Below are 72089 nucleotides of genomic sequence, written 5' to 3'. Positions count from 1 at the left end.
ATTCAAGAGAAAGTTGTAGAGAGAAAATTCTCTCAAGAAATTATTCCAGAAAATTTCTAGAGATATTTTTCTGATTTACAACTTGACCCAAAAGTTTAGAGAAATTACAAAATTACCCTACTGGCAATTTTTGTGAAAAATTTTCTAATTCGAAGCGAGCCCACGCTCGGTAGACGTGAGCTTGAAGATAGTAGAGAAGATATCATAACCAAGATGTTGTTTTGATTAAGCGTTTATTACTTTAGATATCATAACCAAGATCTTGTTTTGGAAAAAAAATTAAAACTATGGTTTTCCCTAAATTTATTTTCCACTATGCTTTCTAAAACTTGTTTTTCCAATAGAATACATGCTTTCTTTGTTTTCAGATAACCAAGAATATGGCGAGGATTTGCCTTAAGTATAGAGGGAGTCCCTTTCTTCAACCTCCCTATTCTTCTCTAGAATACCGCTCAATTTCGGTTCTTTCTGTAACTTTGTGGGGAGACCACATCAGCATTGCTCACCTCTCACTCACTTTGCATGTTAGTGACCTAACACTCTACCTCAACAATCCTATTGACTTTTCTTCCACTATCGATGAGGTAGGAAAATAAATCCTTGTCCATTCTGCAAAGTGGAAGGGAAGTTAGGCGGGTTGAACCGGGGAGGGCCACCTATCCTGGTGGATGTCATATGCAGCTCCCTAATTTTGTATGAGTCCTTCCGCTAGTGACAGGGTTCTTCTATACTCTCCCTGCTTGAAGGGTTAAATTCAACCTCCCCGCTAGTTCATAGATGAAATTGGGTTGGGGGAGTTGTGCCCTGGTGAAAAGATGCACTTGCAAAATGGGGGGTTTCTAAGCCATCAAAGTTAACACCGTAGGCGCCTAGTCCGGCATCCAAGTGCACTTTCCTCCACACCTCATTCGTCTAATCCAAGATTGACCCATCACAAGGGTCTTCCCTGTCTGGTTTCAAATTCACAACCCTTCCTACATTTTGTTAGAAGATTCATCCGATATAAGGCTTAAACCTCACCCAACAGACTACAATATTTTACCTCTGTTGTATCTCTGTTTTAAAAATATTTTTCCATTATCCAATAATAGTACTTTTCAATCAATGTATCTACTCACCCTTACTTTAATTATACTTTCATTATACTCATCTTCTAAATCATCTATTTTTACGATTATCGCCATCCACCAATCTCGGCGAATGTACTCATCCATATCACATTTTATCTTAATTAAATAACAACTTGAGAGACTCAATTAGATCAATCGTCATACACATAAAGGGTAATTCTCTCAATTCTTAGGTCTAGAGGACCGCCTAATCCTTTGCTCTAATACCACTAAATTTGTAACACCCACCGGACCCGATCATTTAATTCAAGTACAGGCATCACAACTGAACCGATTTATTATTCACACTAAAATTTCACTATGTTAAATTATAATATATTGCCTATTAAGTAATCTTATAAACAGCTTAAATTTTAAACAAAGTTTGTTGTTCGCACTACGAACTCCAATGAATCTAGATAGATACAATGTTATCACCCTCTTGGCGAGTTTTCTTTAAGGCGACCTTTAACCTATGTTCATGACACTTTTCTTTGAAGTCCCATGACTCATCCCGATCTAACTTTGTCCTTTCTTGAGTTCCTTGCACCACGAACCTTGAATCCATAGGTCAACCGTTTGTAAGTTCAGTTGAACTCAATGATTTTCTTTATTCAGATACATACCACAACTTACTAGTGTTTGGATGAGTAAATGCTTATAATAAATAATAACAATACAACTAATCTATGTTCGTCGGGATGTTTATCTCAAATCGCTGTAGTGGACTTGATCCTATTCCTGCCCTTATCCATTGGTAAGTAGATTGTTGAACGATTTCCTTCCGACTATTCTACCAATGTTCGGTTGGCCTTGATAGTTTCACTGATGATCTCGCCATCTCTGCGAAATCTACCATTCTTTTCTTTTTAATGTATTTCTTTTACTTTATTCCCATCGTAGATTTCTTCTTACACCAGTATGCTTACTAAGATAACCTTCGTGCTTACTCTCTTAAAGGTCTTTATCTTAACCCAATATGACTTGTTCGCTTTCCTTCCGTTGGCATGACTAACAAGGTCCCATGTCACATTGACAGATTAAATCCTACTTACAACAGTAGCACATACTTTTTGCTATTGACCACTAAGGCCTGAATTACTCAGTCACCGTTATTGAGTGTCCATCCGGTTTCATGAGTTCTCTCTATTACCTTCTGGTTTCCATGGAACTAACCATTTGGAGAATACCCTTACACTAGTTATTCCCTCTTAGAGAGGAATAGTCTTTGATAGATAAGTTAGTCACTTTGAGGTCACCCCCAATTTTGGGGGCCTCCCCTTATCATTTGGGTTCTGGCTAACCCTTCCATTCCTTGTGGACTAGTTAGCGTACACTCGATTAATTACCAGTTTGTTGGGTTTTCTAAACACTCACGGAACGTCCTTAATGGTAGATCCTTATTCACAGACCTTGGTTAAACTTTCATTCATTTTCTTGTACACCAATCATCAATGATGCTTCATTTCTCGTGTCTGTACTTAGCTGGGTTACCACCATTTTTTCCCTTCAGGCTTTGATCCGCCACGAATTATATTATCATTTACATCCCTTTGTAAACATAATTGTAGCTTGTTTAATAGTAAATCAAACCATCTTAGTATAAATCTATTTTTTCATGCTTGAAGTACTAATTTATACTTTTTAGTAGTATTTATTACATCTTAGATATCTAAATCATGTTACATGGTCTTGTAGGACAAATCGGGATCTAAAGATGCATATTCGAGCTAAAACTACTGTCAATATCGCGACACCAAGATGCCGATATTGCAACACTGAAGACAGAAACAGAAACAAGTCATGGAGCAAAAATGCCTGTTGTGTTGTGACACACTCTTTCCTGTGTCACGACATCGACCTATGCTGCGACACAACTTCTACGTGGCCTAATGTGTCAGCTGCGTTTTTAGGGCCATTAAGAGCATTTTTCCTAATTAAACTCTAAGTACTTCAATGATAGTCTAGGCACTTTAATATTTCGATTTTAACCTTATAAAGGCCATTGTAACCAGATTAAACACACAATTTTAGGGAGACAAAAATCATTCTTAGGTTTTTATTTTGTTCTTAGTTTTTGCTTAGTTTATATTATGTTCTTGTAATCAAAATATCCTATTCCGCAATGAGACTTTCACGAGCGGAGATTGTTTCGAAGCCACGTTTTCATCGATAAATCCATTAGCATCTCTTTCCTTTATTCAATCTGGGTGATTGTTGATAGATTAACTAAATCGACGCATTTTATCCTAGTCAGAATAGACTTTTCACTTGAGAAGTTAGCAAAATTGTATATATCAGAGATTGTGAAGTTACATGGGGTTCCCACATCCATTATTTCAGATCGGGATCCAAAGTTTACATCGAGATTTTAAAGTAAATTGCAAGAAGCTCTAGGTACAAAGCCAAATTTCAGCACTGCATTTCATCCTCAGATTGATGGACAGTCAGAACGAGTGATTCAGATTTTGGAAGATATGTTAAGGTGTTACATATTCGAGTTTGGAGGTAGCTGGGAAAGGTATTTATCGTTAGCTGAATTGGCTTATAACAACAGTTATCAATACAGTATAAAAATGACACCATTTGAAGTTCTTTATGAAAGAAAATGTAAGGCTCTGTTGTATTGGTCTAAATTTAGTGAATCCAAGCTAGTGGGAGTCGACTGAATCTGGAAACTGAAGATAAAGTTCGAATCATCCAGGACAGTTTGAAGGCTACTTCTGACTGTCAAAAATCATATGTAGATTTGAAAAGAAGAGATATAAAATTTGTGGTTGGTGATCGAGTGTTTTTAAAAGTTTCTCATTGGAAGAAAGTACTACGATTCGGTAGGAAAAAGAAACTGAGTCTAAGATTTATTGGACCGTGTGAAGTTATTGAAAGAATTGGCCCTGTAGCTTATAGATTAGTTTTCCCTCCGAAACTTGAGAAAATTCATAACGTGTTTCACGTATCGATGTTAAGACGATACATATTAGATCCTTCACATGTGATTCCTCATAGTGAAATTGAGCTACAATCGGATATGACGTACTCGAAAGAATCGATAAGAATTTTAGCTCGAGAGGTTAAAGAACTATGGAATAAACGAGTACCATTATTTAAAGTATTATGGCACCGTCATGGTTCAGAGGAGGCTACTTGGGAAATAGAAGAATCGATGAGACCACAGTATCTGAACTTATTCTCAGGTAACAAATTTCGAGGATGAAATTTCCTAAAGGGGGAGAGTTGTAATAGCCCAATTTTTAGTGGTGTCGAACATAGTGGTTCAAGACCACTAAATTTGAAAAGTTAGCTCGTAAATTTTATTCTATAGTGTTTATGAGTCGGTTGTGAATTTAGGAAGGCTTATGAATTAGTGAATTATGCTTTAGAAATATTTGTTAGATTAATTGGTTTTAAAAACGAGGTATTGAGACCTTGATTTTATAAAACCAGCTATAAATATTTTTATAAATATTTACGTTGTGTCATTAAGGTAGTATTAAAGTTTAGTTAGAAAATTTTATCGTTTCGATAGTTAATTAATTAAAAAAGACTAAATTGAAAAAGATGCAAAACTTGCTAAAGTGATTAAATAGTATAAATGGTAAATAAGGGAGGACTAATAGGGCAATTAGACACCTAAGGAATGGCTGAGGCTGCGTAAGTGGAAAAAAATCTTGGAATTAGGTGATTTAAGGGAAAAATTATAAATTTGGTAAAATTAAGCTTAAATAAAAAGAAATCTAAAGATTTCTAGGCAATTCTTCTTCGATCCTTAGCCAAAAACAACCATTAGAGTGCTTCTTAAGCTAGTTTTTACATTTTTACTTCATATCAAGAGCTCGTAGATCAACAAGAAAAAAGGAAATTAGTCGAGTAGTCTCTGAACTATTACCAATTTTACAATCCAACCTAGGTAAGTTCATATGGTTAAACTTTCATGATTATTTGTTAATTTAGGAATGGTATAATATATTTATTCATATTTTTTATTGAAATTAAGATTATTGTAAAAGCATGAAAATTGAATTGAATGTTTAAAATGAGTAAAATGCATGATTGAGTACGATCGTTCTCTGGTAAAGAATGAATTTGACGGATAAGACCATGGTCGGACCATGGCAATGTTTAAATGTAAGACCATAGCTGGGCTATGGGATTTTAATGAAAACACCATAACTGGGTTATGGCACCTTGAACGTAAGACCATAGTTGGACCATGGGAGTATAAATACATGTGTAAAACCATAGCTGAGCTATGGCATTCTAATGATAAGACCATAACTGGGTTATGGCACTACAAATGTAAGATCATGGTAGGGCAATGGCAATGCATGTGTAAGACCATAATTGGACTATGACACAAAAAGAATGATGTACTCATATCCGTAAGTCGCTCTTCTATTCAGTAAGAAATGGTAGGAGACTGATGTGATTAAATTGAAAGATTTATAAATTATTATTGATATTGATCTGAAGGAAGTGTGTTTATTGATTATATTGTATTTGACAGGGAAAAATGAATGATTTATTTACAATTTAATTTACTATATTATATTAAGTTATGTAAGATCAATGTTTAACCTATTGAACTTACTAAGCTTCATTAAGCTTACTCGTGTTGTTTAATGTTCTTGTAGATTAATGTGTAGTCGAAAGATCGGATCAACACATCAAGCTACACTATCCAGTTTATTTCGGTAGTTTTTGCAATGAAACTTTTGGTTTATATGGCATGTATAGGGTTGGTTTGGCAATGAAATAGTTTGAATTGTGGTTGTGAATATTAAATGTTTGTATGCATGTAATTGGTAGTAGAATTTGATAAATCAATTAAATGATTTAAATAGGTAGGTATAAGTAAATGAAATATTTGTGATGTTATGTCATGTTGAGAACATGTTTTAGCTTGTATTGATTGCTTGGTTGGGATATATTTGTGGATGTGAATGTTGAGTACAAGTTAATATCAAAATAGGTGAGAAAATTGGGCTTAAAATGACCTATTTTCGTTCACTCGGGTAGAGACACGTACATGTGTCCCCTGCCTCTAAGAAAATTTTTGAAATTTTGGGAAAAATTCCCTGAGTACCCGATTTAGTCCAGATTCACTTCTAAGATGGATATTGGGCCTCAAGGTCTATCTAAGGGACAATATGAGTGTTATATAATTAGTTCTTAATATGTGTAACAAAAGTTGGGAAATCTTCGTATTTAATTCGTAAAGTTCGGTAATATTTTGTAACCCTATTTCGGTAACGGATGAGGGTTAGGGGTGTTACAACTAGAAAGTTGTAAGACTGCCAAATTGATTCTAGACAAACTAGAGGACATGTTTAGAAGCCAAGTTGCCTTGGTTCTACATTTAGTTATAACTAGTTTGGTGAATGCCCGGTAAACGTCCGACACTCCGGTCAAAGACCATATGATTGCTCTTATGAGATTCTTTACTGAACTTACGAATAATAAGGATAATCTAGACAAGAACACACAAATAGAGACGATTTTTAAAAGCTTTGCCAAGGACTTTGTAGGCTTTAGGGCCAAATATAACCATGGGAACAAGAATACGATGCTTATGCAACTCATGAAAGAATTACAATCCTATGAGTCGTTGTTGAATGACGGTTAACCAGTCTAAAAGGCAAAAGCAAACTTAGTTGTTGCTTCTTTCTCTAAAAAGAAAGGAAACCATGGTAAAAAAAATGAGGCTAAGTTCTCTAAGCCACCTCAAGTGGAAAGGAAGAGAACCAAGAAGCCTAAAGATTTATCCAAGTCTAAATGTTTCTTCTTCAGAAGTAAATGGCACTTCAAGGCAAACTTCAAAGAGCGGATGGAATACTGGTTTGCCATAAATCATACTATTATTTACATCCCTTTTTACACATAATTATAGCTTATTTAATAGTAATTTATGCTTTCTAACAATTTTTATTACATTTTATATATCTAAATAAGGTTACATGGTCTTATAGGTCAAGTCGGGAGCTAAAGATGCTTATTCGGGTCAAAACTAATGCCTATATTGCGACACCAAGATACCGATTTCTTAGCATCGAATACAGAAGCTAAAAACGGGTTTTGGAATGAAACTGCCCTCGATTTCACGACATAGCCCTCCTATGTCGCAAGATACCCCTTGCACACCTAAAATTCTTACACGTTTTACCTACGTTTTGGAGAGAAATTACGTGTATTTATCTTAATCAAACTCTAAGGACTTCAAGGATAATTTAGGCACTTTAATACTCCAAGTTGAACCTATATAAAAGTTATTATAATTAGGTTAAACACACAATTTGAGGGTTTTGATTCTTAGGTTTTTCTTTCATTCTTAGCTTTTACTTAGGTTATTTAATGATCTTGTAATCGGAAGATCTTATTCCGAAGTGAGACTTCTGTGAGGGGAGATTGTTCCAAAACCACGCTTTCATTGATAAATTCATTAGCATCATTTTTCCTTATTCTCTTCTTTATATTTCTTTCTTTAACATTGTTAGATGAATTTTTATGTAAAGATTAGAACCAATTTCCGCTTTCTACATATTTTACATGTTTCAATTGTTTTAACTTAATTAATTGCTTGAATGATACAGTTTCTTAGCAAATAAGTTATTTGGGAAATGAAGAACGTGAAACAAACCCTAAGCCTGACAACCCTAAGAAGTCATTTAGGTGAGAATTAATCCAAAATTTGTATGGTCTATCCGTGAAAACTTTAACCCTGAACCGGTCTGGACTGTGAGGTTAGAAGATAAGTAGTTCTTGCTAACTCGTTATTCTAGTGGAAGATCAGAAGATCCTGCTAAGGTATCAACTAGTTGATTGATTAGAACTCTACTTCAATAATTAGTTAGGTAAAAAATTGGATATAGGCTAAATGGAACTCGCGTAGTCAAAACAAGGAATAGAAAAGGCTAATACAAGAACCTATGAGTAGATTTAAGTTTAGTTAAATTTATTTAGTTTCTTATTATCATTATCACCTTGCTTCTTGATTAACACTACTAATTTGTGACTCAAATAGATTAGTAATTATTTCCCATAATTGGCTTGATAAATGTTTTCCCCAAACTGCAATCCCTTAGGTATGATTCTCGGAATCTTACCAAGTGTTTCATTGTAAACAAACTATATTACAACCTGACTCGTATACTTGCAGACACCTCCTCAAATCTATATCTTTAGTTGCAATATTCACACTCTGGTACATCCAGAGGCCGTCAATTACCTAGCTACTAAGTGAAAATGTATGGAATTCTTTATTATAGAAGCTTACTTAGTGAAAGATTCAATAGACCATTTGTAACAACCCGATTTTCAGTAGTGACAGAACAGTAGTTTTGGGACCACAATTTCCATCGTGTTGACTCATAAATATTATTTATAGAATATTTACGGAGTCATTAGAGTCGTATTAAAATTTGGTTAAGAAATTTTAATGTTTAGATAGCTAATTAATGAAAAAGGACTAAATTGTAATAAGTTTAAAACTTGTTAATTATTACATTTTTCAGATTTAATGGCCTAACTAATAAATGTGGGAGGACCAATAAGGTAAATAGGCCTTATTATTAAATAGTGGATAGTCTAGTGTGGTTTTAATGAAATTTTAATTGATTTTAAAGGGTAAAAAGGTAATAAATCAATAATTAAACATAAACAACACATGAAATTTGCCATCATCTTCTTTAATTTTCTTGTTGTAAACTGAATGGCCATGGCTTCTCAAGCTTGGAGAATCAGCTAGGTTCAATGCTTTACAAGTGATTTTTATACATGTTTCTTGTACTCTTAATGTTTTTGAGATCATTGCAACTTGGTCCAGCTAGAACGTACCCTCGTTTTTTAATCTGTTAAAAATTTTAGAAGTTGTCATTGATGAATCTTGAATGTTTTTTTATGATAACTATGTATTTTAATCTTTCATTGTGATATTTGGTGATTTTGTGAATTGATTTTTGTTAGATTTTGATTTAAGGATTAAATTGAGAAAACATCAAAATTTTAGGGTTTGATAGTGAATTTGATGTTTAATACGGATTTTTTAAGGGCCTAGCATGTTTGGCTGAAATTTTGAGTTGAGAAAAATAGTTCATTTGATTATTTTCGGGTTAAGGGACTAAATTCAAAAGTTGTAAAATTTAGGGGTAATTGTGTAAATTTGAAAAATAAAAGGGTAAGAAATGTAAAGTGAATTTGAACGTGAAATGTAAGTTGATAATTGAGAAATTTTACATTTTAGATTACGACCCTGTTGATATACGTGGAAAAGGAAAAATTACGGATTAGTCCCTGAACTTCTACAACTACTACAATTCAGTCCAGGTAAGTTGTACAGTTTACAATTTAATATCTATATAAAATGTGTGATGATATAATATGATATAATATTTATAATTATTTTATCGTTGATGTAAAGTTGTTTGCGAAATATTAATGAATTTCAATACTTGAATTGGATGAATGTGGGATAGAGTACAATCGAATTATGGTATGTTATGGGAGGATTGAAGTGGAGATTGTTGTGGAGTGATATATATATTTTTCCTGAGTATGCCGAGGTTCAGCATTTGTTGCAAACTCTCGTGTTATACTCTCTCTTTTGGTGTGTTTTCGGTTGGACTAGCTTTTATGAGCATCTGGCGAGTTATCGGGTGGACTAGCTCTTATGAGCATCAGGCGTGTTATCAGGTGGATTAGCTCTTATGAGCATCTGGCATGTTATCGGGTGGATTAGCTCTCACGAGCGTGTTTCGGTTGGAATATCTATGTACTCATATCCATAAGCCGTTCATCAAATCGTAAATATTTGAATCATAACATGTTTAGTGATTTTGATAGTTAGAATATGTATTTGAGCTTTGAATTGAACTATGCAATTCACCGGGTTGAGATTTTGGATGATAAGGAATACATGTAGTTGAGTTATTCTTGAAAGATTTATTGTATTAGTTTGGTAAGATTTATCGTTTTGTACGTCAACTTACTAAGCTTCATTAAGCTTATTTGTGTTATTTTCTATTCTTGTAGATTCTTTGAAGGTTGGACAGTCAGATCGGCACTCAAGTCACACTATCCTCCTATTTTCGATAGTTTTTAGAACATTCATTTTGGATTATATGGCATGTAATAGACTTTTTTGTCATTGCCATTTTTTTGATATGTAAAACTTTAATGTATTATCTTAAATACAAGTGGTTAACCTAATATGACATATGTGAACTAAGGTACATGTTTTAGTGCAAGTTTATGGTAAGTGTTGATAGAATATTGTGATTGAGGTTCCTATAATAGGCACATTGGTTGAATGTTAAATTGTGTGAATTAGCATGCTTTAGGTGATAGTTCATTTTGTTATGAAATTGTGTATACTTGTACCAATGAGGGTAGATTGGTTAGGCACATGATGGTTTATTTAGCATGTTTTCAGCTTGTTTAATGTCATTTTAAATAGGTCTTTTGGCAGGTAAATGGATTACTTAGGGTCCAAGTAAGCTTGAAATGGTAAACTTGTCATTTAAGGTTCATTTGGGTCCACACGGCCTGAGAGACGAATATGTGACTCTGTCGTGTAAGACACACAGCATGGCAACACGGTCATGTGACATCTGATGATTTCTTTTGGGCGCAAGTTAGTGAGTTACACGGCTTAGCACACGGGCGTGTGGGGAAACTCAGAGAGTTACACGGCCTGGGTTGGGACATGGTCGTGTGACCTTACTTAGAGAGTTACACAGGTGAGGACATGGGTTGGGACATGGTCGTGTGTCCCTAGATTGATAGTTACACGGCTTGAGACACGGGCATGTGTCTCAGCCGTGTGACCATTATATTCAAATTTTGCATATTTTTCCTAAACTTTCCAAACTGTTTAAAATTTGTCCCAGATTGTTTCTAGGTTATTTTTAGAGCCTCGAGGGTACGATTTAGGAACAATATTCATGTGTATGAATGGTATAATGTACAAATGTTTTTGATTGTTTAGTAATAATCCGTAACCTTAATCTAGCTACAGAGACGGGTTAGGGATGTTACACCATTGGGTTTGTCTCTAGAGCCACTAATCTTGTGTATGTTTTTCTACAAGGATTTGAGGAAACGAAAGATCTTAGAGATAAGAGCCTATCGTTGCGAACCGAAAATGGGAAAAGTGTGGCAACTGATGTAGTGGGAGATGTAAATCTTTATTTTGATAATTTTAGAAATATTATTTTAAAAGGCGTTTTTTATGTACCAAGTTGGGTACTTGTATAGTATATTCGTTTGTATATTTTTTTAATAAATTGGTGAATAAAATTATTCATGGATTACATTAATTACCTTTGTATAAAATCTTCATGTGGTTTTTACATCTAAATAAAAATAGAAGCAAATATTAGCTCATTGGTTGTCTAATGTTTAACTAATATTAAACGGTATTACGTAGTCAGATCGTAATATGGAAAGACAACTTATATTAGTAGACGAACCTAAACATGTCCTTAGTCTAATTGGAAATGAGCAAACCGATTGAAAAACTAATATGCCGTCTATCAAGTTCAATTGGGGAAATGTTTTGTCTTGGGCATCGGAGCAGATAACTCCTAGAAAATAGAGACATAAATGTGACTAATTGGACTAATATTACATCGAACAAGACCCAAGAAGAATAGATCTTGAATTCGTTTATGGATTTATTTACTTGTGACATTTATAGTGTGACATACATTATTCTTGAGTGGATGATGGACTATGTATGTGTGACTCGTATACTTTGATGTAAGTAAAAGTTTGAGTTCAAATAGATAAGAAACTGAAAGTTGTTACGTGGGGTATACGACTTTTGCAATGTGTAGCATCATTCACAATAGTGAAATTTGTAATGCAAGACATGGGTAAATGATATCTTCTCATTGGAATTACATGATAAATGAAAAGTTATTGTGGCCACGGTTCGTTCGTCTTTGTGATGAATGACTTAATTGATATTTGATAGTAACTGACTTTTCATGAATGAAGATGTAACAATTAACATGAGATAAAATAAGATCATATTGGGAGAGCGGATTTATCCCAAAGAGATTAAGGATATCTATGGCGGTAATACACTTATGAAAATGTCATTGGTCGAGCATTGATCGAGCAGCTTTCGTAATGGTATGTTATTAGTGAGAGCTCAATCACGATACTATAGTGTAATGACTTCGTGACTAAATGATTTTATAATTCATATGTGAAAACTTGGAACTATCATTATAGTCTCACTCACATATGTCCAATCGGTCCCTCCGCTAGCTCGTTGAAACTAGAAATGAATTGCATGTTGAATCAAATGAACATACCTGGATAGAAATGATAAAGTTGGAGAAATGTGAAAATTTTGGAAATAAATGTGGTTTTCTCACTAAGTATAGAGATAACATGAGAAATAATTTATAGTTTTTCAAATTATTAATTAATTAATTAATTGAAGTTCAAAAAATGAAATTAAATTCATTGGTCAGTACGAAACCCGTTGACTGTAGAAATTAAATGTATTTTCTTATAGATTCTTTTATGGTAAAGTTGTCATGATTTTAACGGGATTAGAATTTGTTTGAGAAAATTATTTAATTGAAATTTTAATTTATAATGTTTATTTTAGAAAATAGAAAAACATGTATTGTGTTGGATTGAATTATAAAATATTGGATTAAAAGTCCATGAAACACTTATAATTGATCTCGATATAAGAAAGGCCCAAGAGCCCCTCATATTGAATACAAGGGATGGCAAACCTTAGTATGTTTAAACTAGAGTTGCCACCCCTCTCTCTCTCCTACTTCAACTAGGGGATTGCTTTTACTTATTCAACAAAGGTTTATTTGGTTGGGCTAAACACAATACGCTTTACACAACTTTGAGATATCGTTATTTTACCAAAAAATAGTGAGAATTTATTTCTAAGTATAAATTCTATTTTTCATGAATAACAGTTCTACCGATTTCTATTAGATAAAGAATTTTACTTTCCCACTAAAGGTAAATTAAATATTTTATGGTTTTGTATTTGATTCAAAGTTGTTCGAGTCCACACTCAAAATAGTTCGTGGTACGAGAATAACGGAGAAGTCTATTCAATTGAAGGTCAGGAATGACAAGTGTGATTTTGTAACACAAGTGTGATTTTGGGAAAAGTTTATTTGTAACACCCTAAAATTTTAACATTTGACTGTTACATTCCCTCGTAATTGAGTCTCTTTATCTGTGGTTCTATGCTTTGTTTATGGGATTGGGGTCATGAGTTTGAGTCGCATCTTTAGGAATTTTGTTATTTGAATTTAAAATAACTTCTATCCTTGAATGGCACATTTAAGTTTAATTTTGTGTAAACCTGTATCAAGAATGAGCCTGCTGGTTTACCGGTTAAGAATCTATATTCTGTTTGGTCCTGTGTTCGAAAATAGGGGAAAGAAAGAAGAAAAAGAAAGAAAAAGAGAAAATAGGGTTTTTAAAGCTTGGAGTTTAATTTGGTAAGTCAATTAAGCCCTTTTCTCTTAATTTGGTAAGTCAATTAAGCCCTTTTCTCTTAAGTTCATAGGTTTTCAAGTATAGTTTATGTTGAACAAAAGAGATGAATTAGGATTTAATTGAATGAATTTCAAGTTAGAATTGATAAAAGGATTAAATTGTAAAAGAAACTATAATTTTTATGTTTTAGGGATTAAATTGAGAGAAATTCGAAATTAGGAAAATATTCTGAAATTTTAATAGTTACATTTGAGTTTGGATGAAATTTGAATAGAAATAGAGTGTGAATTGAATTAGGAAAGTAAGTGAACTTAGTTAGGATTAAATTGAGAATAAGGAAGAAATTGAATAGAAATTCAATTATTTATCATAATTAGTGCTGAAATTAATAGTGTAAATTATTATTATTTTCGTAGCTAGCAAAGAACCAGAAGCATCGGCACGAAAGGGAAAAGAGAAGATTATCGAGGAGTAAACTCGAGAAAATCACGGTTCGTATTACTATAATTCAAGTTATTTATTATTAAATGTTAAATTTTAATTTATGTGTTTGGTAAATGAAATGTGAGGTAAGTATTATTATTATTATTATTATTATTATTATTATTATTATTATTATTATTAAGATGAGTGGAAATTAAATTGAATAGTTTATATGAATTAATATTTGAATTGTTTGTTGATTGAAAGTGGGAAGTGAATTTGAATCGAATTGTGACTGATATTAAATTGAATGGAAATGTATTGAGTTGTGAAAATGCGTGAATTTATGGATTAATTATTGATTGAAAGGTGGAAAAATGATTGAATTGAAAATGTGAGAAATTGTGATTGAATTGAGGTTATATGTGATTTAAATACCCTATTAACTAGTCGGGTAGTTGGCATGCCATAGGATTGGAGGAGTTCAGGGATACTTCACCTCGAGTCGATGAGACACTGGGTGTCACTATATTTCTTCGGATAGATTCGATAAGGTACTGGGTACCAACTTTCTTTGGCTTTGCTGATGAGACACTGGGTGTCAACTATTGCTTCGAACTATTCGATGAGGCACTGGGTGCCATACTGGAGTGTTTGGTTGGATCCGTGTATCCGCCAAAGTGTAAGTTCTGTTAATAGGGTAAATAATGAAATGATAAACTGAATGAGTTGATCAATCGAGCTATTGAAATGAAATGAAAAGTAGAATTATGAATTGTGAATTGAAATGTGATATGAGATTGAGAAATGAATCTAAGGTTCACGATGTGTTCAAAGCTCAAATTGTGGATATATGATATTAATTGATAAATTGTTATTGTTGTATTATGAAATTTGAGTTTAAACTTGTATGTATGATTTGTGCATGATATGTTTGATGATTATGTTTTATTGTTATTATTATAATTTGAATTATGGTAATATCACTGAGTATGAAATACTCAGCGTACGGTTGTTTTCGTGCGCAGGTCGATAGAAATCAAAGGTTCTGGTTTAGCATCCAGATCAATCCCGACTCCAGCATAAAGATTTTGATGATGTTTTCTTCCTTAAGTGAAAGTGGTATGTACATAAGGATTATAATGGTTATTTTGGTATGTTATATAATTTTGTTGTAAAGTAAGATATTAGGTGATTTGATGATTTAAGTGGTGAAATAATAGAAATTGTTTATGGCATTAATAGTGAACTAAAATGGTTTGAATAGTGTTACGAGCTGATTAGAAATGATAATAGGGTTTTTATTAATTAAGTTATTAAGACCATTATGTCAAGCAAGATTTAAGTATATTTAAGTATATAAATGCCTTGGTTGAAATACTGGAATTGGGTTGGTTGTGTTTTGAAATTTGCAGGGGGTTTTATGTAAAAATAAGCAGAAATACTGTCGAAATATATAAAAAAATTGAACGAAGCCAATTAGCATAAATTTATATAAATTTATAATCATTTTATAATATGTTTGTTATCTATTTAAGAATTATTTGTAAACTGTCCGAGATATCTGGTAATGCCTCGTAATCCTATTCTGGCGACAGTTTGGGGTTAAGAGGTGTTACAGTTAAGGCATAATTAACATTAGTTCTATTTTGTGTTGTTTCTTTTCCTTCTTCTTTCTTCCTCTTTCTTCTTCTCTCAGTTCTTCTTCTTTGTCCTTTATTTTTTATCACTGTCGTAAGAGTTTAATTGAAGTGACATTGTTAGTTGTGTCGATCAAAATATTATTGAGTAAGTTTCCTTGTTAAATTCGATTAAATTCATGATTTCTCCTTGTACTTCGTGGTATGTTTTGAATAGGTTATTCCATGGTTGTTAGGTGATTTTTCTGATAACCAGTCAGTTGGTTGATCTTTTGGTAAGTTTTGATTTTGTTACAGGTTTCGTGTCGAAACTTTCTACATCGGTATTCTGCTTACAATTGTACGTTATTGTCATTAAAGTGAGTTGATTGAGTTATTGAGTGGTCATTTTAGGCCTTGGAAGCGCTTTACGTTGTTATTGCTTCGAAATCAGTTCAGGTGCGTACCAAAACCCTTAATTCTATGAATTTTGGACGTAGGAAAATATGGTTGTCGACGCCACACGGTCAGGCACATGAGCGTGTGCCCAGGCTTTGTGGTTAGCCATGTAACTCACTGTTCATTGAATTGGAGCCACACAGGCAAGACACACGGGCGTGTGTGGCCATGTTACTGCAAGGTTCACATGGGCGTGTGTCTAGACCGTGTAACTCACTGTTTATGTTTTAGGACCACACGGCCAGGGACATGGGCGTGTGCCTAGGCGGTGTAACTCACTGTTTACATTTTAAAACTATACGGGAAGAGGACATGAGCATGTGTCCAGGTTGTGTGAGTCACACGGGCAAGGACATGGGGGTGTGTTGAGGCCATGTGAGCCACACGGGCAAGGACATGGAGATGTGTCCAAGCCGTGTGGCATATAAATAGGGTCCAAATCTTGTTTATGAGGCCGTGAGTGTTGCCTAACACTAATACTGACCTCCCCAATGTATGAATGATCTGAATTTGATTGTACAAGGACTCTTTGATGCTCTGTGACTGACATATGAATATCATAATTGTATGTGTACTGTGAAGGCTATTTTTGACACTGAACTGTATTTTCTATTTGTGAAATATGTTAGGATGATAGAACACATGTTATGGATATTTGTACTCTGCATTTGCATGGGTTGGGATATTGTGAAGAAGGAAGTAATCTACTCTTAATTAATGGCTAAGCCATGATGTGCATAAATATGAATTTGGCGCTTTGTCACATTTCAACGTAGCAGCTAAGCCGCGCCTCTATAAATGTGTCAGATAGACACTCTATGGTGTGTAGGGTTGGTTAGGCATCGAACGCCCTTAACAGTATGTTGGGATGGCCGAAGATGGTGTGTAGCGGATGGGGGTAGAGATACTTGCATCTGAATCTAATATGTTCTGTATATGAAATTGAAATTGCTTCTGTTACCTAACCAAGTCTTGAGATTCAGAATTATCTTATAAATGTATTCTAATTGAACAAACGTCTTCTACGCACTGAGTTCACAACTCATTTTATTATTGATTGGATTTTTAGATAGTTCTCAGACTTGAACGGGTAGGTGCTACGGGAGCTCGATCAAACTTTTACCTTTCCTTTAAATACTACTATTGAGAATTTGGGTATTCTAGGATATTATGATGTTTGGGAAGATTATATACTTAGGTAATTGTTATGATTGATATTATATGCTGAACAGTTCATTTTGACTGCATTATAAATGTGGTATGCTTAATATCAATGATGTAACTCTCTGGACTTGGTCTGGACATCTAGGCCTGGTTTAGGGTGTTATATTATTACTATAAATATTACAAGTCGGCTTGGTTTTCAAAATTTTATTTTTTTGCTGTGTAAGAAAATCATTTTCGAACCAGATTTTTTCAATAGTTTTCCATAAAAAAAAAACTACTCATTTGTATCCCTCTGGCTTTATACATTTAGATATTTGGACTATGGGTCCAAAAACTTCACATCATGAAAGTGAAATTAATTGCACTAGAATTGTGTCTTTCAATTTTAGCCAATCTATTTTCTATCTATGCTTTTTTTTATAGACTTATTCTAGATTCTCATCCTCTTTCATTATTTCAACAAAAATATTATATGTAAAAATGTTGTTGAAAAATTTTACTTCGGTTACATATTTTCTCACAGTACATGAATCTCTTTTAGAGTTTTAATGATTAGTTAAATCTTTGCTCTCTTTAGGAGCATTCACCTCCACTACATAATCATCTTGATATATTATTTTATTTTACTAGAATTTTCATCTTTGGAACAAATTGGTCATCATGGTTTAGGAGTGATTTTCTTTAATTTATTCTATTAGGTTATCCTACCGAGACTTTGATCTAGATTAAAACATTTTCAACTGGTAAATCGAAATTGGTTACTCTCATTAGGTTAGTGACTACATTTTCAATTGATTTGCAATACTCTGCAAGTGAACTATCTTTTCAACTTTTAATTAAAATTACTTTGTAGGAGGATTTAACGATAATTCATTCTATTTAATTTTTTTCATAAATTTAATTATTCTCTCCCCCTATTATTGTGAAAATTATCTAATAAAATATAGGCTAAAGGTGTATATAAGCCCGTGATCTTTGAAGAAAAAATTAATTAAATTTCTCCATGAAAATGCACTTAATTAAGCTCTTAAATTCTCAAATTGCATCAATTAAACCATTTGACCAATTCTTTCTGTCTTTTACCGTTATGTTGCTGATATGATTGTTACAGTGCTAATGTAGTTCATGTCAATGATACTACCACATTAGCAAATAAAAATAAAAATAAAAGTTCAAAACGTTTATTTGAAATTTTAAGGTCTTGAATGAACCTGAGCAAAAGGTTGTCAATGTTCATTTCAATTTTTTAATTATAAAATTTTAAATTTTTTATAAATTTTAAAACATTATTAAAATTTATAAATAAAATTAAATAAAAATAAAAAATAAAATTATTAAAAATCATTTAAAAGTTTAAGTCTAGAATGAATCGGACATACAATCAAGATGAAATTTTTAAAATTACATAAAGTCTAAAAATATTAAAAATACTGTTCTTTAAAAATATGAGAAGAGTATCAATGTTTTTAAATTATATAAAATCATTTTAATATTTTTAAACTTTATATAATTTAGAAAAATCATCTTGAATGAATCTGAAAATCAATATGTCGATTCATTTTGGACTTAAAATTTTAAATGTTTTTAATAAGTTTAATTTTTAATGAAAATTTTCAAATTTATTTAAAATTTTAATAATTTTTACTTAATTTATAAAAAATAAAGACATAAGTTAAATTCTGTGGATTGACAATACTTTTGACAGAACCCAAGCTAAATCTATCATGAATCTATTTATGAATTTATTTACTTCTGACACTAATAGTGTCGTTTACCTCAATCCCAAGTAAGTGACCAACTATGTATATGTGACTCATACACTTTCATATATTGAAAGTCAGTGTTCAATTGGTATTAGAGCCAAAAGCTGGTATGTTGATTATATAACTAATGTATGACATGAGTTCACTTGCAATGTTGAAATTCATAGCTCTATTAAAGAGTAAATAGTATTCTTTCACTTGTATTGCATGGATTATTAAAATGGAACATGGTAATGGATCATTCGTCAAAAGACGAATGATTGTTATTACTATTTGTCAGTAATAATATTTTTCATTGTGAAATATGCAATGGTAAAAATGAGATAAAATAGTATCATATTGGATGAATGAATTTAACCAAAATAGATTAAGAATATTTTATAAGGTTAACATACTTGTAATGCCCTGAATAATTTATTTCTGTTTTTATAAATATTTGACACAAGTGTGTATCTGCTTCAGTGGTTGACTATTGTAGGGGGTGTGAGGTTTTGGGTTCAAGTCTTACCTTTAGCAAGTTTTGGTTATTTTTTTAGATCCAAGCCTTACCCTTGTTAAGTGGGCTTATATAAAATCGTATGGTAATCCATATCAGAATGAGCCTACTGGTTCAAGTGGTAAGGGAGTTAGTGTGTTGGAGGTATTGTGTTTGAATCCCTGCGTAAGCGTGGATGTTAACTTTTGCTCGGTTGTCTGATAAAGTTTCGGTAGAGCTAAAATTTTGAGGGAGTTATTAGTTAGTAGGTTAGTGGGAGAAAAATAAGGGATATGTGGGATATCTTTTATTTTTTTATTTATTTCTATTTGTTAAAAATTTTTTCTCTTCTCCAAAGAAAATCTAATGTTAAATTTCTTATGTTTTTCCCTTTCTAACATTTCTTTCTCCTTCTCTACAAACCTCTGATTTGTTTTTTCTTCAATTCGGTTTGTGAATCCGTTGTTCGATCGTGCTGTTAGAATTGTCGGGTTCTCCTTTTGGTTTGGTAAGTAGAACTCTGTTGTCGTTAACGATTGGTTTTGAAATATTAGTGGTGTTAATTGGAAACCATTAATTGATGGAATCTGTGTTTAGGTAAAGGTTGTGATGCAGAAAATTTCATTGCTATGGCTTGATTCGAGGTCGTGGTTGTTTTTGTTAGCGGTGAGTCAGCTTTTAAGTATTTGGTTAAATCGTGTCAGACTTGTAACTTGGTTGCTAAAGGTATTTGCTACTCTGTTTTAGGTTTCGAAGGACTCGGGAGTGATTTCGCACCAGCTGTGTACCTAAAACGAAGAAAATCAAGCTTCAATGGAAGCCGAAAAACGACACTGTCAATGCCACACAGGCAATGCCTGGCCGTATGTTTGGCCGTGTGCGAGACACGGCCATGTGGTTGACGAGGGCATGGCCGTGTGCAAGACACAACCATGTGGTAGTGTGAGTGTGGCCGTATGAGCCACACGGGCTAGGCCAGGTAGGACTTATGGGCCACACGAGCATGTGGGTTTTGGGCCATGCCATGTGGGCCACACGGGAAAGGCCAACCTGGGCGTGTGGGCCCACACGAGCATGTAGGCCCAAAATTTTAAAATTTTACCTAGGGTTATACAGGTCGTTCTGATCGACTATGGGCTTTTCGTAGGGTCGGTAATAGCTAACCAATCCCTAAAATTATGTGATCTGATATTCTTTTTTGAGTTGGATACTATTTTACATGTCTGATTATTCTGTTAATTATATGTATATGACATTCGTATATGAGCATGTTATGCATGGCATTACTGTATCTGCATATCTATATCTGTGACTGGGGTGGATTTTGTATACGTGGAGGAAATGTTTTGTATGGCGACCTTCGCCTATATTTTGGCAGCTTGGCTGCATATTATCTAATATATGTCGTAATGGCATAGTGTGGTGTATAGAGTTGGGTGGGTGTTTTTAACCTCACATGGTGTGCTAGTATGGTCGGAGTTGGTGTGTAGAGGATGGGGGTAGGATTCTGTATACTTTTCCTGCATATTTGAATCTATTATCTGTAACTGTATCTGTAAAGGATTTAAGTCTGAATCTGAATCTGACTGTATATGAGATTTCTGTATGTATGGCATGTCTATTTCTATTGGGTTACACACTAAGTTTACGAAAACTCACATCTGTTTGTCTGTTCTGTTCAGGTAATCCATAGACTTAGGCGGATCGTTGCAACGAAGACTCAGCGTAGACCACTCGACCAAGAACTGTTTAAACTTAGTAATTTATGGTTTTTATTTAAAATTCTAAATTTAATTGAGAGTTTCTAATTTCTAGGACTCTCTAGATTGTATGGTTTCTAATTGTTGGTTTTGGTTTCGTTTGCTTGTTTATTTGCATGGTTTGACTAAATGTTTTATGAAAACAACGGTTTTACGCAAATAAAAGTTTTTCTAAAAATACGAACTGGATTTCCAAAATATAACGGTTTTGTTAGACTTTCATTATAAATTGTATTTTGGAAAATGAAATGATTAAATAACGCTTCCGGTAATAGTTATAAAAATGAATATTGGTTTTAAAACTTGGATGATTTATCGAGCAACTGTAGAAAGTTTGATTAAAGTAACTCTATCTCCAAAATCTCTTTTGTTACATTCTCTGATTCGGCCATAACGTTTAGGTCGGGTTTGGAGTGTTATATTTAGTGGTATCAAAGCCAGGTTACAAAATTTGGGCTGTGAATTTTAGGTTCCAAAATTGTGCTTCAAAAAGAATTAATTTTTAAATAATTTGGATAGTTTGAGAAAGTATGTGGTACACGGAGTTTCCAGCGCCGATCCTGTAAGTATTTCTGAACTTAGATAGAATATTCTGAAAACACCGTAGTTAGTACTTTTTGAAACTGTACTGAGTTAGTTAGAGACTGAAACGTCTGAAAATATTTCCGAACTTCTGATAATTTATGCATAAAATATCTGTTAATAATTACTGGAACTGATACATAAAATTTTATAATATAGATAAAATTTAAAAATTTACGATGAACGCTCGTGGAACTCGCGGTCATGGTATTCGTGGGTGTGGTAGAGGCCGTAGGGGGCTCGAGCTGAGTTTTCCTCTCTGGGCAGTATGCCAAATTTAGATACGAGTGAGACACCAGTTTTGCCTACTACTGAGACTTGGTCTTAAAGCCGTTCGACTAGGGACGACGCACTATCCCAAGCCATGTTAAGGGTGTTAGAGAGGGTCGTTGGGCCCCATTCTGGATCTAAGGTCGTGGGTCGGTAAGTGAACGACTCCAGCCCAATGGTGCTAAGCTGTTTAGGGGTGCCACTGGAGTCGCCCCTACTGTGGCTGAGTATTGGTTGGAGGTCACCGAGAGGATTATGAATAATATAGACTATATTCTCGAGTAGAAACTTAAGGGTGTAGTATCCTTGTTTCCTAACGAGGCATATCAGTGGTGGTTATCGGTTGAGGAGGGTACTCAGCCGGATCATTTGAACTTGAACTTCTTTAAGACTGTTTTTTCGAGGAAGTATGTGGGGGCGAGCTATGTGGATGGTCGTAGGCGTGATTTCATGAATCTTACACAATGTGATACATTAATGGCTGAGTATGAGGCCAAGTTTCTGAGATTTAGCCACTACGCTCGAGGCATGGTGACGTTTGAGTATAAAAAATGTGTTTACTTTGAGGATGGCTTGAGGGATAATTTGAGAGTTCTGATAGCTCCGCAGAGGGAGTGAAAGTCCACGGTTCTAGTAGATAAGGCTAAAATCGCCGAAGAGGTTAAGCGTGTAGAGCACTAGAATAGGGACCAAGAGAGAGGTAAAAATAAGAGGGATTGAGAACCTTCTAGTTCTATTCATAGGCCTAAGAAACGGGTCAGACCTGATGGGCCAGTTAGAGTGAGGGTTCCTGTTGCTTCTACTGGGATTCAACCATGTAATAATTGTGGTAGGCGACATCCGGGTGAGTGTTGGAGGAGGTTAGGGTATTGTCTTAGGTGTGAATCTTTTGAGCATTGTAGTAGAGAGAGTTCATAGCGGGCTGATCAAATACAAGCTTCAGGACCAGGTTCTGTACAGCCTCAGAGGGCAGTTCAGTAGCCACCTAGGGGCTGTGGACCGGCTAACTGTGGTAATGGTATAGGCCGAGGACAGAGAGCACCGGGCAGAGGTGCTAGTTACACTGAGGCGAGGCGGCCTGCACTGGTTTATGTTGCTCGACACCAAGAGGATAGAGATGCTCCTGATGTTATCACCAGAACGTTTTTTATTTTTTATGCACCTTATACTGCTTTGATAGACATAGGTTCTACACACTTTTATATAGCTAGTTCTATTTCTAAAAACCTAGGAATATCTGTTGAGAGCATTTCTAGTGAAATCACTGTACTGAATCTGTTGGGGCAGTCTGTTCGGGTTAATAAACTTTATAGGAATGTTCCGTTGAAAGTGCAAGGGGTCATATTTCTGGCAAACCTGATAGAGTTACCGTTTTGGGTGTTCAACTTAATTTTAGGTATGGATTAGTTGGTTAAGCACCGAGTCAATTTGAATTGTGCGATTAAGAGGGTCGTTCTGAGGACCGAGGATGATAAGGAAGTGGTTGTGATCAATAAGCGTCGAGATTATCTATCCAATGTGATCTCCGCTCTTGTGGCTGAAAAATTGGTTCGAAAAGGGTATGAGACTTATATGGTTTTGTTAGTGTTTCTGTTTCTATGGATTTTTTTATTGGGGAGATCGGAACAGTGAGGGATTTTTCAGATATCTTTCCTAAAAAGTTACCCGGTTTACCTCTGAATCGAGAAGTAGAGTTCAACATTGAGCTTCTACCAGGTACAACTCCGGTGTCTATCGCTCCATACCGCATGGCACCGAAGAAGCTTACAGAGTTTAAGGTTCAACTTTAAGAACTTCTGGATCGTGGCTTCATCCGCCTTAGTGTGTCTCCGTGGGGGGCACCGATTCTGTTTGTGAAGAAAAAGAATGACACCATGAGGATGTGTATTGATTATCGGTAGTTGAATAAAGTGACGGTAAAGAATAAGTATCAACTTCCAAGGATCGATAATTTGTTTGATTAGTTCCGAGGGGCATCGGTGTTCTAAAAAATAAATCTTTATTCTAGGTATCGTCAGCATAGATGCTACTTAGGACTCGTTATAGGCATTACGAGTTTCTAGTTATGCCCTTTAGTTTGAGGAATGCTCCGGTTGCATTCATGGATCTGATGAATCGAGTCTTTTAGCCATATTTGGATCAGTTTATCGTGGTCTTCATCGATGATATTCTGGTTTACTCTAAGACTGAGGATGAGCATGAACATCTTAGAGTAGTGCTTTAGATACTCCGAGAGAAGCAGCTCTTCACTAAGTTGAGTAAGAGGTAACTTTTCTGAGGCACGTGGTTTCTGTTGAAGGGATCCGAGTTGATCCGAGAAAAATTGAAGCTGTGCTTGACTGAAAGCAGCCTAAGAATGTATCAGAGATCCCAGTTTTCTGGGTCTTGTGGGTTATTATTGGCGTTTTGTTGAAGAGTTCTCTCTGATTGCAGCTCCTTTGACTCAGCTTCTACGCAATGGAGTTTCTTTTGTCTAGAATGATGCACAGTAATCGAGCTTCAAGAAGCTCAAGTCTTTTCTGACTCAGGTTCATGTTCTGATACATCTTGAATCTAGTAAAGAGTTAGTGGTCTATAGCGATGTATCGCACGTCAGTTTGGAATGTGTACTGATGCAAGATGGTAAGGTCGTGCCTTATGCGTCCCAACAACTTAAGACTCATGAAAGGAATTATCTGACACATAATTTCAAGTTGGCTGCTATAGTTTTTGCATCGAAGATCTGGAGGCATTATCTGTACGGTGAGAGGTGTACCATCTACATTGATCAAAAGAGTCTCAAGTACCTCATTACTCAAAAGGAGTTTAATCTTAGACAGCGTCGATGGATTGAGTTACTCAAAGATTATGACTGCACGATAGAGTATAATCCTGGTAAGGCCAATGTGGTGGCCGATACTCTCAGTCGAAGAGCGATGACTGATTTGAGGGCGATGTTCGCTCGTCTTAGTCTGTTTGATGATGGGGGTCTGTCAACCGAATTGCAAGTTGAGCCGACTTGGATTGATTAGATTCGAGATAAGCAGTTAGGGGATGAGTCTCTGGGTTTACGGTTTTGTTGAATTAAGAGTGGCAGTACTTCAGATTTTGGGCTGAACAAAGATTGAGTTTTGTGTTTTCGAGGTTAGATCTGTGTGCCGAATGATTCTGATCTGATGCAGTCGATTCTGAGGAAGGCGCATAGTAGCTCTTATACTATGCATCCTGGTGGTAATAAGATGTATCGTGATCTCTGTATTAGTGGTCAGGGTTGAAACGTGAAGTTACGAATTTCATTGCTCGTTGTTTGACGTGTCAGCAAGTTAAGGTTGAGCACCAGTTGCCTTCGGGTTTGCTACAACCCGTTAATATTCCCTTATGGAAATGGGAACAAGTGATGATGAACTTCGTTAGTGGGTTGCCTTTGACACCCACTAAAAAGGATTCTGTTTGGGTCATCGTGGATCGATTGACCAAGTTCACTCATTTTATTCTGGTTTAGACAGACTATTCTCTGCAAAAGTTAGCGAAGCTCTACGTTTTTTAGATCGTAAGACTGCTTAGGGTTCCTTTTTTGATAATTTTTAATAGAAATCCTCGCTTCACTTCTCAGTTCTGTAAGAAATTGCACGAGGCTTTGGGTTCGAGATTGGACTTCAATACTACGTTCCATCCTCTGAGTAATGGTCAATCTGAGAGGGTGATTCAGATACTAGAGGATATGTTTTGGGGTTCTATAATTTATTTCTGAGGTAGATGGGAGGATTTTTTGCCGCTAGCTGAGTTCACTTACAATAACAGTTTCCAGTCTAGTATCCAAATGCCACCATACAAAACTTTGTATGGTCGTGTGTGTCGTACTCTGCTATGTTGGACTGAGTTGGGTGATCATCGGGTTTTGGGTTCTAAGTTGGTTTTTGAGGCTGAAGATAAGGTTAGACTGATTCGGGATCGTCTGAAGGCAGCTTCTGATAGACAAAAGTCTTATGTAGATTTAAAGAGGAGAGATATTGAATACTCAGTATGTGACTTCGTTTTTCTTAATGTTTCTCTGTAGAAGAAAGTTTTGAGATTCGATCGTAAGGGCAAGTTGAACCCTAGGTTTGTTGGGCCGTATCGAATTCTAAAGCATGTGGGACCGCTTGCTTATCAGTTGGAGTTACCTCTGGAGTTGGACTGTATCCACAATGTGTTTTACGTCTTGATGTTGAGGCGGTATCGGTCTGATCCATCTCACGTTGTCTCTGTTGAGGAGATCGAGGTTAGACCCGATTTGACTTTTGAGAAAGCGCCGGTTCAAATTCTAGATCGTGATATTAAGAATCTGAGAAGGAAGTTCATCCTTTTGGTAAAATGGTTTTGTGGCGGAATCATGGCACTGAAAAAGCGACGTGAGAACCTAAAGACTCGATGCATCAGCAGTATCCTCATCTGTTCTCATCAGGTAAATTTTGAGGTCAAATTTTCTTTTAGGGGGTGGCATTGTAACGCCCTGACACAAGTGTGTATCTGCTTCAGTGGTTGACTGTTCTGGGTGTGTGTGTGAGGTTTTGGGTTCAAGTCTTACCTGTAGCAAGTTTTGGTTATTTTTTAGATCCAAGTCTTACCCTTGTTAAGTGGGCTTATATAAAACTGTCTGTTAATCCATATCAGAATAAGCTTGCTAGTTTGAGTGGTAAGGGAGTTAGTGTGTTGGAGGTCCTGTGTTCGAATCCCTGCGCAAGCGTGAATGTTAATTTTTGCTCGGTTGTCTGATAGAGTTTCGGTAGAGCTAAAATTCTGAGGGAGTTATTAGTTAGTGGGTTAGTGGGAGAAAAATAAGGGATATGTGGGATATCTTTTATTTTTTATTTATTTCTTTTTGTTAAAAATTTTCTCTCTCCTCTAAAGAAAATTTGACGTCAAATTTCTTCTATTTTTTCCCCTTTCTAACATTTCTTTCTTTCTTCTTCTCTACAAACCCCTACTTTATTTCTTTTTCGATTCGGTCCGTGAATCTATTGTTCGATCGTGCTATTGGAATTGTCGAGTTCTCCTTTTAGTTTGGTAAGTAGAACTCTGTTGTTGTTAATAGTTGGTTTTGAAATATTAGCGGTGTTAATTGGCAACCATTAATCGATGGAATCTGTGTTTAGGCGAAGGTTGTGAGGCAGAAAATTTCACTGCTACGGTCTGGTTCGAGGTTGTGGTTATTTTTGTTAGCGGTGAGTCAGTTTTTGTGTATTTGGTTAAATCATGTTAGACTTGTAAATTGGTTGCTAAAGGTATTAGGTACTCTATTTTGGGTCTCGAAAGTGATTTCGCACCAAAATCGTACTAGGTGTGTTCTCAAAATACAGAAAACCGAGTTTCGACGAAAGTTGAAAGACCACACTGTCGACGGAACATAGCCGTGTGGTTGACGAGGGCATGGCCGTGCGCAAGACACGGTCGTGTGGTAGTGTGAGTATGGCCATCTGAGCCACTTGGGCTAGGCCAAGTAGGGCGTGTGGGTTTTGGGTCAGACCGTGTGGGATACACGGGAAAGGCTAGTCTAGGTGTGTGGACCCATATTTTTGAAATTTTCCTTAGGGCGCATGAGTTGTGCCAATTGAATGTAGGCCTACCGTAGGGTCGATAAGGGCTAACCAATCCCTAAAATTATATGATCTGATATTCTGTTTTAAGTTGGACACGGTTATACATGTTTCATTATTTTGTTAATTATATATATATGACATTTGTATATGAGCATGTTATGCATAGGATTAGTGTATCTGTGACTGGGATGAGTTTTGTATATGTGGAGGAAATGTCCTGTATGGCGACCTTCGCCTATATTCTGGCAGCTTGGCTGCATATTATCTAATATGTGTCGTAATGACACAGTGTGGTGTGTAGGCTTGGGTGGGTGTTTTTAACCCCACATGGTGTGATGATATGGTCAGAGTTGGTGTGTAGATGATGGGGGTAGGATTCTGTATATCTGTCATGCATATTTGAATCTGTTGTATGTAATTGTATCTGTAAAGGACTTAAGTCCGAATCTGAATCTGAATCTGACTATATATGAGATTTTTGTATGTATGGTATGTCTATTTATGTTGAGTTACACACTTAGTTTACGAAAACTTACATCTGTTTGTCTGTTTTGTTCAGGTCCACAGACTTAGGCGGATTGTTGCAACGGAGACTCTGCGGTGACCACTCGACCGAGAATTATTTAAACTTAGTAATTTATGATTTTTATTTAAAATTTCATATTTAATTGAGATTTTGTAATTTCTGGGACTCTCTGGATTGTATGGTTTTTAACTGCTGGTTTTGGTTTCGTTTGCTTGTTTATTTGCATGGTTTGACAAAATATTTTATGAAAATGACGGTTTTACGTAAACAAAGGTTTTTCTAAAAATACGAATTGGATTTCCAAAATATAACGGTTTTGTTAGACTTTCGCTGTAAATTGTGTTTTAGCAAATGAAATAATTAAATAACGCTTCCGGTAATAGTTATAAAAATGAAGATGGGTTTTAAAACTTGGATGATCTATCGAACAACTGTAGAAAGTTTTATTAATTTAACACTATTTCCAAAATCTCCTTTGTTACACTCTCTGATTCGGCCATAATGTCTAAGCCGGGTTTGGGTTGTTACAATACTAAAGACAAGGTCATTGGACAAAGTATAAAGCAGAGTTTCTTTTGTAATGGTATATAATGGGGTGATCAATCATAGTGCTTTTAGTGGATTGACTCCATGACTAAATATTGTTGTAATTAATAGACGAAGAGTCGAAACTTGATTAAAATTTGTTTAAGTCTTAATTATATATGTGTTTGATCGGTCCCTCTGCTAGCTCAACATGACACTGTGTGGACTGCAAATTAGAACCAATATGATAAATGAATGAAAACGATGAAAGAGGAATAGATTGTGTGAATTACTATATGCAGTAAATGCATTTTCTTGAAAGGAACAAGAGATATTTTGGAAATTAATTTAATTTCTTTAAGTTACTGTTTAATTGAATTTACTAAAATACTTGAAGTTCAAATTGAAAATTAAATTAATTAGTTATCGTAGTTTTATTGAGTAGGATAATTCAATTATTTACTCATATATTCTAACACAATAAAGTTGTTTTGACTTTGATAAAATTAAAATTTAGTTGAGAAAATAATTTAATTGAAATAATTAATTAGATATATAATATTTTGGAAATATAAAACTAGTTATTAGATTGGATAATTATATGAGCTTGTTTTAATTTTCATTAAAATGGGATTGCACATATAATTGTATCTAATACATGAAAAGGCTCAATGAGCTCATTTGGTATAAGGGGTGGGCAACACATTGGAAATCCCAATGTGTATACCCCCCCACATGAGTCCTAGAAGGATTTTGGATTTTCTATTCAAATATTATCCTCTCTCTTCATGTTCTAATAGAACTCTTGTGATTTTCTCCTATTTATAGGGACCATGGGGTAGCCGAAAAGATAGACAATATATACGTGGATACTCTGCCAAAATTTAAAGAAAATTTATCTAGCTACAAATAAATTATATTTTTGAGTACTCATAATTACGAATTTTGTGCTTTGTCCTATAGAGAAATTGAATTTTCCTCATTGGAAAGTTTTAGCTTTCATTCTGTATTCGGTTCATGATAAGAGCCCATTTTCTTAACAATCGATGGTTCGAGGATAATGGAGAAGGTCACTCTGTAGATAGTTAGGATTTAACAAATCTTTCTAGACTAAAAACACAAGTACTAAATTTGGTAAATTTTATTTGCTTATATGACACAACAAAATATTCAGTTTAATGAAATTTTTTGAAATTTTATTGTGTAACAAAATGTTTTTGATAAATAATTTTTTCCAACACTAACGTGTTTAAATTTTTAGCTAATGTGGGATGTTGACAAGTAAAAAAGTGCCATGTGGCACATTATTGATTTTTTTAATTTACAACCAAGGGGCGTCTACGCAATAAGTCCAATTTCTTTTTCCAAAATTGAATAGAATAGAAATTAACTTTTCTTTTTCCATTTTCAAAAACCTAGAAGAGTTACTGAGTAGCATGCTGGAAAATTTATTCATTTGTTTTCTTCATCACTCATGTTTAATAACTAGTGTACCAAATATAAAATTTCTTCCAAGATATTTAGAAATTAAATAATTGAGATAATAAATCCATCAAAAATTGAAATTACAAATGAATAAAAAATAAAAGAAAAATTAAATTGAGTATCTACATATATTTGACTCATACTTTATTTAATAACTAAAGTCCGATAAGTTTTAACAAAATTAGATCACTTTTAATTTGGGCTAACCTTTTTATGAGAGTAAATAATTGTAACATTCCCAACCCGGCCTAGACGTTAGACCCGAATTCAGGAGATTACATCGGCCACCGAAATGGTACGATCGGAGTTTTATAAAATAGTCAATTTAAAACATTTATTTATTTTAGAAGAAAATTTTGTCTACTTTCATAAAAACTCACGAGTTAAAAAAATCCAATTAGTTTTAGCCTTATTCTTCCAAAATTTATTTATAATCTAGTAGTGGAAAAGTAATTTTTACTTGGTTTTAATAAAGTTATATTTCATGCCTTAATTAAATAAAAACCATATTTTAAAATTAAGCTTAAATGTTATGTATGCTAAATAAACCCTAAATATGTGTCTCATGCCACAAAATAAATAAAACGGTATAATTATGAAATAACAGGAATTATAAAAATAAGTTAAATAATACTTTGATAAAAATAAAACATTTTTTTGAGTTCTCCGTATGTCACGTCCACGTCCTAGCCTGGTGGGTTATTTGTAAAGATGGAAAAATAAAAGGGAAGTGAGCTATGAAGCTCAGTGTAAGTTCAATTAAAAGAAAATTAGTGCATACAGTAAATGAATCAAGCAGAATAATCAACTCATAGAATAATTCACACTTAATTAGAAATATGGAATATCGGAAATTTAGGCCAACTAATCAACATAACATCTTAGTGTTCATAGTCATGTGTATGTCTTATGAATACAATGCAATTTCAATTTATCAGAAAAAGTTCCTAGCCCACCGTTACACACCATAATAGGAGTTCCCCAAAACTCCTCTTCCTTTACACCACGATGTGGATGAACTACTAAACATTGCAAATGAATTGCTAGTACGATATGGATAAACCACTAATCATAAAAAGAGTGGATGAGCCACCTAAGTTTCTTGATAAAAAGTTTTTGCAGATAAGCTTCCAGTAGGTTGTGGATGCACAACACATTTGCAGATTAAAGCTGCTAATATGGTGTGGGTAAACTACTAATCGGTGCAAAGAAAAGTTACTAATACGATGTGGATAAACAACTAAACGGTGCAAACAAGCTACTAACATTTCTTTCGTACATAGAGCACCACATCATGCAATGCAATAAAGCAAGCTCAAACAGATCAATACGGTTTAATTACGCTTTCAACAGAACAATACAGTAGCAATCAATATGCTTATAACAGCTCGATACAATAGCAATTAATATGCATCAATAATTCAACTCAATAGCAAAAGTCATGCTTATTAAGTGTTCGGTTTAATGGTGTCATAAAGCATACTATATGTACAATCGCAAACATCGAAGCAATAGTCATACTTATTGTTCACAATTCATACAATTATATAATCATCATATTAAAACAATTAGTCAATTTATGGATTTTTGACATAATTCATAGTATTAGGGACTTAATTGAATAATATAATTTGGGAATCAGTCAAGGACTAAACTGAATATATCATAAAATTTTAAGCAAAACTGTAAAATTTGTAAAGTATGGATGAAATTGTAAAATCTAACAAAATAGGGGAAAACTATAAAATCTAAAAAATAGGGGGAAACTATAAAATCTGGAAAACAGAGGACACACGATCTTGTGATTAAACCGTGTGGAGGTGTTACACGGTCGTGTGGCTAGGCCGTGTAACGGACTGAGGCTGCGTGGAAATTGCAAATTCAAGGTGTAGGGGAGACATGGTCATGTGACAGGCTGTATGAAGAGTCCTAAGCCGTGTGAGAATCGAAAAACCTAAAGTTTCAGGGGGACATGGTCATGTGCCCCACTCACCCATGTGGCTGGCTGTGTGGCTCTATCCCGAGGCACGGTTTGCCCCAATTTGCTTGTAAAAGAACACACCTTTCACTGAGATTCTGAGTGACATCCCTCATGTTCAAATATGGTTTGATACACTTGTAACGAGTCCTTCAAACGATATTTGTACATGGTTAAGGTTTGTTTTCTAAGGTTTATCAAGATTCAACGATATTAACGAAAGATTCGTCAAGAATCGTGAAAGATCGACTAATTGATTTGAAAGATCAATATCGGATAGAAATTCTACTAAATTTGGGGTTCTAAACTTTAGATCGAGATGCACTTACCGAACTTGATGAAATTACAGAGGTTATCAACGGTGAATTCAACAATTGGTAGAGAATCGATTTATCGAGGATTTATTTGATATTGAGAGAAAAAATAAATTTAGCATTGAAATGACCAATTTGATGAAAAGAAAATAGGGAGAAAAGAAAAGAAGAATTTAAATGGAAAAGAAACAACCGTGTTTAACCATTTGAGCAGCTACCTATTCTTGTTCAATTTTTACTCTATTTAATAATTATTTTAATGTGATTTTTCATCCTAATTTGCTGAAAATTTAAAAGGAAAAAAATGAGAGAAGTGTGGTTTGAATCTAAGACCTCTAAAAATATATAATAATTACTCTATCATTATATGTCATTATATAACCTCATAAGTTCAAAATCTTACTATCATATCTAAAAGGTATTCGAACAATCTCGTCCAATAACCATGTTAAAATATAACCAATGTGACTTTCGTTACATATATTATAACTAAATCCATCCATAATCACGTATATTAACATAACAAAATGACTTAGATCAAATATTGATGTGTAGCTTGGAAATCTCATGCAATGTGATCTAAACATGTTATCTATTTCTAACTTATAAAAATAAAAATTATAAAAATCATTAAATTAAATTCTAAAAATTTAAAATTTAATTAAAATTGAAAACTTTTATAAAATTTATAAAAAGTAATTTATTATTTTTATATTTTAAATTAAAAACTACTTATATCATAAAATCAAGATTAACAATTTTTTAGTTATATTTTTGCCTTTCTTTTTCAATTGGCAGAAGCTATAATTTGCAGAAGTTATATAAGTCAAATAATTTAACCAAAATGAGGAAAATTTTATAGAATTTTATGATTTTAATTCATTTATAATAAATTTTATTATAATTTTTTTATTTTCTAATTTGTTTTTATAATTATTAGTCAAATAATGTTTTTAATAATTTTATGTTTTTATATTTCTAGAATGAATATAGATAAATTGCTGTCCAAACTCAAATGGTTCTGGACAACCATTTGTCCTGATTCATTGTGTGCTTATTTTAAAAAATATTTTTTGAACTATTTATTTTTATTTTGCTTACTAGCATTGTCACGTCAACAATCGGTGCTGGCTCGTTGTGTGCTTATTTTAGAAATAATTTTAAATAATTTTTTAATTTAATTTAATTTAATTTTTTAATTATTAACATTGCTACGTTAGCAATCGACGTTGATGTAGATGTGACATCTATTAACGGTCATATCAGTATTATCGTTAAATAATAATGGTTAACATCAGTTAAATAACTTAATTAAGTGCAAAAAATTTAGAATAACTTGATTTTGAAAAGAAAACTCAAATAAACGTATAAAATTTGATAAATATGCATCGAATTTGAATTTAAGTGAGTAAACGTAAATATGCCACCGACAAATCACGGTATTAGAATTTCGGGATGCATATATCATTATGCGACCAATCATATTCAATTTAACAAAATGAAATAAACACTATTTGAATATTTAATTTTTAAATTATCAAATTATATATTTAATTAAAAAGAAGAAGATTAATTTATTGCACTTTTAGAGAAAGAATAGAATTAAATATATTAAACAGAAGCATTTCTATTTGACATTAACAAGAAAAATAGAAAAATGTTATTAATAAAAGGAGAAAATATTATGCCCCACTTGAAGTTAAAGAAATAAAGAAAGAACAGAAAATAAATAAATAAATAGAAGCACTTGAAATACAACTAATAAAATTAATTGGTTTTAATTTAATAAAATAAAATAAATTCTGCTTGAATATTTAATTTTAAAAATTATCAAAGGTAAAGTTACAGTTTTATAGTTAAATTAAAAATTATTAAGGCCATATATGTTGCTCACTGTTTACAGTTTTAAAGTTGGTGCTTTTATATATAAAATAATATATTATTATTAATAATTTTATCATATATGTATATAGGTGGAAATTACATATGTGTTCGATTATGAATAACATCATTAATAATAACACATACGCATTACTTACAAAATGAAAATAAAATTTAAATTTAAATTGTGAATAAAAATTTAAATAGATAAATACATTGTAGTAACAATATTACTTTTCAATTTTGTTGCACATCAAAATATTATTCCTTTAACATGTTATTAAATTGGGGAATGAAACATTCAATATTAAAAATATAATTATAGAAAATGTTTAATATTAATTCGAATTAAATTGATCTTGTGAGATTTTGGAACAATGGTGGGAAAAGGTCAAGCTAATACGCCAAGGAAATTATGAGTTAAAAAGTATTATGGAAGTATTTATAATAAAAGTTGAATTGTATTTTAATTTTTTTAAATGTTAAATTAGTTTTTATATGTTAAATCAAAGAATATATTGGTTCGTCCGTTAAAAATTTCGTCCATTTATATGTCAACATGAGGTATATATGGCATGCCACGTGTCACTATTTGGTTATTATGTAAGCCATGTTAGTTTCTAATAATAGAAATGAATGAAATTTTTAATAAAGAGAATTAATGCTTTTTGATTTCATGTACAATAATTAATTTACTCGTCTCTCGAGTAAATGAGACAAAATACAATCAAAAATTTTTTTAATTCCCAATAACCAAAATTTAAATTCTATTGATGTAGTTGTCTTCCAAAATAATGCTAATAATAATAATAATTTGGTAATATAATATTACTTTTAATATTAAATAATACCCATGGTATATGTTTAAAAATGTTGGTTAGCAGGATTTGTTTAGTTTGTGGGGGCAATTAACCACATGTTGATGGAAAAAGGCTCTCTAATGAGACAAACAGTTTGAGATTTAAGACTTCAAAATAGACACAATATCTTTGTCAAGGATCAATTTTTCTTCCAATTTACCCCACACCTCTAAAATGTTTATTACTTATTAACGCCTTTTTTGGTTATAATTTTAATATATCTCTTAACAGTTGTTTTTTTATTGATTGGAAACAAATATTACATTCATTCTACAAAATACAAGTAATAATTTATTCACATATTTATCTTATCATAAACCCCAACATGAACTCAAAACGGATATAAAAAATGGTATTGAAATGTAGACGGTAGTCTATTATCTGATACTTTAAACTTTTCGAATTTGTGGTATGATAAACTTGGGTTAAATCTTATAGTATCTTTTTATATTTAAATTCTACCTAACCAACCATTAACAATTTAATTGAAGTTAAGAAATTAGCAGAAATGTGAGCATCCAAAGTCCTAATTTCCCTGGCTGGATTCTAGTCATTATTTGCTGTTCCTTAATCAATACTTTTTGAAACCAAAACTGCTTATTTCACAAGTTTTAAATTAAGCAAACAATTATTTAATCTGGGATTTATTAATAAATTGAAACAAAAAGCAGATTAATAACTTTATCTGTTTTCTGTTTTCTCTATTTTGGTTTTCTTCATAATTAGGTATTGACGAAAACATAAATATGATGATGCCAGCTCCGGGACTAGGACTAGGAGCCATTGTCCCCAAATTAAATGTGGAATAAAAATTATATATACACAATTCTTCCACTATATATATGGTTGAGTGTGAGTCAATAGGTAATTATGATCCATGGGAATATGGTTCAAAGAGCAACTACCTTATTCAATGCTTCTGCCTTGGTATACATGTACTCTTTCTGTACAATACTTTTGCGACATTCATCATCCCTTTATTATGTATTAAACATGTTTATATACATTTATTTGTTTTATTTTGCTTTTCATCTTGCATACTTTTAAATCAGAAAAAGAATACGAGTCTTTTTTATTGGTAAATTTTCGCAAAAGAAAATTAAAGATATAATAATGGCGTAAGCCTTAGGTCATAAGTATATGCTCCACAAACCATTTAATATGACATATTGGACCGAAAGCAAAAAAAATGTAATAGTCTCCAACTATGTCATCAGTCTAATAAATACTACAAGATTTCAACAAGTTTGATTTTCTTCTCTCCAATCACACACACAAGAAAACCATATTTTGATAAAATTTACTGATATGTTTTGATGAATATATATATATAATATGCAATTATTAAAATTTATGTTTTCAATGATCAAATAATTCAGGTTCGTGCATAGTGACAAAGTTAATTCCCAATTATTTTCTCTGCATGGCCCGTTTTAGAGAATCTAAGAAACCTAATTCCTATTTTTGTTCCCCAGACATTGGTATAATTATTTCACAGAGAATGAAAAATAATGGATTGAAGTGTTTGTTTTTTTATTTTTTCATTTTTAAGATTACAGTTAATTTAGAGATTGAATATCACACATGAGATATGTTATAGACAAGAATATTGACCATCGATTTTCTTACATTTAACATATTGTTTTATTGAAAATTCAAGTTTTATTAGGTTAATTGAATAGCCTGCCGATTGGCACGTCTCCGTTCTCTTTGTTTGTCCTTTTAAGTGATATGTTCTTTTAGTTTTTAGGGTTTATGTGTTCACGCAAGATTGAAAGCAGTTTAGGGTTTATGTCATCACGAGATTGAAAGTAGTTTAGTATGGAGAACGACTTAGCGAATTTGCGTATTGACAACAAGGAAGATGAGGCTTGGGAATTACATGGGGAGGAGGGATTGGGAAAATCTCTGTACGAGTACTGTCTAGTGGGCTATTTTCTCATAGCAAGCGTGGTCCACTTCCAAGCGGTGCGAAATGCAATGGAAAATCTCTCGCACCCACTTAGAGGGGTTCTAATATCAGATTTGGGGGAAAAGCACTATTTATTCAAGTTCTACCACAAGGTGGATATTGATCGAGTGGTTAATGAACCTCCATGGACTTTCAACAATCATCTATTGCTTTTCCACAGATTAAAAGGCGAGGAGGATCCATTACAGATCTCGTTGGTATATTCCTATTTTTGGGTGCAAATCTATGATTTTCCTCCTAGATTGTTCTCGAAAGGAATCACAAAACAATTTGAGGATTTTATTGGGATATTTATAAAATACGATGCAAAGTAGGTTTCTTGCTCCGGTATGAAGACAGCCTTGTGTTTGGGGGATTTCGAATGGGGGGGGAGAACTTAGGTTACTTTGGGATTCAGTTTGGAGGATAACACTACTGGTAGTGGTGGATAGGAGACAGGAGGTTTAAATGGAACTGGGAAGGACTTAATGGAGCATGATTCGAAGGACATACCCATTGAGAACATGGAAGGAAAGAAAAGACCAAGAAATTCTAATCAAGAATCATATGCTTCTAAGTCATCAAATTGGGAAGAACATAATGAAAGGATATCGATAGCTGCCATGTGGCAGGCTAATCAAAAGCAATGAAAATCCTAAGTTGGAATGTCCGCGGGTTGGGAAGCTTGCAGGAAAAAATGAGGCTTCAGCACGTACTGAATTCTTATAATCCTTAAATTGTCTTCCTAATATAGACAAAGTTGACTTCAGATCGGATGAATAAAGTTCGAAGGAGAGGGGGATTTTTTTTATGGCATCGATGTACCAGTAGAAGGGACACAATGGGGACTTAGCATTGAGTGGAAGACAGGGAGTACAATCACACTGAGAAGTTATTCAAAGAATCATATCGATGCGGAGATTGAAGAAATTGATAGTGTGCAAAAATAGTCTTTTACTGGATTCTACGGATCTTCTGATTTACGATTTAAAAAAAAAACTTAGAACCTTTTGAGAGGCCTTAGGCAAGATCAAAGTTTGCCTTGGCTAGTGTATGGAGATTTTAATGAGATCTTATATTCGTTTGAGAAGAAAAAAGGATTGCCAACGGAGGAAAGGAGAGTGGAGGATTTTTGGAGTGCTTTATTGGATTGTCAGCTAGAGGATTTAGAGTACATCGAATCGTGCTTCACATGGAAAAAGGGAAACTTCAAAGAAAATAATATTTGGGAATGGCTAGATCATGGTGTTGTAAACTCGACATGGTGGCTAGATTTTCCAGGCTTTTCACTTAGTCACTTGCCTCATTCCTTCTCAAATCATTTCCCTTCTGTTAACCATGACTAACGAGGAAATAAAATCGATTTTAGGTCTGGTGGGTATTGGAAGAATCTTGCGAAGGGAAAGTTCAACGACTATGCGAAAACAACCAAGGAAGGGCACCCATTCGACTAGATTTCTTTTCCAAAGGAATGAAAAAATGGATAGAGCGTCTGAAAAGGCAATAGAAAGTAGCAATAAAAGATCTTTACCGAAAAATTGCTCAACTTAACGAAAGGAAATTTGGGTGGCGTTAAAGGAGATGGCCCCATTAAAAGCATCATGAGTTGATGGCTTTCTAGTAATGTTTTTCCAAAGGTATTGGCATATTGTGGGATGTGGCGTTAGTGATTATTGCCTTGGTATCCTAAATGGAGGTAATCCATCAAAATCCCTAACTACCACACATATCGTTCTTATACCAAAGGTTGCTCAACCTTCTAGTTTGAAGCATTTTTTTCCCAATTAGCTTATGCACTGTACTTTACAAAATTATATTGAATGCCATAGCAAACCGCTTTTAGAAAGTTCTTGATGCGTGTATTGGTACAACACAAAGTGTTTTTGTGCCAATGAGGCTTATTACGAATAATGTGTTACTTGCTTATGAACAAAGCATATGACCGAGTTGAATGGGATTTTCTACAGTGCATGATGTTAAGAATGGGTTTTGCGGCTTAGTGGGTAGAACTCATGAGTTGCATTAGTACTGTTTCATATACGATGGTGATTAACGGAGAGGTAAGGAAGAGGTTTAGACCAGAACGTGGGCTTCGTCAAGGTGACCCGGTTAGCCCGTATTTGTTTCTAATATGTAGTGAGGGATTATCCTCCCTTATGCGACTAGCAAAAGATGATGGTTTGGTATCGGGAACAAAAGTATGTAGGTAAGGGCTCATAATTACTCACTTATTATTTGCAGACGACTGTATCTCATTAGGGGAAGTTACTAAAGAGGGTGCGAATTGTTTAAAGAACGTTTTGCAAGAATATGAAATCTACTCAGGACAATATTGTTTAAATATTGTTTATTAAATTCAATCTAATATTAGTTTTTATGTTTTTAAAGATTAAACATTTAAACTTATATATTATTAACAAAGCTTTATAAATTAATGAAAATTTAAAAATAATTAAATATAATTTAATTAATACATACAATCAATTTACGCGTCATAATAGTAATAGAAGATACACATAATTACTAAATATTTAAATAAAATAATTAAAATTTTAAAATAAAAATAATAAACAAAATTGAATTATGAATTTAAAACAATGTAAGCTTGATTGGAAGAATCAATCACCTCTATTTCTATATAGTGTACAGCTGTTATTTTGCTAGTTGAATGAAGATATTAAATCATTCCACGTACAATACATATGAGTGATGATTGGAGTAAGGGCGGCACACTTCACTTTATATCCTTTCACAAACTATACATTACCTTTTTCAAGGGTTCAATTTGTTATATATCATTTCCGTTTAAAACCATACATAACTGCACTTCCCTTCTCATACTGTTACCCTTCTATTTCTTTTACTTTTAATATATTAATTTCCTAATAAAATTTATTGTCAGCTTGATTGGTATCAATGTTACAGGTGGACGTGGGTTTGAGTATGTTGGAGTGTATTATCCTCTTATTCTGAGCATTGTATCAAAAAGAATAGATATAATAAAAACTTATAATGCGGTTGATGTTAAAAAATGAAGAAATTTATTAAAACAAATCCTAAACACCCTTGAATGCGTTAATGCTGTCAAACAAATCAAATAATGTCTATATCCAATTATGCGAGTATATATATATTGATAAAATTATGGGAGTATATTTAATTTCTTGAGTTGATTTATAATGATAAAATGCATATGGTGATAATGATTTTTATTAAAAAGAAATTATAATTAATCATTTCCAGAATGAAAAAGCTTAATTGGTAATATAGGTAGATTGATTCTTTGGTGGCAAAATTTTGAAAATTAGATAAAATGTAATGAGAGCCCTAGAAAGTTGAAAATGGTTCTGGGGTTAGTATTGATGCACGCAAAACTTGAATGGTGGGGTGGAGTGAGTAGGTGGTTTTCATATTGCACATGGTGCCACAATAATATATATATATATATATATATATGTATGTATATTATAAAACTGGGATTCAGTAATAATGATAGCAATGCAAAGATTTCAACATAATTGTCATTGGCATATGGAAATTGTAACATATTTTCACTTTCCCATCATCATTTTGAATCAATGCCCATTGCCATTGCCACTCCTATCACTCAAATGCCCCAAATTATAATCCAGTAGTTTTATACTACCATCACTTTCAATGGAGATATTTTTCTTGTACCTATTATATATGCTTTTTACAATTGGGTGGAAATGAATATTTGATGAAAATTGGTAAAGGCAGCAAGAAACAAGTGTGTGTAAAAATGTTGTGTGAAAGTGAAGCTGCAAAACGGGAGGTTATGAGCCAATAAGTGCAACACTATTATGGATGAACTGTTTCAACTGGATACTCACTATTCTGTTACAACCATATATAAATCATTTAAAAGGAGTTGAGGATGAGTTTACATAAATAATATAACTAAAACAATTACTATTTTGGTTTTATTAGAAAAAAACATGTTTCATACTTTTAAAAGAATAAACGATACGTCTTCTATCTATTATTATAATTTTCTCATCTCATTTATTTAACAAAAAAACTACTTATCCTTTCATTTTTCTTCATTTAAATAATATTTTTCGTAATTAGGAACAACATTTATACACGTCATTTAGTTTTAATCATCATAGAACTGGTGGTAATAATAACTCCCGTACCTTTTAAACGCCAACCAACAAAACCTCGTCATTAGTACCCTCCAAAAATGGAATCCCGTTTCCCGGGAAAATCCTACCCCCCCCCCCCCAATCAAACCCTAAAATTAAAAAATATAAAATTAATAAAAATCCTCAGATTTTATATCCCAAGTCCCAACCCAACAGATACAATTCAACAATCAACAACTTCAAACCCAAAACCATTCCTCCTTCTCTCCCTCCTCCTCCTCCTCCTCCTCCTCCTTATCCGTCGCTCACCCGCACACCGGCACCCGTTTTAAAATATTATCTCCGCCGCTTTGTTTCGACATCGGGGATTTCTAAATCTACTGGTGGCTATGGAGAGATAATGAGGAAGTTTGAGCGGCTACCATTGCCGTCATCGTTAGTATCATCAAAACCACTATCAATATGTCGTTATCATGTTCCGATCGCTTCACGGACTTACTCTGCGCCGAGGATTCCGACGAGGTGTTATCCGGCGAGTCGCCGGCATGCTCGTCGGAGCTGGACTCTCAGGCGTCCTGCATCGAGGAGTCCAGCATCGATGGCTTTATTGAAGATGAGACAAACTTCGTCCCCGGATTTGATTACCTTGCTCGGTTTCAGTGTCAATCTCTTGACGCGTCGGCTCGAGAAGCATCGGTTGCATGGATTCTAAAGGTAAACTGTAACTGACTATACTGTTCAAACTATCTCTGTTCCACGATTTTACAATAATGCCTTTGGTACACTTTAGTTAAAAGTTTCACGGTTCTGCTAAAATGCACCCCGTCAATTCTTCTTTAAACTTTAAAGAAAAATGAAAAAGATCTCACAACAGCCGTTTAATGGACGGAGCTGAATAGTTGATTGGCGGCTGTTACTTTCAACTTTTTCGATTTAACTTTTTCCAGTAATGCTAATATCATATGTCCTTTTTGTTTGTTTGCAGGTACAAGCATATTACAATTTGCAGCCTTTAACGGCTTATCTTTCCGTCAACTACTTGGATCGGTTTTTGTATTCCCGCCGCTTGCCGGTGAGCTTTTGTTTCTTTCACTAAAACTTATTAAGGAAGGATTATTTAGTGGATAACAAATTTATGTTGGCGGAATTTGAGTGATTACTGTTTGATGCGATTATGTTTGACTTTTCAACAACCATGAAAAATTGACAAGGACATGAGTAAGTCAGTAATAAATTAAAATAAAAGCGAGCTTCAATTTTTTAATCAAATAGTGGCATGCATTATTGTTAAAAAAACACAATAATTAAGGTTGAATCTCAAATATTTCAATTTTTAAAGAAAATTAACGGAGTTCCTTTTACTATTCAGCAAGCTAGTGGGTGGCCATTGCAACTTTTATCTACTGCTTGCTTGTCGTTAGCGGCCAAGATGGAGGAACCTCTAGTTCCATCTCTTTTAGATCTTCAGGTATTTGCCTGTAAATTATTATATGTTTTTTAGTAATTCCATAGATTAGTGTAATTTCAACAAAATGGTGCATGTGTATAAGCAGGTAGAGGGTGCGAAATATATATTTGAACCAAAAACAATTCAAAGAATGGAACTGCTTGTGCTAACGGTATTGGATTGGAGACTGCGATCAGTAACACCATTCAGTTTCATTGATTTCTTTGCATGCAAGCTCGATCCAACAGGAACTTTTCTCGCCTTTTTGATTTCAAGGGCGACCGATATTATTTTATCCAATATCAAAGGTATTATTTCTCTTTCTGTCGGTTGATATAAATACGTGCATATATAAGCCAACTTTTGTATTTGGAAACATACTTATATACATGCATATACGATAATAAAAAAAGGGATTATAATAATCCATTTGATATTGCCAACAGAGGCGAGCTTTCTAGAGTATCGGCCATCAAGCATTGCTGCTGCAGCGATACTTTGTGCAGCCAATGAGATACCAAACTTATCTCTTTTTAATCCTGAACATGCTGAGTCATGGTGCGATGGACTGAGCAAGGTAAGTTCACTTCATTATGTGTAAAAAAATTGTGAGTCTTAGTTGAATTAGAAACTCTTATGCCAATTTCGGACAATATCCAAATATTTGCAGGAGAAAATCCTTAGCTGCTACAGGTTAATGCAAGAGCTTGTGGTTGACAATGCCAGGAGGAAACCACCCAAGATGTTACCTCAGCTTCGAGTATCAATCCGAGGCAGAATGAGGTCCAGTGACTCATCTTCCTCATCTTCTTCATCACCTTCATACAAAAGGAGAAAATTAAATAACTGCTTGAGGGTGGATGATGATGACAGAAACTCCAAGTAAGGGGAGAAGGGGAAATAATAAATAAACAATAAATAAGGGGGAGAAAGGAAAGGAAAAATGGTGGCCCTAGTTGTCTATAAACCTCAATATATATATATATTGGTTGGAGGGTCAGGGTTTTGAGAGTAAATTGACCTTGGAGAGTGATGTAGATTCTATAGTATAAATATATAAATGTGCATGTAAGAGTTTGGAGATGGATTAAATATAATGGTGGGTGGGGTGGCTGGCTTTGCAGATTCCCAAGGGAGTGGGGGTGTTGGTTTGTTACATAAATATATTGGTGAGAGAAAGTTAGGGAAAAGAAAAGCATGTTTAATATTTAGAGGAAGTCATAAGGTGTGAAAGGCTAGAAGAATTGATTGTTGAACGAACATATGAAAGGGTGGGGAGGAGATGGCGGGTCCCTTAACCACAGCCGAAAGCAAAGCAGAGGAAATTTTCTGAGATGGGTTTGGCGGATTTACGGGTTCAACGTTGAAGCTTGAGCTGTTTTTTGTGGTCATTGAGATCATGAGATTGATTAAAGTCAAGCTTCCCATCTGATGAAATAAATTAAATATCAAAACCAAAGGAACAATAAATTTGGGTTTTTTTTCGAGTGGATTGTGTGTTCACGCGTTTGGCATGTGTGGCACGCAGGTGTGTATGTGTGCTTTTTTGGCGGGAAATGCCTCTTTCTGTTTTTTTGTTCAGTTCCTTTCTTTCTTAATGGCCTTGGCCTAACCTATTACCGGATTTTATCCGGTGGTGTTCTTGCGTGCGATGGTAACACGTGTGCATATATTTTTCCTTTTTTATTTTAATTATTTTATTTTTTTCTACAAAAACAAATTTCCTCCGAGGAGAAGGAAAACCTCTTTCATGACCAGTTTTTGGTCTCAACATATACGAAAGGTCTTTGGGGCCTTTTTGAACTTTGTTGTATTCAATTCGTGAATAAATAAAAACTCATTATTTAGTATTGTAATCTCTTTCTTCTTTTTCTTTCATTTCAATCTTTTCTTTTCCTGTGCACCGCCCGTGATCGACATTACATAATTTGTAGTTTTCCCACAGGTTTTATACTGTAACTGTAGCAAAAGAAAATCGAATTCCATATTTTGGCCCAAAGGAGAAGAAACTTGAATTGAATGACTGGAATTTAGTGGAGGCATGGATTGAGAGAGTGAGTGAAGGGACTAGAACTTGGTCCCGCAGGCAATAAAGAGGGTTCAATTCATGAACACGACCCCCGGTTCCCGGTCCTAATTGGGAGTTGGCACTAGCGAGCGCCCCATGAAAATGGCAAGCAGCTGGTTTCCTCTCTTCCATCCTTAAATATCACCCAACTGTTGAGTGTTGTGTCATCCTCAACATTTCACTCTTTAATTTGTACTCGGATTTCTTAATTAATTATCCCATCCAGATGTATGGTTAGAAAGCCTCTTTATTTATTACATCCGTGATAAAAGGAGCGATACAAGTGAGATGAGGCAAAGAGGTTGAAAAAAGCAAGCTCCTTTTCCATCTACAAATAAGTTTTATCCTAACATCACATATACGAGAAAACAGTCCGCCAAAGTTGTCATTTTGCCCGACATAAGATTACAACAATAACCTTTTAAAGGAAGGGTGGTGCGTAACAACCTAACCATGCATCTTAGGCCAACTCAACCAATCATCATGCAAATTGCTTTTATAACCTTATCATCACCTCCACTCCACTCCAAACACGTGGTATTCTCACTCCTTAACCATGCTTCCTCCCATTCACATCCCTGCCCTTGTTCTCCAACTCGATTATTGACATTAAAAGTATTATATATATGTGTGTGTGTGTCCGTGGACCACGGCTAAAGTAAATCCGACACTAGGTGACAATTATTCATCGGTACTATTTTATCCAACTCTCTTGGACCTGTTCGCAGTTAGCTTCTGACATCTATATTCTTCCCCACATATATATATATATATCAAGGACCACGAACCACTAATTTTATCATCAAGTCTTTGTTTAAATTCTTCCAAATTTGTTTACTTTTTAATTACAGTCCTGGCTAGCTTTACCAAACAAAGGCTTTCTGATTTTACTTGTTCCAATAGTACCATGAATCTGATAATCAAACGTGTCAGAATCCATTTGGGTAATATAATTATGACGAATCCTTTTGTAAAATCCTGGGATTCTCCAATCGATTAATGAGATTTGGTGTTTCCTCATTAGTGCAGCCAAGTGGGAGCCATGACGATATTATCAACAACCCAAAAAAAGACAACTTCCATATTAAAACTAAATGCTAACATTTGATTCTATTAATCCCCCAACAGCCCACCCCGTGCTGGTAAAGCCACATGTTTGGATTAATCTACAGGTTTAGGAAATAAATGGGACAGATAATAGGCCAAGGTGTAGGAATACAATGACGTAATTATTAGTTAAAGAAATAGCCTTATTTAATTTTCCATTACCATAGATTGTAAAGTCTAACTAAACAGCAATGCCTGTACTACAAAATATCGCTTTAGGCATGTATAGAGGAATATTGTGTAGGAATACTAAACAGTTATATATTATTTTATTGAATGGCGTTTTTGGAACGACGCATGCATGATGATGATGGGGTGGAGCGTATAAACGTAACCATCAAGTAGGGGCAGTGATAAGGACGTGACGTTTTGGTGTTTGGGGGGAAGCTTTTAACGAGCGGAAAGAACGAAAGAGGATTTGGATTTTGTGAGCAACAGGTTCCCACCATTATCGACACCAATTTTTTTTTTTTTGGGAGTTTTCCTAACAACCCTTCAATTCTTTTTTGTGTTTAACATAAAATTTATTAAATTTCGAAGGATTAAAATTAAATTATTATTTCTTGTGAGGGCCAAAAAATATTTGTTTTTCATTTAATCAAAGAGTTAAAAGGACATAAATTATTAGTTTTACAAAGATGATAAATTTTATTGTTATTTTATTTAAATAAGAGTAAAGGTATCTATCTACTCTTCCTATCATCCTAGAATGTTAACAGATGATATGAATTCAGATATTTGTAAATTTTATAATGTATTCAAAACTATTAGCATTTTATTAACCATAATGAAGTGCATAAAACCCTTAATTTAATGGTAAAGTTGGGAACTTTAGGATTTTAAGTTCAATTCTCATCCTCTCTCCCTATGTATATTCAGATTTATTCTAATTAATTGAAATTGAGTTGATAGTTGGATTAGAGGAATAGGCATAGGGCGAAAAGGGGGTAAATAGCCTCCAACTAAGCACATCCTCCTTATCTTTGCACTTATATATAAAAAGGGGGAAAACCATGCCCACACACTCTTTTATTTTTTCAAAAATGATGTTTAAAGTGAGGAATCCAAAGTATAAGCCCAAATGCCAAAATTTCTTTCACCTCCCTATATATGAAAAGTGAGGGGGTAAGGGTAGGGTGCAGAATCTAGCTCTTTTACCAACTCTTTTTTGTTAGTGTTGAGCATTTTCTACTTTAGAACATGGGAATGACAAAATTGGAGGACCCCTAAAGTTGAGCCTTTTGAAATATGGATTTTTCGTTGTAAAAACAACCTCGTGGGGTTCTCTGTAAAAGTTCATATCGGACCCCCATTTTGTTAAAAGACTTGAAAAGCTAGAATGATATGCTCAAATTTCTCAGATATGGTTATGATTTACTGCTGAATTCAAGACACTTGCATATTTCTCCTCTCCATTGGGCGCTTCAAAAAAACCCAAGTTGTCCCCATTGGACCTCAGTAATCAGTTGGTGAGTTAAAGAAAAAGAAAAAGGTGTAAATATTATATATTGATCATATATATACATATGTACCCCTTACTCTGTACCTCGGATGAAATCCATATTTTGTCTCTTTAATTATTTGAACATGGACCGCCACATATCTCTATTTGGCAGGTTCGTTCAGTACTTGATGCCATGGAAATGCGTATATATGTGAGTCCTATAGAGTCGTATGTTGTAGACTATGGAATAAAGGTATATATACATATAGATAAAGATAGGTTTGTGTTGGTAGAGGTGGAGTGGTGCAGAGGCCCAGTTTTTAGCTTTCCAACTCACAATTATACCATCTTTGGATGCCATTGGAATTAAAAGAAAGGTGAAAGGGGATGGGTGGATGGTTACGGGTGGCTACTCTCGAGGGAGCGTTTGTTACAGTTCTCAAACATGTTCTTTATGTAGCTTTTGTCATAGTGGCTGCCTGCCTGCACCCCCCCCATTTACAAAGAGTGGAGGGAGAGACAAAAGAGTCTTCCATTCAATCATCACCATTCAATGCAAGGACCCCTTTTGCAATTAATCACAGTTTAGCTCAAGACACACAACGTGAAAGCTGAGAGACATGCATCACCAAAAAAAAAAAAAAAGAAAAGAAACCAGGAAAACAGCGTAGAAAAGTAACAGCTGTAAATAAAAATATATGGTAATTGAAAAGCAAGTTTAAAAGGGTTTTCCAAAGTACAATATGAAAGTAAACATTAAGATTGGGGTGCAATGCCATGCATGGTTTAATTTTTCAAACCCAAATCTTTCTTTAATCCATCTAATTATTAACTAAGCTAGCATAGCACCGCTTCAATTTGATATAGATATGATATAAGGTTAATGCAGATACTTTTGGTCTGACTTGTCCCATCTGATCTAAACAATGTGCATATGGTAAAGCGTGAGAAAATATCTGATATAGGAAGTGCATTCCAACTCAAAATCCCACCTCACAAAATATTTTCCAACTCCACGACAAGGGAAATAAAGGAGCATGGAGAAGTAAGATACTACTAGTTTGGATCTTCATCATATATATTGGAAAATCTTCTGATAAATAAGCTGGAGAATGGAGACCAGATATAAATTAATACACCCATAGCTTTTGATCCATTGCTGTCAACAAAGTAAAGCATTCGGCTTTAGAATTTGTCATTTGCAACACCCAAATAGCCCAAAAGGTTGAATCAATGGAAACGTGTTGATTGTGGAACACAAATAGTTGATGAATGGGTATTCCAATAAACTGTTTCCAACTTGATTAATTAATTCTACATATTTTGGTTAAAAAAGAAAGAAAGAATGACGGCTTTAGAAAACCATTCCAGTTGCTAAGATTTTTTTTTCTTTTAAAAGGAAAGAGAGTTAATTAGCACATTGCTTTAATGCAGAAGGTCCCTCCATTTACTGGACACCCTTTTCAACATACTTTAGAAATTTGTTTAAAGGCTTCGTCCTTCTATTGGTTTTAAAATTGACTTTGTTTTAATCAGCAGCCCCATTTCATAATTAAATTTACAACTTAATACTTGTACCATACTCTGTCATCCATATTCATTGTAATTTGCTGTCTACTCTTTTTTGTGTTCATTATGTCCATACGTACTCACAGTTTTAGGTTTATTTATTTATTGTCTATTTCTTCAGGACGTTGACTTGGGTTATCTGTATAGGAGATTGATGAATTATATAGTAATACATAGTTAAAAATCTTTTTAAAATACAGATAATTAATATTTTTAATCATAAATTAGTGTGAGCTGTGTGTATACAAAAATTACAATCATTTAGGTAAAATGGAGAGTTTCATTCTGATTACAAGTTATCGATTAAAAAATGTGGTTTTGTTGGGAGTTATGAAGCACAACACAAACGATCTGTATGAAAATGGGGCAAGTGTTTTGACACCGAAGCCTAGACTTCCAATAACAACCCTCTAATTGGGCTCAACTTATTACAAACACAAATGAGAGAGCCCAAACTTGATGTGTTGTGTTGAAAAAAATGGGCCTAAAGTGATTCCTTTTCTCTTTTTACTTTAATCCTTTAACCCACAGTGTGAAATATGCCTTAAGTTGGTACACGTTTTCTTTTTCACTTTACCTTCACGAACTACTGCTTGAAATTTGTGGACCAATATCACTAAATTATTAGCAAATTACGTTTTAATTATTTAACTTCAGATGACTTATTGGATGGGGATCAACAAGTGTCTGATTTTGATGATGATGCTCCCTTGGCTGATGATTTCCTTCAAGGAAGTGTGATGAAGATGAAGGCACCCATTTGTTAATTCCCTGTAAATTCTTTATTTACATTAGTAAGATCGAATTTAATGGCTTATAGCAAATATGATTTTGAGCTTCAAGCTTTTCGTTTATTCAATAGTTTGATTTGTGTGCCAAGTACTGCTTAGTAATGGTCCTCGATGAGTTTATGCTTTAGGAACTGAAAATTCTAGTTTGCAACTATCTTGTTCTTCAAGTACCCATATCATGAAAGTGGAAGTTGGCATGTGGGTGCCTGCCACCCATGCAATTAAAAATTTGGGATAAATGGAAGACTTGGTCCAAATCATTAAATCATTATTTTTTAATAAAATTATTAATATCAATAGTTTCTAAATCTAGAGTGAATTTTTCTGAAGTTATCTAAGAATAAAGGCAAGTTTGATGATGAATCAAAAGATAAAAAAGAAAACAAAAAGAAACCATAATACTTTATGGTTGGATGAAAATTTTAATTCTATAAATATAACTAAGAAATTGGTTGTTTCTTAACGTCAATAGTAGAATTAATAAATTCCATTAGTATCGTATCAAATAATAATTCATAGTATCGTGTCCTTATGTTATTGTACCAAATAATAATTCATATTATGATGGTCGACTCTCTCTTTCTAGAATTTTCTAAAATTTTAGTGTTCGTTTCCCTACATATAGTGGTTATAGATTAATGAGTTAATGTTATTAGTGGATTTCCTTTGATTATTTCTATACTTATCGAGCACCAACAGAAATAATGTGCGAATGGCAAACACCATTTCATTCAACTAAGTAATTAGCTTACCTGTTTTCATCTCAAAAGTCAGAACCATCCATTCTAGCTTCATCCATCTCATCCTATTTCTCTCAAATTTTCATGCTAAATATTTAAAGGGGTGAAGAGTGCCAATGCCATTGATTAGTCGCGTTGCACAATGTTATAAACTCTAATTCTTACTTGTATCTCGAAACTTAAATTATCCTCACGAATTGGTAAAGCCATGTTCTTATCCAAAAAGCCTGTTTGAAAAATGGCTTACATAAAATAACAAGAAGTGCAACTTGTCAAGGAAATAATGAAGTAAATAATCTTTTCATTCTAGGAAGGGTTATTCTCGAGAAATTTCTTGACCAGAAACATGTTCTTAGACTATTTGGAGAAGGGAAAGCTTGACAGATTTTTGTCTTTCCTTTTTCTGCAAACTGACTAGAATTCAAGTACTAAATCATGATTTAAGCACAGTTTCTTACTATGCAAGAGATGCAACAAGCTTTGTGATAAAGCATAAAAGCATCACCATTATCACCCGCCATAGCTTGATTTCCTTTGGCTTCCTTCCAAACGTGCATGTTTGGATTTTGAAGGGGATACAATCACTAATTAAGCCCTTGCTTAAATCCTACAGCCTTGGGATCATAGAACAGTTTGAGAGTGCTGCTTAAATCACATCCCTTTATTCAAACTTTTCAATCCAGATCATTTTCTAATTGCCTTGTTTGGATTGTTTTATAGCCTTTATCAAGAATGTCCTCTTCTAAATAACTCAATTCAATAATTGACCCAGAAACAAATATCTGGCATGACAATAACTAATCACGCTTCTCTCACACTCTTGTTCCTGTGGATGTTTGGCCAATGTTAGGATTTCTCTAAATATGAGTATTTGAAGGTTACAATTTCTCCCCGTATTAGGTTCTACCTACAGAAGATTCAAGTTTTGATACGAGTACTTAAATTTTTGTGAAGCTCACTTTTTTTTTTTTTTTAATGATGAGAATAGGTATTTAACAATTTCTTGCACAGTGAATATGGAGGATTTGGGACATTGTGGGTGGAGCCTTTCACCGGTATGTTCATTGTTGCTTAGAGAAGAAGAAACCTAGAGCCTATGTTATCCGGACTTGGGGTTGAGCCTAGAATACGAATATGTTTTTAATATATTTATTATTTTTTAAAAATTTCAGTATGGGTCCTAGAAAGAAAGGAAGAGTTAGACTAACATAACTTGGAGCACCTATGGCTGCAAGGGCATCAGCCCAAAACTCGCCCAAGTGATTTTCTCATCATAATTCATAACATTCTCTTTCATATTATCATCGTGTTTGTACTGTAGTAACTCATCAAGCTTAGAATATTTTGTATAAAATGTTGATTGGAAGACTTGACTTGTTATCAGCTATGATGATACAACGTGCTCTTCTGAACTCTGAAGCTATGCACAAGTTCTTTATTTCTTGAAACATATTTCAATTTGGGAAGCTGTGATTGCAAATAAGAAATCTAAGTTACCATCTTCATTCCTTTGGGTGAATTTATATTTTTATATAGTTTTTGGGGGGTTCGTAGTGAAGTTGTAGTTTATTGCCACTCCCAAAACCCAATCTTATCTTTACAAATAAAATCCGAAAACAAACACTATTAGCTTCCAAACTCAGAGATGCTCTGTAATGAAGGCTGCCATGATTTTGAACTCATTGCAGCAGTGTTGGCAGGCGATGTCCTTGGGCGTCGTCTTTCATGTTTTGTCACCTGAGACTGTTAGAAAATAAGCGCCCATGTATTTAGGAATATGAATGAGAATGCTAGATTTAAATGAAACATGAAAATTGTTTCAATTGATTTTGTTAAGGATTCGTGAACTTCATCAGATCTTTTAAGTACTATCCTTTTGGGTTGATGAGCTTTATGAATTCGTTCTAGCCTAGAAGGCTAGCGTATATATTCGTATGAGGTCATTGTCTCCATACCAGATTCTGAAATACTAAAATCTAATGAACTACTAATGATAAAGCCTAAGGAGGTGGCGAATGGAGACATACTTGGTAGGACTCTGAACTTCGGTTATTCCCTTGTTCATGCTGCAACTTTTCACTTGATTCCAGGTGTTGCCTTGTCGTTTTTGCATATTTCTTTGCCTTTAGAACCTCCATAACCTCTGCAGCAGCGGCAGCAGCGGCAGCAGCAGGCAATACACAAGTATTAGTTTCTTGATCAAAACAATTAAGAACAAATATATAAGCAAGTAATATAATCAGGGTTTCGGGGGGGGGGGAGCGGAAAAATCTCATAATCTTGTGAAAAATAAATACGACACACACCCTGAGAAGTGACAAGGCGATAAGCATGGCCAAGGGCGAGAGTATCAGAAGGACGAAGAAGCTTGACACGAGTGAAGCGTACGGCCTTGTCGTCTTGGTTGGCGTCCTCAGAGGGAGGCAATGGTATGATGAGCGAAACATAATGGCCTGGATTCGTTCTCATCACTTCACTTGCAAGAATAGGCCAATAGAACCTCTCTATCCTCCCACATGGATGTTGTATCACCAACGCCGCAGCATCTATAGCCTGACAGTTCCCCATCTCTCTGTCTCCCTCAGTTTAAGACTGAAATGAAAGATAAAAAGAAGAAAGGAGGGATGAGGTTAAGTAAAACACTAAAACAGCAGTCTTTTTCTATACAGCTCTCCCTACCACCCTACCCATGCATGTATACAAATAAGAGACTGGCTGAAGCAGGCCGTCCCTCATTTCAAAAACCGCATAATTATTGATATAAGATAATAAAAAATAAAAAAGGGGTTGTTATTAGATTATGATTGTTACTAATTAATGTTATAATATACATTGACAACTTTAAGGCATGACGAACGAGCACCAGCACTAGGCCTCGGAAAGCGGCACGACCTCCACGTGGAGAAACAATGTTACGAGTTTGGGAAGTAGTAGTAGGCATAGGTCGACGGGGTCAAGGGTTGAACTTGAGAGAGCACATACATCCAAAATATGTATAAAAAATATATATTACCATATGTCTAACCCATGCCTATTGGATGTAGTGGTAAAATTTTTTGGTAACAAGCATAACCCTAAGCCTAAGTGAAGGTAAGTGCTAACTACTAAGCATGCGTGTGATGCCATGGTGATTCCTTCTGGCATGGCTAGAAAATGACAACCCCGCCACCACCTGCACCACCTTAGCATGGTTGTGCCTAGCTCCATAGGTTTTTACCCTTTAGGCTTTCGTCCAAATCCCCAACTCCAATGGTGCTTGCATTTTTTAACCCTACTATATATTATTTGGTATTTAAATTTAGTTTTAATGTTTAGTTTAGCATATTTTAAAATTATACATGAATTTTTTTAAATTTGATATTTTTTTGTTTCATTCAAGTATTCGATTTTTTATTTTGATGTTCAATTTAATACTTAAAATTTATTTTTTTCAATTAAGCACGTGTTATTTTACTAGAGTACATATATTAAACATTTAATAGGTTGTTTGGTTTAGATATCAAATTAAATATTAAACCAAACTCAAGTACCAAATTAAAAAAATTCAGATATCAAACTAAATATTAAAGCTAAATTCATATATCAAATAATTTTTTTTCATTAATTTTACTAAAACAAAAGCAAAACTTTGAATCTTCTTGAACTACCTTTCATCCTTATCCGGTTGTTCTAAAATATATTTATTAAAATCTTTTATAAAAGAAAAAGAAAAGTAGGAGATGCTCAAGATGGAACCGAAGATAATGTAAATTTTGATGTTGAATTTCTTTTTAAAATATGTAAATTTAAATTTTAGTTTTACTATTTTATTTTAGAAATTTAATTTTTACTTTTTAAATTTTCAAAATTTAGGTTAAACTATTAACAATATTAAAATTATTTTGTTATTAAATTTATTATAATGTAATTTTTTGTTACATTATCATCGAGTCTTTTACCAAATTATCGTACTAATAAATTTAACAATATTAACAGTTGAACTTGAATTTTAAAATATAAAAATTAAATAATTAAATTTCTGAAAATAACAAAACTAATTTCAAATTTGTACAGAATATAAATACTTATTTTAACCATTTTTTTATCACTTCATTATTAATTCAACAAATTTTCATATATGAAGCAAAAGTGACCCTAGACACTAAAAAGGTACCCACTTTTTTTGTATGGAATACAGAAACAGTAAGCACAATTTTTTGAAAAGTTGCCAAGTCCAATGTAATTCAAGTAAACGCAAAGTGATATCTAATCAAATAATTCCATAGAGATGCTCTGCTAATTACTCAAAAAAAAAAAAGGCAAATTACTAATAAAAGTCTCTTTATTTTTAAATTTACTGAAATGGGTCAGGTTCTAAATTAATTACCGAAATGGACCAATTTTCCCTAAAACGTGTCCACGTCAGCGCGATGCCAGGGGATAAAGTAGGAAAACGCTTCCTCAAGGAAGTGCTTTGTCCACATGGACAACGTTTTTCCTGTTTTTTAGGGTTAAGGTTTTTTACAATTAGGGTTAGGATTTGGGGGTTTTAGGCTTTTTAGATTTTAGGGTTTCAAGGGAAAAATTAAATAAATAAGGTTTTAGGGTTTAGGTTAATTATAAATTTTAAAAAATTAGATTAGGGTTTAACGTTTATGGTTTTTAAGGAAAAAATCAAATAAATTAGGGTTTGGGGTTACTTAAGTAAATTAATTATAAATTTTAAAAAAATTAGATTAGGGTTTAGTGTTTTGGGTTTTTAAGGAAAAATCAAATAAATTAGTGTTTGGGGTTTAGGGTTACTTAATTAAATTATTTGTTAATTTAAAAAAGCTCCTACGTGGACGCTCTTTTGCTACAGTAGTTCCTGAAAAAATAATTTTGAGAAGACGTTTCTGAGCAAATAGTGTCAAAAACGTTTTAAGTAGGATGCATTGTTAGCAAAAGTACTAAAAGAAGCTCCCACATGGACGCTCTTTTGCTACAGTTGTTTCTGAAAAAATAATTTTGAGAAGACGTTTCTGAGCAAATAGTGTCAAAAACTCTTCAAGCAGGATGCAATGTCAGCAAAAGTACTGAAAGAAGCTCCCACGTGTACGCTTTTTTGCTACAGTAGTTCCTATTTGGACTGAGGCTAAGAATGATAGAAATTGAAGATGAGTGAACATATTAGTGCTGTTATTTACTATGATGGTGAGGTTTGTCACACCGAGAGCGGTGTTCTTTTTTTATCGGAGAATACAGTGCAGCTGGTTTTTAACCAGAACATAGATTTGACAGAACTTCGTAAAAGAATTAGGTGTAAAATATTCGGAACGACGCCAATGAAAGTTTTGTTTATTAGGTATCGATTTTGTGCTTTTGTTGATCCGGTAACATATGACTCGTTCGACATCAAAGGTGCTTGTAGCTTGGAGGCAATGGTGCAGACTCATCTTGCTAGTGGAGCACTCTATATTGAGTTATATGTACAATTTGTATCCCCAAATGATGCATTTGCGACTGCTGTTCGAGAGGAATACACAGCCCCTACCTGACACTCCGTTAGTGGGTTACAAAACACGGAACCGCCCGTGTTTGGTAGGGGTATGGAATACACAACCCCTGCACGACACTCCATCAGTGGATGGGACATGCACCTCAGTGGATCGATGTTTGATGCTGGAAATAGGTACTGGGGAACGACATCAACTTCTAGTGGTTGGCAATCTACATCCAATTGGGGACGTTATGAAACGCCTAGAAGAAGGGATGATGTATTCCCTACGACGTCCACTGATGAGGGGACCTCGTACGTTGCAGATGATGGTGGGTTAGAAGATGAGTTTGATGTGGATCCACCTCGAGAGTCTGGCCCCGATGGTACAGAAATTACATTATTTTCTGAACCGGAGCCTATTCCAACAGAACCTGAAGATGTTGAAGGGGGTTCAAATGAAGAAGATCCATGATTCAGGGCATACTCGCCTCCAGCCCACATGCATAATGTCGATTTATCTGCAGATGATGCGTTGGAGTTTCCAGATCTACCACACATAATGCGTGATCGTACAAGTTCGTTATTGGATTCGGGTGAATTTGAAGTTGGTAAGGAGTATTCCAATAAGGATAGTTTTCTTGGTGCATTGAAACAACATAGCATCAATAACGAAGTTAACTACCACGTGGTTAAATCCAAATCTGATAAGTTTGAGGCAAAGTGTGCAGTGCAAGATGGTACATGTTCATGAAAAATCTACGCCTCGTTGAGGAAAAAGATAGGGTTGTGGGAGATAAAAAAGTACAAAGGTCCACATACATGTGCTGCAGGTACAATATTTAGGGTTTTTGAATAATGCTGTTATTATGTAATGTTGCATTATTTAACGTACTTCGTTGACAGGTATTTCACAAGATCATCTCAAGATGGATTCAACTATGTTAGCTAGCTTAATACTGCCCACGGTGAAGGCAGATCCTAGGACTTCAGTGCCGGTCTTAATTACCAATATTCGTAGCCAAATGGGGTACATACCCTCTTATCGCAAGGCTTGGATAGCTAAGCAGAAGGCGTTGAAGAAGATGCATAGTGGGTAGGACGCTTCATATAATGAAATATGGCAGTGGTGTTAAGTGCTAGAGAGATACGTCCCTGGTTGCATAGCAGACCTTGAAACAAAACATACGTACTATAACGACCGATTGCTCTATGGATGCCAAGTGTTCAAACGTCTGTTCTGGACCTTTAAGCAATGCCGAGACACATTTTTATACTGCAAGTCATTGGTACAAATTGACAGTACCTTTATGTTTGGTAGATATACCCATCGGCTATTGCTAGCAGTGGCACAGGATGACAGTGAGAGAATTCTTCCAATTGCGTTTGTAATAACACCGGGGGAGTTAGCTAATGACTGGGATTTCTTTCTATCTAGGTTAAGGAGGCATGTGTGCCCCCAACCTGATATCTGCATTATTTCGGATCAGGGCACCGGAATACTAGCTGTAATTGAGCGACAGGGAAGCCTATGGTAGCACACACACTATCGGTATTACCTAAGGCACATTGCTTCCAACTACTATAGGTAATATCCATCTAAAAGTGAACGACGATAAGTGACCAACATGGGTATTTAGTCTCTATTAATATAATTTCATTTGTCATTTTGAATTTATTATAAACGAAAGAGTGGTATGTAATATTAGAAATAACAAAATATATTCAGAAGTTATATTGTTAAGATATTCTCACAATAAGAAACAAAAGTATGAGATGGCAGATTCTGTAATTGATTCTGCTAAAATATTTTCATCATATTTTGAAGCTGTAGCTGGAGTTCGTAATATTTTCTTATTGCCTCTATTGCCCTTGTTGCTGCCTCTGCTTCCCTCGATGCTGCCTTTGCTTTAAGTTGAGCAATTTGCTCAACTGTGCTCGCTTGCATCTGAGCCATCTGGTCTTTTAACCTCTGAACTTCAGCTTAAGCCTGATTCGCCGAAGGCATGTACTGCTGCGAGCTGGATCGAAAATATTGGGTGGGGCTAATGAAAGATCCTTGAAATCGAACCCAACCATACCTTTCAGGACCCAAAACTTCAGTAATAAATTAGTTATCAATGTTGTCCAGATTAACAGAACTATCACTTGAAGCCATAGCTTCATATTCCGCCCTTTGATCCTTTAGTTTCTCTTAATAAATCAATTAAGGAGTTAGAAACGAAATATATAATCAAGCAAATGCAACATAACTTGGCATTATTTGCATTACAAATGACAAATTAAACCATTATAATTAAACATGATAAATATTTAAAATAATTCAAATTTTATTAAGTAAATATACCATAATTTTTGCAGCTTCAGTAGTCATAGGAGATCCATATTTCTTTCTATGTGTAATGTCAAAAAGCTGAAGGCATCTAACTTTTTGACCAGACGACAATTCGTACAATATAGTAGGAAAGATGTTATTTAGTAGAAGGTAATTAATATTTGACACAATTAATAAATTCAAAATACCTCATCATCAACTACACAAGCAAAATTTTTCGACCCAGTAATGTGCGTGAATTTTTATTTTTGCCTACTTGTAGTTCCAACTCGCTCACGGTCCTACATTATTATTATGTATATAATAAATACTATAAACCGGAATAATTATAAGAGTTTGGAAGTACGTAATACCTCTCCTTTTTTTGAATTCTAAAATCTAATTGCATCTTCCCATTGGTACCTTAGCATTCCTGGCGGGACATTTCGCAATTTCTCTTCGAAGCTTATATTTTTCTTAAAATATTCTTTTTTTAAAGTACTTTTATGGTCTCTTCAAATATTTGCTAATGCTTTCTTCACATAATTATCCAAGAGCTCTAAAGCAAATCTCTCCTGCAAATAACACAAGTTTAGAAAGTAAATATAAATGAAAAGTAAGTCAAAGTATTATAAATTACAGTCACGTTATTACCTTAATATAATCCAGAGCATAATTTTTGTTACTATCAGGCATATGATGCCATGATTCGTAGTTGATTGGCAACAGATTGGCATTTCGTGTTATAATGCCCAAGTATCCTACTAAAACTCGAGCTTCGGATCCAATAGGTTGACCATGACTGTTTCGAGATACTTTGACATGCTCCACAGAATTTACATTGTATAAATCCTTTAATGGCGTACGTCCTCAAGTTTTGCGCGTCCCACCATTTTCAGCTAAAAAAATTGAATATGATAATATAAGAATTTGAAACAAAAATCAATAATAAAAGTCAACATACATGTAAATTAAAGTTAACATTACTTTGAATTTCTATAGGTTCGTCAACTGTATTCGGAACATCCGAAGATCCAATAGCAGTCTGTTGATCACTATTTGTTTCTTCCGAATTTGGAGAAATTTGAATAATATTTAGATATAGCAGTCTTCTTCTAGGCATATTATCTGTAATACACATAAAATAGTTGAAATATTAGTAACTAATTACAACATTAATAGTAATGGATATATTTAACAAGATTAAGATTTAAATTATAACATTACATATAATTAAAAAAAATGTAATATCTTACTACATCATGATTCGTAAATATCTTCATCCATATCCTGGCGAACCCATTGAAATTGTGTACTAGTATTAGGAATAGTTTCATTTAAGTTTTGTTCTCGAAAAGACTAAGTTTTTGATCTTTCGTCGATGTCATTTTTACTTCTATTGCCCATATCAAACAAGTCTCTAGGGATGTTACGGAGTACAATGTACCAACCCACATTAGTTGGATCTTTCGAGTAAAAAACTTGTTTGACTTGAGAAGAAAATACATACGACTCGTCTATCAATTGTTGTCTAGTGTGAATTAATCGAGAGAAGTTCACCATTGTAAAACCAAATTGATCTTTTTTAATTCCCCGAGCAGTATTAACATCAGCCTAATCACATCGAAATAAGACAACCTTCCATTTTCCATAGTAATCCAACTCAATAATGTCTGTAAAAAGTCCGTAATGCTCCACTTTTCCCTCAACAGGATTACTGTCTCTAGCACTAACATAACTTGTAATTGAAGAATTAACAACTATTCCACAATTTTGAGTCCTCCTCAATCTTTCGCGAGATTTTTTGTATGAAATCTTAATCCATTAATGAGGAAGACTAAATCAATTATTGAAGAAGGCATTATATCTTTTTACTACTCTATTTGGACCTTGGGAAAGCCATTTAACTTTTTCATTGACGTCATTTCCACTCTAAACCTATTGAATTGAAAGTAAATTGATTAATTATAATGTTATACGAAAATATTATTATTTGTCATTGAAAGCTTCAGTTGCATACCGTTTTCCTTAACCATTCATTAAAAGATTCTGCGAATAACTTATAAATCTCTTGATGTTGTAATCTTCAGGAGCGTGAACGAGATCTCAAGACTTGTTTAAACTCGCTATGTTAAAAAATGGATTACTTGGTTAGAAAATAAACAAATGAAAAAGATGAATATTTATCAAATTCTAAAACTTACTTGCCTAATGGTTCAATTGAATCGTGTTGAAAAAGAACATATCGATGTGTTTGTACCTAAGATCTATCATCTAAGTGTGCAATTTCAACTTTGCCGATTGGTTGTCCATAACTTCGAAATAGATAAGTTTCAGCTAAGTTATTATTAGTGAGCCCGACATTTCTACTTGGTCTATTCAGTCTTGTTTCAACATCTTCTAAATATCTAGAGCAGAAAGTCATACACTCCTCTACTAAGTAACCTTCAGCAATTGATCCTTCTAGGTAATGCTTATTATGACAATAAGACTTCAATTTGCATAGGAACCTAAACACGATATACAACATTATCAAAAGTTGTAATTAAAGGTAGATTCATGAATGAATGAAAGCTTTGATAATAAATTAGCACCTCTTTATAGGATACATCCACCGATAGAAAATCAGTCCACCAAGTTTTGCTTCATGAGGGAGATGGATTAGCAAGTGCATCATAATTGTGAAGAACGAAGGTGGAAAGATCTTCTCTAAGCTGCATAAAGTCAAGGCGTCTCGATTTTGTACTTTCTCGAGTTCTTCAACAATCAAAACTTTGCTAGAAATAACTTTTATTATATTGGATAGTTCAATTATACAAGACGTCACCTTTTTTTGACATACAATAACGTAAAGCAAATGGCAATAAATCTTGCATCAAGATGTGATAATCATGTGATTTTAGGGAATATAGTCTTCGATCTTTAAGAATCACACATCGAGATACATTTGATGCATACGCATCTGGAACCTTTATATCTTTCAACACCGTGTATAACACTTCTTTTTCTTTCTTTGATATTGCAAAAATAGGATGTGGCAACCGAGATTTTTCATTCGAAAGTAATTGGGGATGAAGATCACGTCGAATTCTCATGTCAACTAGATCAAGTTGACTCTTAAGATTGTCTTTCGATTTTCTATCGATATTGAGAATTGTCTCGATGATGTTCTCGCAAACAGTCTTTCCAATATACATGACATCAAGATTGTGTCACAAAATGTGATGCTCCTTATAAGGCAACTCAAAAAAAATATTTTTTTCCATAAGTCAGCCTCATTAGGATTATCCTCTTCATCAGATTCATCATCACTCTACCAGTCAACATCGCCAATATACGCCTCCCTCGGTCTTTCTTTGTTTGCATGTTGGGTGGTTGATTTATCTTCCCATAACTGAAATTAATATCTTTTAACATAAACAAGATTTCAGATCCAATAGTCTGCTCATGAGCTTCTCTAAACTCTTTAGTACCATCAAATAGAGTCATTGAAATCTAAATTTATGATTTCTATCTAACCACCGACGACCCATATAAGAGAACTTTTTCCCATTATATAACCACTTCGAACATGTTTGCGCAGCACAACAAGGACAAGCATAGAGTAAATAAATTGGCCTAAGCTGGGAAATCATTAATAGTCTACAATAAAGCTGTATGTAAAAAAAAGTTCTCCTTTCTCAAAATATCATATGTTTCAACACCCGCCCATAACTGTTTCAACTCTTCAATAAGTGGTTGCATATAAATGTCAATATCATTCTCGAGACCTTTCCCTCCAAGGATAATCATAGATAAGATAAAAGGAGATTATTTCATGCAAATTCACGAAGGCAAATTGTAAGTAACAAGCATTATAGGTCAAGTATTGTACGAAGTATTCATGATTTTAAAAGGACTAAATCCATCAGATGCTAGCCCAAGCCTCGCATTCTGAGGATCGCTTGCAAAGCTTGGAAATTTTCTGTCAAATGATTTCCAAGCTACAGAATCAGCAAGATGCCTCAATAATCCATCATCGGTTCGTTCATCATGATGCCACCTCATAGACTCGGTTGTAATTGGTGACATGAAAAGCCTTTGAAACTTTGGTATTAGTGAAAAATATCGTAAAATTTTACTAGCTTCTTTCTTGGCTGTGCCTCACCTTCATCTTCATTCACATCTTTTGCATTCCTATTCATCCAAAGAGATTTACTGCAAACATGACAAGATTGTTGGTTTTTCCGATCACCCCAATACAACATGCAGTCATTTAGGAAACTATGAATTTTGTCATATCCAAGGCTTAAATCATTTATTAGTTTCTTCATATCTTTGCATGAATGAGGGATTTTTGCAAACAGAAACATAACTCTCAAAAACTCTAACAGTAGCGTCAAAGAGTTTCAGGTCCACCCTCCCAAACATTTTAAGTGAAAAAGACAAATGTAGAAAGATAATTTTGAAAATTTCGATGCCTCATAAAATTCTTCATTCATTTCATTAACTTGTAGAACTTCGTCTCTTCTCTATTTGGCTCTTGATCAGGTGCACTTTTTCCCATTTCGGTAATAGCATTTCCACCAATATCACAATCATCAGATGCAATAATTTCAAGTGGAAACAATTGCAAACCATAACTGTGCATATTAAATGCATCCTGCAACATACCTTCCATGTCACCTTCTCTAACAGACTAATGGTGAACATTATGAGGAAAAGCTGGATTAATCATTGAAGAGGTTCTACGAAGTGTACACTCTCCAATTAAAATCTATTTTTTATACCCCCGAATAAAGCCATCAACAATTAAATGTTCGTAGACAACTTCACTAATATGCCAATTGATGTTGCCACATTTTTACACGGGCAAAGAATTATATTCTCTTGGCTTGCATTTTGAAAATTTAGAAAAAGTTTGTACTCCATTTCGGTAGTCGTTGCTTACCCTTGACAAATCCATCCAGCTCTTATCCATTTCGTAGTTCTTGAAGTCTAAAGTTGGCAATAAATTACGGTTACTTAAGTGTTCTAAATAGATTTAAATCAGTCATTGTACTACAATAGGTAATATATGCCAAGTATCTAATTCGGTTGTTTTCTAATTCTCTTTTTCTAATTAAAACATATAAGTAATAAATTTACCACAACCAAATCAAATAAACAAGCAATTTCAAATTTTAATTCAATTAAATTAAAACATGTAAGTAATAAGAGGTACTTACAAATGCAATTAAGGAGAGCTTAAAATAGAGTTGTTTGATTAGGCAATTCAAATGAGCCTATCGAATACTTCTTTTGTAGGGATCCAATTCACTATTTCAATAAAATAGTAATAAATAAATGGAGTTGTCTTTAAGTCTCTGCCTCTATGTCTCTTTCCCAAATACAGACACAATCTTTATATGAAACTAAGACAGACTAGAAACACTAATAAAGATCCTCATTATAGGTTGAAAATGCAGGTTTAATCGAGAGGAATCTCATCCAAAATTCATGGAAGCTTTGCTAATCAAATAAAAACTCTCACAAAGGAAATACTAATTATGATTAAATAAAAAATAAAATAAAATCAAAAAATCACAGTCCAAATCTTAAACATAAATTATAAAACAAATCACCACATAAAATTCCAACTAACTAGGTTATGTTTGCGTCTAAAAGATCTAACACTAATCAGTCATACAACAAAACATCAGTATACACCAACGCCAAAACAACAAAGAAAACAACTACTAACAAACGCTAAGGCAGCAGCATAACCGACTCCAAACAACACTGAAACAATAACCCAAAACACGAAAAATAGCTGCTAAACCGACATATAGCATAGTAGGAAACCAAAATGCATAGAGATTTCTAATATTTTTCAATTAAATTATAGAGTTAAAATTCAAATGTGTTAAAAAAACTGACCTCATTTGTTGAAACTTGAACAAATCAAGTAGCGATGAATGGAGTAGAGGACTGTCAAGCTTCGAAACAAGAGTCAGACGAGCAAAGGACTGTCTAGCAACGATGGGTAAAGTAGCGTTGACGAAGGAGATGGAGATCCATGGCAAATGTACTATCGACGGTGATGCAGCAGACGGATGACCGGACAGACGACCAACAGCAGATGGATGGGAAAAAAAACTAAGTTAGAGATTTGGGGAAAACAATTTGAGGGAATAAGGGTTGGGGGTTAGCTATCAAAACAATGATGTTTCAATAAAAATTAAAAAATATTCGTGGTGTTTATGAGCGAAACGCCGTTATTGCTTTACCTTTAGCGGTGTTCATGAGAAAAATGTCGCTATCGTTTTTAACCTTTTGTGGTGTTTATGCAAAAAAGTCGCTATTGCTTTACCTTTTGTAGCATTTATGGGGAAAATGTCATTATTCTTGTTATACCTTTAGCGGCGTTTAGGGGAAAACGCCACTATTTTTTTTTACCTTTCGCAATGTTTATGGGAAAAACGCCGCTAACGCTGTTTCTATTTGGTGTACCTTTACGGTGTGTAGCATAAAACACTGCTAAATATGTACTATTTGCAGCGCTATTTCCACAAACGCCATTATAGAACGACTTATTGTGGCATTTTTTTTGTTAGCACCACTAATGGTATATATTTGTGGCGTTTTTCAATACAAACGCCGTTAAAAGTTTAACCTTTGCGGTGTTTTCAATCCAAAAGCCACTAAAAACGCCGTTAAAAGCTTAACTTGCTGTAGTGTCAATATAAAAAATTTCTAAAGATTAGTAAATTGTCAAATGTTATAGACATTATATATATAAAAAGGAACCCACTTCTCAATTGCATTTTTTCTTCCTATCATTCATATATTTTTGTTATACTTACAATAGTGTTAGATATGTGGTAAGTTTAGAGGACACTTGAATAGTAAACCTATCACAGGAAAGCCAAGAGATCAATTTTGAAATCATCCTCCCGAGAAGACTACCACCTAGACAACGGATGGCCTAGTCTTCATTAGGAACATGAAGTAATTTGGTCACCAAGCATCAAATGGGTTCAATTGCTTTATCCCATCAAAGTTAGAATGAACGATAGAATCTGTCTTATCACAAACATCCTCGTCCAATCGAAGACATCCCTTTCACACATTTTGTAATGATGGCTAGATGACAAGTCCAACACGTTAATACCATATTACATGGGACCCTTGTTTATAAATATCTCCAAGAACGATGAAGAGAAGATCGAATATAGAATGATAGTAAGCCTACACACTCTCTATACTCAACCTTCGAACTCTCTCCACCTCTATTCTCCATAACCTCTAGCTCCCTACCCTGACCGGGTGAACCAACCTTCTCAGCAACCGTTCTTTTCTTTTCTGTACTCTCCCATTGTTGAAAATAATATCAACAATTGGTGCATGAGCCTAGACAGCATGACTTTTCAATCACCCAGTTGATCAAGCCAACCAAATCAACAACTTAGCTGACCAAGTCAACTCTTCCATTCCACTCAACACCTCTATACCACCTATCTCAAGTGTGTTTATTGGCTTGAACTCTACATAAACCCCTCCTTTTGGCTCCATTTTTATTGGAGCTCAATTGCATTATGCAAGTGTTCTTCTTCCCACATTGAAACAATTGGTAAAGGCCCTGAAAGCCCCTCTAGCCTCTAACTTTACCACTCCAATCTTTCTAGCAGGTACGACACCTTAGTCATAGCTTAGTGTAACCCCTTCTAGAGCTTTTGATTAGATAGCCCGTTACTTACAAGAAATTGTAACTTATCTCACAATCACATCCCCTCCACCAACAATAACTTCCATTCTATTAGACTAGGTTTCCCATCAATAGGCATCAAGACTTTAGCCTCACGACTCAAAGACCCAAGAGAAATTGTAGCACCTGAAAGAGCAGTCTTCTCAGCAAGAACACTACTTCAAGGAGAAATAAGAGCATTAGTGTATCCTTGATCAAAGGAACACTTAGATAGAAAATCTTATTGTGGAGTTGAAAGCTGCCGAGGAGAAAAAACCTAGAGCATCGGGAGAAGGAAGCTTAATCTGCGCTCCACAAGAGGGGGTAACGGGCGTGATAATTTGGAAGGCCTTCACAGGCGCAGTGCTAACCTCCTAGTAGCATTACAACATTCTCAAGGAAACAAGAGTATCTCTGTGAAAGAATAACTCAAGGCTTTCAAGGCAGATCTAATGCAAGAAGTAAAATGAGAAAGATCTGATGAACCTATTTAGAACTACTCCAATGAACTGTTGGCACCTAGAGTTCTAGAAAACCACATCTCCAATTCCTTCAAGTTCCCAAATTGATGACATCTCAATCTACTTAAAGCTTTCCTCTAAGGTCTGCAAAATTCACTCAACTAAATAACCATAGCAAGAATTAATTGCTATAAAGCACAATCTAACTGGTAATCAAAATACATCTAGATCTAGTGTTAAACTAAGTCTTATTGGACAATATGTTTTGATATAACAAATTAAAGTGTTTTTGAATAAAAGTAAAGTTGAACAATTTCATAAAATCAAGTTGAAATTATTTCAATTTAGTCAAACATTTTCAAATATGTTTTAATAATTTTCAAACAAGTTAGCATTGCTCCAGGACAAAAAGTATCGATACTTTTTGTCTAAGTATCGATATTCTATAAGATACCGATACCCCTATGTTAATTTATACCAATTTGGCATTCTGGAATTTGTAACCTAGCAGATATCTCTACTTCAACGATCATTAAAATCAGCATTAATTACAAAAAATATTGATACCCTTTTAGTAGGTATCAATACTCATTGTTGTAGGTGAAGTTAATGACCTGGTATTTCATCCCCAACGGTTATATTCACTTCTGCAAACAATCACAATGGTTGGAAATCAATTAGAGGGTACAAATACCATCTACTAAAGGTTTAGCAATAACAAAAGCAATGTGCAAAGCTTAAAGATAAATCAAAACAACCTAGAGCTTGTAAGGATTATTTCTTTGTTTGCTTATTTGTTTCTCTTTGAGAGAGGGTTGATTCTTAAGGTTTGGGTAGAAACCTTAAGGGAGTTGTATCTTAAGATATTGTAGTATAAATTTTAAGGGAGATTGTAATGTTAAACCTTGTCCTCAAAGCTTGCCAAATTAGTGAATTTGAGAAAATCCTTAGTTGTGGTAAGCTAAGGTAGTGGAGTAGGCAATTGATAACCTATAAAAGTAACATATTTTAATCTCATTCTTAATGCGTTTTTGGATGATTAATTATGTAAATTAGTGAAATTGATGCTCTTAATCCTTTAAATTCATGTTTCTATACTTAAGAGAGCATTTGGGAGCGAAATGAGCGAAAAACGAGCCAAAATCAGAGAAATAGAGTTTTTTTCAGAAGCCACACGGCCTGGGCATTTCTACACAGGCTGGACACACGCCCATGTGCCAGCCTGTGTCGATTTCACACGCTACTTTCAAAATACGCGAAAAAACTCAATTTTTAGGCTTTCTGAGCATTTTAAAGTCTATAAATACCAATTAGAATAAGACATAAATGGGGTATCAGAGAAGATTGAGGAACACCATTGGAATTAACTTAAAAGCAGATCCCCATCAAGATCGAACATCTCCTTTTAATTTCTTTCGAAGTTTTATTGAGTTTCTTTATGTCTTGTAGTTATTCTAACTTTGAGATGTTTTTATTTAGGATTATGAACTAATTATCTAGATACCTAGGGAGGATGAAACCTATGATGAATCCTTTTATTTAATTTATGTTTTTACGCGATAAATATTTTATTCTTGTTCTCAATTATGTATGTTTATTTCTTGTTTTAATATTTTCGGGACATTAATTCATGTCCAATATGCTTGTTTTAGTGGAGAAAAAGTCTCTCTTTAAGAGTAGATCTAACATAATTGAGTGGAGTTGTATGCAATCCTAGAAATAGGACGACATAAATCTACCGGATTAGAGTCAAATCTAATAAGAGAAACCATAGATCGAGTTAATGTGACAATAAGGGTTTTAATTAGAAAGAAATTTCAATTAATCAACCTAGAGTTAGTTGTTTTTACTCTCAAAAGAGATATTAACATAATTTAGGGATTTCTACGGATCAAGACATAAGTGAATAGATCGTTTAATTTAGATTCATAATAATAGGTGAAGTCTAGGTGGATTCTTTCCTGGGTATTTTCTATCTCATTAGTAAATATTCGATTATTTCCTTGATTCATTATTTGTTGCGTTCTTAGTTAAATTAGTTTAGTAAATTTAGATTAAAACACATCACTCCAATTTTTCAGTTAAATAATAGAAAAACGGTAATTACTAATACTTTTAGTCCTCGTGGATACGATATTCTTTACTCACTATAGCTATACTATTGTTCGATAGGTGCGCTTACCTGAACCACTATAAATCATTATGTTCTTTGTTGCACAATTTTTATTGCTTCCACCATAACATCTCAAAGGCCAATTCAACTTCCCTATCGGTGTTCTCGAGTTGGTCCTTCTGAGTTAACATCCAAATAGAATGAATTTTTACAAAGCCCACACATGGTGGGACATAAATCAGAATAAATATGAATTGAGAACTCATACATAGTTTACACAAAGTGAAACTCAAAGCTGGAATCTTAAAGTTTTACAGTATTGACCTTACCATTAAGCTAAAGCCTCCTTAGTTGTAGAAAAAACTGTTATAAATTATAATTATATTTTTGTCTTCATTTTAATTTTCAATTTTAAAATATATTTTTATAAAAATATGCATTAAATATTTAAAACATAATTTTAATTTAACTATATATATTAACTTTGTTATGAATTCATTTTTTCCGTTTCTTTTCTTTTTTAAAATAAATTACATTTTAATCATTTTTCATTAAAACCTTCTAAATAATGATAATTAATTTTATATAAAAATTATTTAATGAATTCATTTCAAGGTTAATATATAACCGGATTAAATAAAATTTAAAATATTTAATTTTAATTGAAGTCAAATATAATCATTTTATAAATTAAATCAAATATATTTAATTTTATAGTATTTTAATATGTAGTCAAATCTTCATTATTTTGTAATTAAAATTGGGGAATGATTAACACAAACAGAAAATACATAGATAAATAATAAGGGTATATTTTTATTTTTATTTTAATTGGCATAGTAAATAGATCTGAAGGGGTATTTGAGAATTTTTTTGAAACCTGAAGGGTAGGTAGATATTCTTCAAGCTAGAGGGTAGATGTATTTAAGCTCGTAATGTTTATTCATATTCTCATTTTGGCATTAATTCTTTTTTTATTTTGTCCCTTAATTTTTAAATTTTATTCAAAGTGTTTTTAACCAAAATAAATAATTGGATTGCTAAAGCTTTAATGACATTAATATGATAGCCCAGGTGGTAGTTAACGCGCACTTCATTAAAAATTCAAAATGTTCATAAAAATTTTAAAACTATCTATATCAACAATGAAATACATGTGGATTGGCACACAACCTACCATATTAATGCAATTAAAATTTTAATAGTTCAATCTTTTGTTTGTAATCAACAATTTAACAAAAATTTAAAATTAAAACCAAAATAATTAAAAAGAAATCAAAAGAACAAAAGCCTAAATTTATTATTACGATTTCTTTAACCTTTTCCTTCGCTTACAAAATTAAATCGACATTTAAAAAAAAATCGTTTAAAGTTTAGGGTTTAGGGTTTAGAGTTCATCCATATATATTTGTAGGGCATATTAGTTTGTGCTAAATGCCAAGATTTTGGTATTTTAAGCTAACATATAAATTTGTCTTAATCATATTTGTTCTTTTATATTTACAATTGTTAAATTAAATTATTTTTAAATTTCATATTTACATCTTAATAATTTATACATATATAATTGAGTTACAGTTAATATATATTTTATAAAAGTTAAATTTTAAACTAGAAATATATATAGCATGAATAATAATTAATAAAAACATATCAAAACAATTAACAAGTGGTTAGAAAAAGTGAAAGTGAATTTCTTCCACAAGTTTTTGGATTGAGAGAATTTTACCTGAATGCTATCTCCAGCCTATAAAAGATTAGACTCAACCGTAAAAGACAAAGATATCTGATTTTATAAGAAAACACATCAATTCTATTAAATATTAATATAATAAAAATGATTTACTACCAACCTAATATATTTAAAAAAAAAAAAAAACCACCTTAGTCTGTACCCGGGGGCACAATGACACAAGGACAATGCAGATGAAGAAACAAATTTGAGGTACATTCCCAACTAGTTAATGGAGCATCTTGAATTGATGTTTCCTACATTTAAGATAATGCAGAATCTTGGCAGCTCGGAAAACAAGCTTATAATTATTTATAATTACACATTTTTAGTATTTTAAGTAATTATTATAATTAAATCGATTGAGTCTTGATTAGCGTGTATATTATTATCAATATAAGAGGATAAGGGTTTGAATGCGCGAAAGTGTATTATTTTTTATTTTAAAAAATCCAAATAAAATCGAAGCTATAATAAAATTATTCAAACAAAAAAATATTACAATAGGTATTAAATTAAATGTAATTTAATTATACTTTTCAATTCTTAAGCGTAAAAATTATTTATAATTATGTTAATAATTATAAATAATTATATTTAAATTAAATTATCCTAAAACTTTTCAAACATAAGAATAAGTTAAGTTTAAGAAGTTATTTGACACTACTATTTATAATTTTGAATAGATATTGTTTTTAAATATAATTATATTTTATTTTGTTAATCTCGTTTAATAATTAGATAATTTTATTGTCAGGAGATAGTTTTCTGTTTTTTTACCTTTAAATAATTAAGTAAATTACATAATATTTATACAAAAGTTAATTAAACTGTTTAATTATTTATATTTGATTTAGGTTATATGTTTAATGTTAGAGAGATAATAATCTAACAAATATGGATAAAATTACATATGATGTTTATTTTTCTTGCTAATTCTATTAGTAATTAGATTGTTGAATACTTCCTTTAACTAATGTATTATATACAATGATTTGATTTTAAGTATTGTTATTAGCTTGGAGAAAAGTTTTTCAAGTATTACTAATAATTTTAATAAAATTACTTTTTTTAGTTTAAAATTATGTAATTAGAATTTATATTACCAAACATGATATAGAAACATTAATGTAATCATCACCATAGTAAAAACCCTTTTAACTTTGTATACCCATGGGTGTATGTGCTATGGAACGAAACCAAAAAACTAAATATGTAACCAAACGAATGTCAATAGAGAATAGTGGAACTAATTAACAAAAGGAAATCTATTCATCGTTTTCTTATAAATAAAGAAGTAAATAGGCATAGAGTTGAAGATGTATTAAATTAAGGAACTAATCGGGGTTTTAGCATTAAATTAAATAAAATGTGGGAATAAAATCTTATAATGTCATTAATTTCAATATTGCATTAAAAATACTTATTATAGTTTTATTGTATATTTTCATTTATGCATTTCTGGACTCCAAATCGGAGCATTTTAGAAACGTTGAAATATGGAAATTCCTTAATTGATGCAAACTCTTTTTTTAATTTTTTTCTTTTTTTAGAAGTTTCATCAGTTTACTGTGAACGTGGCAAATGGCGAACAAAGAAGTAATCCAACAATCTTAATTTCTCTTTTTGGGTTTAAACCATTATTATTAGGCTAAAATACAACCCATATTCATACTTAATGTTTTCATTTTCCATCCATTATTATGTTACTTTTTTTTACTACATTAAATTTTGATCACATAGCAATTTATGACTGTGTCACGTCGCAATGATAATAGCGGTGTAAACATTTTAAATATATATTCTATATATCTAAAAAAAAACCAACATTTTAAATACAATTATA

At 33.5% G+C, this 72089-nt stretch overlaps 3 protein-coding genes across 3 annotated transcripts; 2 read left to right on the top strand and 1 right to left on the bottom strand.

The window, feature by feature from the left end:
* The first annotated feature begins 22019 nt into the window (after positions 1-22019).
* On the top strand, positions 22020-28272 carry LOC105795960 (uncharacterized). Its single transcript, XM_012625607.1, has 10 exons — positions 22020-22106; positions 22396-22724; positions 22854-22954; positions 23135-23506; positions 23740-23888; positions 24639-25097; positions 25352-25566; positions 25846-26023; positions 26147-26437; positions 28228-28272. The coding sequence occupies exons 1-10, from the start codon at positions 22020-22022 to the stop codon at positions 28270-28272; spliced, it is 2226 nt and encodes a 741-aa protein (XP_012481061.1).
* Positions 28273-41473: 13201 nt separating this feature from the next.
* On the top strand, positions 41474-44600 carry LOC105794691 (cyclin-D1-1). The gene is made up of 6 exons (XM_012623982.2): positions 41474-42011; positions 42283-42369; positions 42667-42765; positions 42851-43052; positions 43191-43321; positions 43415-44600. The coding sequence occupies exons 1-6, from the start codon at positions 41760-41762 to the stop codon at positions 43628-43630; spliced, it is 987 nt and encodes a 328-aa protein (XP_012479436.1). The 5' UTR covers positions 41474-41759; the 3' UTR covers positions 43631-44600.
* Positions 44601-51936: 7336 nt separating this feature from the next.
* On the bottom strand, positions 51937-53209 carry LOC105794690 (uncharacterized). The gene is made up of 3 exons (XM_012623981.2): positions 52770-53209; positions 52491-52606; positions 51937-52206 (listed from the first exon to the last, which is right to left on the bottom strand). Exons 1-3 carry the CDS (start codon positions 53029-53031, stop codon positions 52090-52092), a joined length of 495 nt encoding a protein of 164 aa, XP_012479435.1. The 5' UTR covers positions 53032-53209; the 3' UTR covers positions 51937-52089.
* Between the last annotated feature and the right edge of the window lie 18880 nt (positions 53210-72089).

This window comes from Gossypium raimondii, chromosome 3 (assembly GCF_025698545.1).
Source record: "Gossypium raimondii isolate GPD5lz chromosome 3, ASM2569854v1, whole genome shotgun sequence".
In the NCBI taxonomy this organism is placed as follows: domain Eukaryota; kingdom Viridiplantae; phylum Streptophyta; class Magnoliopsida; order Malvales; family Malvaceae; genus Gossypium; species Gossypium raimondii.
The sequence above is the reverse complement of the archived record's forward strand: the minus strand, read 5'-3'. Positions and strand labels throughout refer to the sequence as shown.

Excerpts from the sequence above, each read along its gene's own strand:
- LOC105795960 (XM_012625607.1), top strand. The coding sequence starts at position 22,020 with ATGAACGCTCGTGGAACTCGCGGTCATGGTATTCGTGGGTGTGGTAGA. Across the intron at positions 22,107-22,395 it reads TGAGTTTTCCTCTCTGGGCA|AAACTTAAGGGTGTAGTATC; the intron begins GTATGCCAAATT and ends ATTCTCGAGTAG. Across the intron at positions 23,507-23,739 it reads GGTGTTCAACTTAATTTTAG|TGAGGGATTTTTCAGATATC; the intron begins GTATGGATTAGT and ends AGATCGGAACAG.
- LOC105794691 (XM_012623982.2), top strand. The coding sequence starts at position 41,760 with ATGTCGTTATCATGTTCCGATCGCTTCACGGACTTACTCTGCGCCGAG. Across the intron at positions 42,012-42,282 it reads CGGTTGCATGGATTCTAAAG|GTACAAGCATATTACAATTT; the intron begins GTAAACTGTAAC and ends GTTTGTTTGCAG. Across the intron at positions 42,766-42,850 it reads CATCTCTTTTAGATCTTCAG|GTAGAGGGTGCGAAATATAT; the intron begins GTATTTGCCTGT and ends GTGTATAAGCAG.
- LOC105794690 (XM_012623981.2), bottom strand. The coding sequence starts at position 53,031 with ATGGGGAACTGTCAGGCTATAGATGCTGCGGCGTTGGTGATACAACAT. Across the intron at positions 52,607-52,769 it reads TCGCCTTGTCACTTCTCAGG|AGGTTATGGAGGTTCTAAAG; the intron begins GTGTGTGTCGTA and ends CCGCTGCTGCAG. Across the intron at positions 52,207-52,490 it reads GAAGTTCAGAGTCCTACCAA|TCTCAGGTGACAAAACATGA; the intron begins GTATGTCTCCAT and ends ATTTTCTAACAG.